At 40.2% G+C, this 72,089-nt stretch overlaps 2 protein-coding genes across 3 annotated transcripts; both read left to right on the top strand.

The window, feature by feature from the left end:
• The first annotated feature begins 7,715 nt into the window (after nucleotides 1–7,715).
• Nucleotides 7,716–15,094, top strand: LOC116327587 (cytochrome P450 4F3-like). Its single transcript, XM_031749197.2, has 14 exons — nucleotides 7,716–7,849; nucleotides 9,868–10,135; nucleotides 10,281–10,425; nucleotides 10,504–10,557; nucleotides 10,652–10,779; nucleotides 12,247–12,368; nucleotides 12,446–12,592; nucleotides 12,694–12,820; nucleotides 13,297–13,363; nucleotides 13,519–13,648; nucleotides 13,760–13,893; nucleotides 14,086–14,150; nucleotides 14,228–14,310; nucleotides 14,387–15,094. The coding sequence occupies exons 2-14, from the start codon at nucleotides 9,923–9,925 to the stop codon at nucleotides 14,598–14,600; spliced, it is 1,629 nt and encodes a 542-aa protein (XP_031605057.2). The 5' UTR covers nucleotides 7,716–7,849; nucleotides 9,868–9,922; the 3' UTR covers nucleotides 14,601–15,094.
• Nucleotides 15,095–19,327: 4,233 nt separating this feature from the next.
• LOC116327569 (cytochrome P450 4F3-like) lies at nucleotides 19,328–39,054 on the top strand. 2 transcript variants are annotated; one of them, XM_039607184.1, is made up of 15 exons: nucleotides 19,328–20,646; nucleotides 20,745–20,865; nucleotides 32,934–33,195; nucleotides 33,289–33,433; nucleotides 33,523–33,576; nucleotides 33,716–33,843; nucleotides 36,575–36,696; nucleotides 36,774–36,920; nucleotides 37,012–37,138; nucleotides 37,695–37,761; nucleotides 37,930–38,059; nucleotides 38,153–38,286; nucleotides 38,482–38,546; nucleotides 38,624–38,706; nucleotides 38,783–39,054. In XM_039607184.1, the coding sequence occupies exons 3-15, from the start codon at nucleotides 33,010–33,012 to the stop codon at nucleotides 38,994–38,996; spliced, it is 1,602 nt and encodes a 533-aa protein (XP_039463118.1). In that variant the 5' UTR covers nucleotides 19,328–20,646; nucleotides 20,745–20,865; nucleotides 32,934–33,009; the 3' UTR covers nucleotides 38,997–39,054. The 2 variants fall into 2 exon arrangements, with proteins under 2 accessions (XP_039463118.1, XP_039463117.1); XM_039607183.1 differs by lacking the exons at nucleotides 19,328–20,646; nucleotides 20,745–20,865 and adding an exon at nucleotides 28,214–31,073.
• Nucleotides 39,055–72,089: the final 33,035 nt, after the last annotated feature.

Genomic DNA, 72,089 nt, shown 5'->3' on the forward strand with positions numbered 1-72,089 from the left:
CAAGCAGGTCAAGTGCCTCTATGCACCTGATTAGTTAGATATTTTCTTTGTTTTCTTCATCTCATATGTCATTGTACTGAATTTGAGCAAACCTTAAGCTTGATGCAGACTACTTTTAACAATTATCCACCTCACATCACAACTGACTGAGGTGCCTCTTCATATTAATATTATTTCATTATTAATGCTATTATCTTTTTATATAACAGCAATAGTATATTACAATATTTTATTTATATTTTATTTTGCATCCATCAGGGGATGGGGGTGATCTGCAGTTTCACCCCCCCCCCCCCCAAGCTGGAGACATTTTCCTTTTCACACACTTTCCTTGGCTGAACAATGACACAACCTTAATATACCTTATGCATCTCTCTATTTCATTTAATATGTGTTTGTGTGAGTTATGTATTTTCTTTCATTCTATTGTTAATACCAGTTTACAGGTTGCTATCCTTGCTATTATCATTTTGAATACATTACAGTTAAGTTCTAATTCAATTTAGCCTTTTGTTCATTTTATTTTGTTTTTTCTGTCTCTCTCTTTCATCCGTCTGACAGCCACAGTGGTTGCAGCTAATCATTCTGTGTCGGGCGTTCTCTGTGTCTTACAGTCACGTGCAAAATGTCCCTTTTTTCCACACTTCCAGCATGTAGCGCTATAATTACTGTTTGGTGTGTATCTAGGTCTGTCTCTACCTCTTGCTCTTCCCCTACGCATTCCTCTCCCTCTCTTTTGGCCTCTGAAGCCTCCCCTGTAGCCTCCACTAAAAGCTGTGAGAACAGTGTCAGCATCGAGGCCAAAAACTGAGACCTTCTCTTTCCGTTTCACCACTGTCTGTGCATGGTTAGCATATTGAAACGCCTCATCTGCTGTGCCCGTATCTTGCGTTACCCAATGCTTTTCTACATGAGACCTAATGGGTGGTAGTAATCCTTTAATGAAAGTGCGTTGAAATAGTTTTTTATTTTCCTTTTCTTATTTTCAGTTCTCCTTTCAGCTTCAGTTTCCCATGCTTGGAAAAGTTTATATTCTTCTTCACGTTTTAATTTCTTCTTTGGGTCTTTTGTTAATGTAATTTCTTGTTTCAGGACAGCTTTCAGCTGGGTAACAGCTGAGGGATTGCATTTCCCTTCCCAGCTGCGGTTTTTAGCTTTTCGTGGATTTCTCCACCTATTTGCACTTATTCTACCTGCTCCGGTTTGTTGTTTTTCTAACCATTCCTCATCAGGTGTTAATTTTGCTTGTTTATTCCCCATTTTCAAAGATTTTGCTGGGCCGTCACTGGCACGCCTGACTTCGGAGTGGTTTACTGATACGGCCTTCGACTTCACCCTATAGGTGAAGCGGTACCAGTTTTATGAGATGAAACCCAACCGTTCTCCTTTGTCACCAGTACGTGAGCCTCAGCAAAGAAAACAAATAAAATAGAAGTAGTTCAGCAGCTTATTGTGCTGTAAATCAACTTACTTCTAGACACATACACACACATAGACATTTGCGCGCTAATTTGTCACGAAGTATTTAACGGTTACCTCTAAAACCAGTCTAAACACAGTTTCTTTTGGCGAACTTAAACCTATTTGAATTCCTTTGTCTCAACGTGTTTTAATTTGCCTAAACGTATTTTAATTTGTCACGAAGTAATTTTGGCTACCTCTAAAACCGGTCTAAACACAGTTCCTTTTGGCGAACTTAAACCTAATTTATGACGAAGTACTTAATGGCTACCTCTAAAACCAGTCTAAACTTAGTTCTTTTTGGCGAACTTAAACCTAATTTATCACGTTTCTTTAAACCTTTGCGGCCGTTTTATATATCAAAAATAGTGTTTCTCACCCTCAGACGTCTCACTGGTGGTTCGGATCGTCAGACTGAATCCCATCGCCGTGGACCAGACCAGCTCGGACTCAAACGTCCCCGGGTCCTCCTCGTCTAAGAGGGCTGTGCACAGTCTTCGGTGCTGGCTCCACGGCGTCAGGAAACAGTATGCCAGATCCTGGAACAGAGTCACAGATAACAGTTCTGATATTTCTGATCCGGCTCTCGAAGGACCAAAATAAATGTCAAGAGATTTATTCTAAAGACACTTCTTCAGCTAAGAGTCTAAGGGTAGAAACACACAGACGCTGCAGCATTTACTTGTATACAAGGGCGATCACAGAACGCTCACACCAGAGTGGGGGCCCTGTGATGCGCCCTGTTCTTGCACTTGTCTTTATTTATATACAAAAGTAATACAACAGTGAATACGTCTATTCATAGGCAGAGGAATGTTAGTGCGTAGGGTGTGAAGATAAGAGTGGTTCAGGTGTATGCGTGTGTGTTGTGGGATACAGAAAGACGCGGCCCCTTTTCTTGTTAGGGAGCGTCAGATAAGAGTGTCCAGCTCTCCTCTTCCTGGCAGGAGTGAAATAATAACAGCTTGTTCAGCTGTAAGAAAGAATTTATAAAACAGTCCTGTAGTGGACAGCAGTCTAAGTCATCAAAAGGTCATCATGCAGTATTCTATCATTTGCAAACTTATATCATTAAAAGCTTATACTGACTACCAATACAACTCTCCATTGACAATTGTCATGCAAAGAATTACAAATAGTAAATAACAAGTACCAATACATTTCAAAAGGAGCACTTTAATCTACGTTCAGGCCCTCTGGATGCTGGGTTCGCAGCCTGGAGATCCACATCCTCTCCTGCCTCTTCCTCTGGCCCTCCGTCAACGTCACACAGGCTTGGAGTCCCATTATGCTCAAGTATTGCAATGCATGCATTTGAAAGTACAAAATCAACTGGGTTTTTCATTCTGTTTTCCCCAATGCTATAATTGTGTTATTTTAATCTGTGTAGTAGTCTTTGTCCCCTCCCTCCCACATGAGATGGAAAAATTAGAAGAAAGACCAGTAACAAAAACTAAAGTAAAACTGGGATATTGACTAGTCACTGGCTAGGGGAGTGGGGTCCGTGAGGGAGTCTTAGGGCTGTCGCGGACCAAGGGGAGAACCTGACACCGGGTAACATCCGGAGCAGGAATGTGAACAAGATGGAGAAAGGGGGAGACTAAAAAACCAAAATAAACATTGGGGGTAATGCCCATTTAAACTCCTGGTTGGGGTTAGATTTAAATGCCCCTGGTAAGGTGTCGCACCTCTCTAGGTCAATCTAGGCTAAATTAAAGTAAAAGAAAGAGAAGAGGACAACTGAAAGACTGTAAAGGGAAGATGGCAACCTGCTCATTTCTACACCAGTCCCTCATGAGGTATGCAGGAGAATGAGCTAATGGCATTCCCTGTATTAGGTTCAATCTGAATTAAAATTTAATTGTAGCTCCCTGCACCAGTGTTTAAACAGTCGTCCCGCCGTTTCTTGAGTCCAATGGATATTATCCGTTACAGTATGGAATTGATCCTCGGCTAGTCGACTTATTACAGGCAAGGGAACTCATTCACAATGTCCAAATTTCGTTTTTATTCCTGCGGTAAAAGATGTAAATAATTTATCAGTGGAAGGTAAATATCTGTGTTGGGAAAAACAGACTGAGCTTTTTTGTAAAGCATTCGAAGTTGTTTTATAGATGTTTTGTGTGGATCTTGGTCTCTGTTGTCAATGCCCACCGACAGCACCACCAGCTTTACTAGTGGATGTGTAGGGGTTTTCGCCAAGATCTGGTGGAAGTGATAAAATGATGCTCCCGGTAGCTGTCGATCTGAGCCTCTCCAAAACAATGTGTTGGCATATGTTCAAATTCAAGGCCCCTAGGCACCAAATTGGTCTATTGCTTCTAAAATGCCAATCTATGATCTTCCTCCCTTTATGGGCCTTGTGAAGATTGGGAAAGTACACATTTTTATCTCTCTGTCTCTCCATCATTTGCTTTGAGTCATTTAATTTTTGATTTAAGGTTGCCGCTGATACATTCAAGGAGCTCGCACCGAGAGTATTTTTGGGGTCAGATGAGATTGTCTGTGTCCCACAGTCGGCAATGTTGCTCTTGACCGGTTCCTGCATCATCATGCTATTACTCCGTTACTCTTTTAACGGTGTCTCACTGCCTTGTCATTGTATCTGTTGCAGCGGAGATCCCTTTGACCTGTGACCTATATTTCGCTGTCTTAGCAGTAGAGTGGGAGAGAGTAGGTGTCACTTTCCTTTTCTTTTTCAAAAGCATGAATTTGTAAATCAGCATCATTTTGAGAAATCACCACACTGGTTCTTGCCTCTTTTTTGGGGGGCTGGTGGAGAGATGTACTGATCGGTTTCGTGGGTCTGAGGCGATGTTTATTCGGTCTGAGGCAGCCCTCACTTTTGTTAAATTTACAATTAATATTTCATTCTGCAAAATCACCTTCGGATGTTAGCCAGGGGGATCGATTTTCGTTATCCCAATGCTTTCGGTCCCCCTTATGGTTAGGGTTAGGTTTAGTCACAAGTCACCGTCAAATTATAACACGGGTAGGATGATTTGTCAGAGTAGTACGGTTTCTCAGAACACCGGCTTTAGGTTTAGTGTTGGGACAGTAATTGTTTCTATAAATAATGGTTTACACTGTATGTGCAGATTTATGTACAGCTGCTAAATTACTGTATGTTTTTTGGGTTTGCTTGACTGCCAAAACCTGCCGTTTTATTATTTTGTTTTTCATTATTTTGGTATATTAATGAAGGGTTGCTATGGTCTACTTTAAATTGTGTATGGCATGCTTTACTGCACTGTGTCTAACTGGTGTTCATTTTAGCGCGTAGTGCTACTTTTAAGAAGTAAGCTTCATTGAGCCCAAAAAAGAGAAGCTAACTTAAGAATATAGTACGAGAGTACACTGGGGAAAAGGAACCCAGAGCCCACTTATTTAATAGCTTTGTGTAAATAAGGGCTACAGGTTTAGTCCTGGTGTTTACTTTAGAAACTGAAGAGGCTGGGCTCTGCTGAAATTTTAAACTGGGATGAGCAGAAGAAACTTTGAAAACATATATAGAAGCAACCTTTTGCATAATATTTTTGTAGCTTAAAATATATATATAAATATATATATGAAGGCCATTTACTTTCCCCCTTCCCTCAGTCTTCCTGTCTTCTGACCTGTCAAAATAAAGGTTAACAGTCCACACAAGCAAAATTAATAAATAAAATAAAACTAAGTAATTTTGTAAGTAATTAATGAATATTCACAGTGATGCATCTTTTAAAAAATATTTATACTTATATGTATAACTTAGGGGTGGGCAGTATAAACGGTATACGGTAGAAACGATATGAATTTGGCCAAGGGTAGATATTGTAGGGGTGTCCAAATTCATAGGCTGCATCCACCTGAGGACCCGGCCTTCGCGTTCTATGTGGGCCGGGTCCTCCAAAGGCCAGGGAGAGCGGAAGTGAGCGACTGTGAAATTGGACGGTCTAGCCTTCAGTTTTGCGTCACTAGCTGTCTTGGTGGAGTTTAATAAACTCAGCTGTCTGCTCCTTGCTATGTAAAAGACAACACGACACTGGCATAAATTCTCAATCATCTCACACTTCTGTTTAATCAGTTTTCTGTTTGACGTTTATTCAGCTGTGTGAAAACTGTGACTTTAATCCCAGCCAAACCAATTTACTCACGAACAAATAAAACTCTGAAAAAATCCCCCCAAAACAATTTTAAGTTATCTTAGTGACTTATATATCATGTTTTACCTGAGTAGCAAAAGACTGTGGGGGGTTTGAAAACAATGTGCTGGGAGTTCACTGTTCTCGCCCTGGCTGGCTATCGAGCTGGTGGGAAACAGACATCTCCGAAAATGTTGGAGAACGTGATGTCTTGCTAAACTGAGCAGATATTTGAAATTTACACAGCTACATTCTCGCCTGAAAATATCTGAAAAGTTTGTTTTCTGACCCTGAAAACGTAATAAGAGTAAAATTAAAACTAAGTAGCTGCCACCATTGTTGGAAACTGGAATTGGCTTGGCCGCGCTATGAATTCTGGGATAGGTTGGGCCACGAAGGATACACCCGACTGTCACTACCCGATCCATACAGGAAACCCGATCCGTACCATGCATGTGCGAAAGGCGTCTACTTCCGCTCGAAGCATTTTACGTTAGTTACGGGTCAGCGTATCTGTTAAGATGTTAACAATATTAAGTTTCTCTTAAAATGTTTGCAATAGTGAAACATTTTGATATAATGTAGAACTACATCATATTAAAACTAAAAAACAAAAAAGTTACAGATCAGGACTCCCCGATCCTTACTGCACATGTGCAAAGTCAGACCGTGTGCAGATGTTCTCTTCTTCTCCTGTTTCGTTTAATGGCAGTTTACTCTCCAGTGTATGAGGATACTGCCACTTGCTGACCAGCGAATGAGCCCTATTGTAAACTGAATTTGTGTCATTACAAAACATGTTTGTGTGTTAAATTTTATTTAGTGATAGTTGAGTGTGTTTATGCTTTTCTGTGTGGAGAGAATTGATTGGAATTGTGATGATAATCTCTGCTATCACTGTCAATTGTCAGTAAACACTTAATCTGGCTCATGAATCTTCATGTGACATATTAAGTCTGTAATTAGGAGCCATTCTTCTTATTTTACAGTGCTGTTGTTCAATCGGGGCAAGCTCTCCGTTGAGGAGAAAAGAGTGAATTTGTTTGTATAGGCAGCTATCCATTGTTTAAATGTCCCGGGCAGTCGAAAAGGAGGCAGAGCTGTCGAGAAATGCTAGGAGTAACTGGGCGCTAACCGTATCATTCAAATATATTAACTGTCGCAATGCTGGCAAAGAGAGGAAGTGACATAAGATTCGTGGTAGTGGGTAGTGACAACCTGACCCGTCCTTCAAATCTGGGGAAAAGGAGGATGCATTTGTCAGAGTCTACGAATTTGGATAGCCTTCGTTGTGTCACTGTGATGTAATTTACCTACAAATCCGTCCTTAGCCTATGAATTTGGACACCCTCTTTGACTATACCGCTCTACCAAGATAGCACATGTTGATGGTGTCATCAAACTGCGCCTGTTTTGGTTGAAAGCATCGCAGCAGCTGCAAGCAATATCACCTGCAAATTATGCCGGGTGACAGTAATAGCGAAGAGACGAAGCACGCCACGTTAACTTTTATCGAGTGGAAAAAAGTTGGCATTCATCAAAATCGGTTCGAGGTCAGTAAGCACAACCAGAATACAAACAGAGGGCGCACCGGATTATAAGGCGGACTGTTGATTTTTGAGAAAATTAAAGGATTTTAAGTGCGCCTTATAGTGCGGAAAATACAGTATACAGAAGAAAAGAATATATCGCGATATATGTCGTTACCGCTTCATATTATACCACAATATGGATTTTAGGCCATATCGCCCAGCCCTAATATAATTTGAAATAAATGACCTAATTTTTTATTTCATATCATTTATTTGACCTGTTGTCTTTATTTTAATTTCCAATTACCTTTCACCTCAACATATCTGTCTTGTCATGTGGTAATATATTTTTTCAACCATACATACTTCAGCTTTCTTAATCTATTCTTTATGCTTATTCAGTTTAACTTTTTAACTATTATAACAAAATAACTCTTTTCCCCAAATCTGTGTGTAAAATAAAGTATTTCTTTTGTAAACATGTTTTACAGTGTTTTTCTAACGCAAACGGACAGATTCAAATTTCTCACTGTTTATTTTGTTGAAGACCTTTGTAAGTGGGAGACCTGAGTGCACACACTGTACATCTCCCCGCCCACTGGCGCAAGCTCTCTAGAGCTCTTTAGTGGACTTCAGTATATAAATCACTGACAAAAGAAAAAAAGGACAGGAGCGCCTATGAGGAGAAGCAGACGGGGTCAAAACTAGCTGAAGCTCTTTTCTGCTGTACAGGTAATTACCCCCGTTTGCTTTGATATGATTTGATTTTCAAACACTGTAAAAATGAAGTTAAGCCAGGTTAATGTTTGTTTGTTCTCAGTGTAAAGAGTGCAGGTTATTGGAGAGTGGCTGAAACTATGTCTGTGAAGCACTCCTTCACTCCCAATATTGCGAGTCTTATTTCAGTATTGTTTTCATATATGTTACAGCTGTGTTAGCACTACTTTGATAAGAGCTGCTGTGAGAAAAGTACTACAGTGAATTTATACAAACAGCATTTGCTGCAGAATACTCTCATGGTTTAATAATTAATTTGTTTTTTTGTTGATCTCTGATGATGCTTTGATTTTTAAACACTTGTTATGAGGTGGTAATATCAGGGGTGGGTAATAGTGGGTTAACGGCCCTCTTAAGGGACAACTCCCATTAAGGCTTAAATATCTGGGACACTCCACCATTTGGTCTTACAACTGAAGAAGTTTCTCCGATGAGAGGCGAAACATCTTCAAGAAAATGGAAGACGTCCAGTCCCTTTTCTTTCCCAGCTCCTTGGATTACTATGACTGTGACTGAGATCCTATACAGACGGTTGGTTGGTTGGTTGGTTAACTTGCAGTGGGTCAGGTACAAGTAGGTCATCTGGAACAGCAACTGATGAACTATCTGAATGAAACGCTCTGAAGGTGATGAATGATTACAGTAAATCCATTATAAAACTGAATAGGCAACATCAGATTGCACACTTATTCTGAATTAAAACTAAAGATTATTTAAATATAATATAAATCAATAAAGACAGGCCTCTATCTGCATATGCAAGTAATCATGCCAGATTTGCCAGCTTATACAACTACATGAAACATACAACGCAATGCCCACATGACTGACCAACCATTTCAGCTGTAATTGGGAACCTAAGCCTACAAACAACTCGGAAGTCAGTCTAACTTATGTCAGATTGGGAATAAACCTCACATTGCTTTAAACTCCTGGAATATCTGAAAGTCAGCGGTTTTTAGTGTTTGGTCACTTGCCAGTAAGGATCTTTGAGTTCATGATCTCCTTTCTACACACTGGTTAGATTTCTTGCTTTTAACTGAAACATGGTTAAAGAAGAACTACAGTGTAACTGTAAAGTAGTGTTTGTGTTGAAAGAGGTTAAGTGTTAACTTTATTGTCTAACAGCTTTTTGCATTTGCATAAAATGCAAAAGCATCTTTTTGAAAAAATAAACAGCAAAATCAAAACTTCTTTGGACAACAGGGAACACACGAGAGGAGATTAACATCCAAGGTTGTAAATGCGCAAAAGGGAATTAAGGAAAGTGTACATAACTAGGGAACAAAGAACATGTGAAACTTTTCAAGAAAATGATACTATAGAACTAAAAGAGGGACACAATCCACAATACTGGATACAGACATCATAGAAATCCACCATTCTTGAAATAATAAAAAAAAGCTTCTTTTTTTTTTGTTTTTGTTTTTGTTTTTTTTTCTTCATTTTGTTTTCACATGTTAACAATAATGCCACCTTACTATACTTAATTTGAATCGCTTTTCTGTTTTTGGACTGTGAGCTATCCATGTTCATGTTCCTCGCAGTAGTCACTTAATCTCAGAGATCCAGTCTCTAGATACTCATTGACAACCAGTGTCTACCTTTGAATTCAGCCCCAGTAAGTCGTGAATTGTATAACGCACAGTGATGTTAACTTGCTTGTAGCTATGAGTCCAAATGAACTATGTTTAAAGAATCTTCTTCTGTATGGTTGTAACAACAATCACATTTAAAACTGTAACTGTGCAGCTACCTTGTACTTTAATATTATTTAAAATTATCTAGTTTAACTGTTTTCTATAAGTACATTACTAACACACTGTATCACTATAATCAGACTGGCATGTTTTGGATTCCATATATGACCAATATCAGGCCCCTTAGCAGTATCAGGCCTGACTAATATTTGAAAGTGAGACTGCCTCTTTTTGAAAAATGTCGGTAATTTGTTTTTCTCCTTGTCGAATCAGAATTGAGGGTTGGAGCAGTTTCCTCAACCACAGAGCAGGATCAGAGGACTTCTGAATGTTAATTTTTCTCTCAGCGATGGCTCTCCTGCACAGTGTCCTCTCTCCGGTCCTCAGCTGGATGTGTCTCTGTTCACTAATGTACATTTTCGGTACTGGACTGCTTGCTGTGGTTGCAGTTTTGACTGTGAGGAAAGTCTGGTACTCTCACAGGCTGTCATGCTTCAGCAAACCACCGGCAAACTCATGGCTGTTGGGCCATCTGGGGCAGGTACGATACACAGGCATGGTCTAGTTTTATATTTACGTATTTATCATCTCTACATGATAGGGTTCATGTACTTTCTGTTGCGACACAACAAATTTCCTCTTTGATTACTGATCTTAAGTTCTTGTTTTGTGATAAAACATGACAGATCCAGAGCACAGAAGAAGGTCTCCAGCAGATGGATGATCTGGTGAAGACATACAAACACTCCTGCTACTGGGTCCTCGGTCCTTTCTATCACCTGGTCAGACTCTTTCACCCTGACTACGTCAAACCTCTGTTAATGGCACCTGGTAGGGCAAAACACCAACAGACCACATTTCCAGAGTTTCTGTTTTTCTCTTACATCATCCATCATCTACTTCCTTCAGCCAGCATGACGGTGAAAAATGGGCTCATTTATCACCACCTACAGCCTTGGCTGGGTGAGTCAAATATTTCCGTTTTTCTCATCTGTGATTACATAGTTTACAGGATGTTCCTTTTAGCATGACTTACTCTGTTTCTCTTTTGTCTCAGGACACAGTGTGTTGATCAGTAATGGCGAGGTTTGGTCTCGCAAAAGACGACTGCTGACTCCAGCTTTTCATTTTGATATTTTGAAGAGCTACATTACCATATTTAACTCCTCATCTAAAATCATGCATGTAAGATACACACAGCCATGCACAGAACTGATTCCATGACGATTTTTGTTTTAAGTGACCATTTAGACAAGCATTTGATCCAGTTTGATTTGCTGCTTATTGGTAAAAGTGGTACAACCATGAGTAAAATGAGCTTTTTAGTTAGTTCTTTAGGTTCTAAATAAGTCATCTCGGTTGATTTCTATAGTGTCATTCCACAAAAACAGTTTTATCAAGGCACCTGATGTTGTAAGTCAGGGGTGCATGGGCCGTTGTATCATTTCTTTTTCTTTTTTTCCCCAATGTGGATTGTTTTAAAACCTTTTTTAATTAGCAGATTGTGTAAAGGCAGGAACTTGTTTATCCTTTACGTAATTACTTTAGTTGTATTGTGAAAGGAAATATGGACAGGTCTTTGTCAATAAGAAAACCTATAAAACCCTGTTGTAACATAAACACCTTGCAGTGTCAAGGCTGTGAGGGCCGTTTAAGCAAAAGTGCAATATCCAAATACAGGCCAACAAAGAAGCGGATAAAGATTTTATAGAGTTTTTCACACCAGGAGAAAAAGTAGAGGTGAGTCTGGGAAAAGAACACAGGAGTTTCTTCCAGGTTCGGAGGATGAGTTTAATTCTGTCCAGTGTTCAAGTTTTCAGATAGCGTAGTTTTGCCAATAGTGAATGTACTGCTCACCTGGAATATGAGGGAGAGTTTTCCGGAGGAAGTGTTTGCACGCTGGTTGTGTCCACATGGTGACAGCCATGGCAGGGTGAGCAAGCAGGTGGTTAATGCAGGATGATCCAGGTAGAATGCGAGTATTGACCAGCATACTGACAGACTATAGCGCATAACCTTTAGATGAGTCAGATGGGAAACAGGTGCGGTGGCTAAAGCGTGGGAAACCATGGAACTCCACCCCAAAGGAGTAGGAGAGTACCAGCATGGCTTGACTTTAAGATGCTAGAAGGAAGGGAGAGAAAAACAACTGACTCTCACCCAGCTGTGACATACGGAATTGAAGAAAACTCCAACAATCAACCAACTCCTTATGAGCAAGCATTTTATGACAGTGCGAAGGAGAAACTATTTTAAAACGTCAATAGAAGTCTGTTACAATATTCCAGAATCCTGTGAATTCCGAAATGAAGGAAGAATCTGATAAACATTGTAAACACCCAAATATAGCTTACAAACTACTGCTAAATGTCACTTATGAATTAGTTTTCAATTATACCAAAAACAGCTCTTTTAAACTATATGTGTCTGTAAGATTTGTAGAATTATATTTTTATCATCGCTTTCTCCTCCTCCTCCTCCTCTAATTTGCCTTCTCCACTGCTTTCTCCTCCCACATCTCCATCTGAGCCTCAGCCAGAGTTCAGCTGCTTTAAGTTGAAGAAGGCATGAATGACGCCCCAAATATGGTTTTGTTTCCATGCAGATTCTCATATCTTTGTCCCGCTCCTCCTTCCTTGTTTCTGGTTTCAGGACAAGTGGTGCCGACTTGTGGCAGAGGGCAAAACTAATCTGGAGATGTTTGACCATGTCAGTCTGATGACTCTGGACAGTTTACTGAAATGTGCCTTCAGCTACGACAGCAACTGTCAGGAGTGAGAGCAGCCACTTATTTCAACTGATATCTTCCATTTTTGTTGTGATGGTGTTCCTAAGAAGATTGTCCCTCCAGGTCTCCCAGTGAGTACGTGTCAGCCATAGTGCAGCTCTGTGACCTGGTAACACAGCGGCATCACAACATTTTACATCATTGGGACTGGATTTACTGGAAGACTCAGCAGGGGAAACTGTTCAAACAAACCTTAAATATTGTACACAGGTAATGCTCTGGCCTTCTGATATTTGTGTAGCCAAGTTATACAAGTTATGTGGGAAGCTGCAGGTATCATGAATTTTAGTCTGCTATATTCTGGTTTGCAGATTCAGCAGGGATGTGGTTCAGAAGCGACGTGCCCTTCTGAAAGCACAGAGGGAGATAACACAATGTGAAGTTGCCCCAACATCACAGAGGAGGAAAGATTTTGTGGACATTCTGCTGCTGACAAGGGTAGGACAGAGGGACTCTGAGGAGCATATCGTCCCATTTGTAGTAATAATAATAATAATAATAATCATAATAGTAATAATAATAATGATAATAAATAAACAACAAGGGGTGATAATCCACTTCCAGACCCATTAATTTGATCAATTTACAGAGACGGTTCTGAAATGATCACATGGAACTGATATGTGTTTAGTTTTGCTTATATAAGACATACGACATCCACTTTCACAGTGCATTGAATAAGCCTGCATTAGTGCAGATTTAGCATTACACAGCTTTATATCCCACTCCAAGTAAAGTCCACAGGCACTGGAACAGTTCATGTCAAACATACATGCAACCTTAGTGAAATGGTTAGGGGCTAAATTGAAGTTGGTCTCAGAGTGAGTAAGGTAGATTTAAAAAGTGAAGGAGAACATCTAAAAATGCATTGCATTTTTGGGACTTTCTCGGTGTTACTGATGTCTGTGTTGAAGGACGAAGATGGACAAGGCCTAACAGATGAGGAGATACAGGCTGAGGCCAACACCTTCATGTTTGCAGGTGAGATGTTACTCTGACACCAACTTTTGTGGTCAGATGTAAAAATGACACTATAATGCTACAATACACTAGGATGAGTATGTGTCTTTAGAACGCATAGCTTGTTGTCCTTCAAATGTTTTAACAATTTGCAAATCTTCCTTCGTCTTCCGCAGGTCATGACACAACAGCCAGTGCCATCTGCTGGACGCTGTATAATTTAGCACGCCATGAACACTATCAGGAAAAATGCAGACAGGAAGTGATGGACCTGATGGAGGGACGAGATGGACATGAAATCAAGTGGTCAGAAAATACTAACGCTAACAGCATTACGTATGAATATTTACATGTGAACATTTAAATGTTCACATGTAAATATTTAATCTCAGTCTACTGACATATCTTAATTTTAAGGGAGGATCTGCCCAAGCTTCCTTTCACCACCATGTGCATCAAAGAGAGCCTCAGACTCCACACTCCTGTACAGGCTGTATCACGGAGTTACACCCAGGACATGGTGCTGCCAGGAAATCGAACAGTCCCAGCAGGTGAGAGTCAAAGCTCTCTTTCAAGATTTCTAAATAGATTTTAGAGGTTAAAGAGCTGTGTCTTGTCATGAATCATACTCAACTTTATTCAATACTTCATTTGTGAGACTGTATGTTAAAGGATCACGCCAACAGTTGGTGACCAATAAAGATTGATGCTGTAAAGGGAAACTTAAACTTCTTGTGAAACAGGTACAGTCTGCCTGGTCAGCATTTATGGAACACACCACAACCCTATTGTTTGGACAAACCCAAATGTAAGCACTTGGTAACATAATCTACATTTCTACAAACCTATTGTGTGTTTAACCTTTCCCATTTGCTCTCTAACCAGGAGTTTGATCCCCATCGATTTGACCCAGGCAACAAAATGAGCCAAGCTTCTCATGCCTTCATCCCCTTCTCTTCAGGCCCCAGGTTCAGTTTTAGCCTTAATCCAAATAGTACAACTAGGAAATGGATTGGTTAAAATATAACAAGTATGTCTTTACAGGAACTGCATTGGTCAGAAATTCGCCATGACAGAGCTTCAAGTTGTAGTGGCCCTGACCCTTCTCAGGTTTCGACTGACCCCAGGGGTGAACCCTGAACTCGGGAGCAGCAGAGTTCGCCGTCTTCCCCAAATTGTCCTGCGTGCAGAGGGAGGCCTGTGGCTGCAGCTGGAGCCTCTGAACACACTCAGACTGAACAAACAGTCAGAGGAATGATCCACAAAGATAATACTTGAACTTAATTTTTAATAAAGTGTCAAGAAAAGATCAGCTAGAAAGTGAGACTTGACATTGACATTAAAACTACAACAGACCTGTCTAAGAATTTTGTTTGCATTTTGTTATTGTGCTTTAAGAAAAAAGGAAAAGCTTTCTCTTTATGGGGCAAATGTGCACAGATAGTCTTCAGTACTCCCAATTCCAGTTTTGTAAAGTGTAAAATGCAAATAGTTTCGTCTGCTATATTCCATTCGATTTATTCAAATTCTTCTGCTTCCACAATCACCTTTGTTGTTATTTCCAGAATAACTTAATGAAACCTATGATCCACATATCACTTGATTAATTTTGAGCCTTTCAACTTTAAAAGGTGTACAGGTTTCCCATTGTCATAATTTATCACCCTTTCATTCTCGACTGCCTAAAGTCATACTCTAATTGTTTTTGCACAAAAAGTCAAAATTGATTCTAAATACTTTTCTTTGACGAGAGTGCTGGTCTCTTTCCTCTTCTATTTCAATATAGTGCACGTCAGCTTTTATCACATTTCATCACAATTTACTTTGGACAAAAATAATGTTTAAATGTAAATTGACAGTAACATAATGCTGGGCTGCCATCAAAAATGTAATTTGAATTTGTTAGTCTGTAATAACTACTGCAGACAAAGTCACATTTCTCAAATCAATTATTATTTCGCATGAGCAAATTATGAATAACACAGAGCTCCTAAACTTTAGGATAGTTAACTTAATTTTTTACTTGAGGTTAACTTTGGGTAACTTGCATTGGCTCAGGCCATCTGAAAGAAGGGCACCATAGAAATCACACACTCTTGAAAATGTGTCTTTACACTTGACGATAGACTTCAATTACGAGTTTCTCCTCGTTTTCTGTCATATACTTGAAAAAAATTGTCTTACAAAACAAGACATGAAGACTGGACATGAAGTAATAACATGTCTAGTGCAGTTTACTTAGACTGCAATGCCATTATGATGGATATTACAGACACTCAGATTCACTCTATCACTGTCAGTGATCATGCACTGGTTTCTCTCTCTGACACAGAAAAGACTCACACCACCAGTGTGGTGAATAGAATATAATGATATGCCTAAAATGTCACCATGTGTTCTATGGGGGGCAAGAAAGGATCGAATGTGTGGCAAAATAATATCTTACTCTTCACATAAGACATATAAAAAATGTGTCAGAATTAAAACAAAGACAAAACAAATCTTTAGAAGCTACCTCACCATAAGAACATATATTTAGCAAGCAGAGAAAACTAAAACTGCAAATTTTCAAACCATTCCTACGAAGCAATAAAACACTACGAACCACACGTCACTACATAAAACTGTATTACTGAAGAATTGTGCATAGAGTATCGAACATGAAAATATATATCCTACAGAGTTCTCAATCATTGTTAATTGTATTAATATTACTGCTGCACATGTTTAATATTGAGCTCATTTTAAATACTTTAAATCCCATTATTGTCCAGCATTATATCCATTAAGTCAGGTGTTTGCAGTGGCTGTCCTGTGGGGATCTTTGAAAAAGAAAGTTGTCTATCCTGAGTTTTCAAACAGCATAGAAATAAAAAAACTATTTAAAAAATAAGCTGAATTAAAATACTTGAGTAGTGTGTAACATGGATCACTGTCAGTATCTAGTCATTGTTAATGGGGGACAGACACACCAACGGAGACGGAGAGGATTAGACTTTGCTATGAGATTTAGATAAGCACTCTCAGTTTTCAGTGATAGTAGCTAACTGTGGCCACAAGATGGTGTTAATATAAAGAATGGATACACATCTTAATTCTGAGGAGGTTCATGATAGTGCTGTCTGTGGTGAAAAGAGAGCGATTGATGTACTTTGGTGCATTTTTTATTAATGTCTATTTGACAAGGAAGGCAAGCAGTGCTTGCCTTGCTTGTCCTCGTGGATTAATTCATCTTATGCTGCCATTACAGAACTTAAGTCTACTAGAAATAAAGGATGAACAGTATCTCTTCACAGGAACTAAATTAATCTCTTTCAAAGTTTTAGTTTTATGGAGCCATATGGAGTTTTACAAAGAATTTTGGCCTATGCTAGCGCCCAATTTTTTCCAAAGGGTAACTCAAATTGAGAATGATCACAGACTCTGCACAAACATAAACTGTGCCATCATTAGTCTCTTTCTTAAACCAGACAAAGAGCATATATTTCATACAACTACTGCTCAGTCTTACTCATTAATAGAGATGGCACGATATCACTTTTTTAGTCCGATACCGATATCATAAATTTGGATATCTGCTGATACCGATATAAATCAGATATAGCGTATTTTATAATCAATAAAACATTTTTAAATATCGTGCTGCATTTTGTATAAGTTCATACTCAAGTTTAAAAAAAACAAAACTAAAGGTATTCTGTTATACCTGTATGCAAAAAATACACTACACCCAAATTATTTCATAGTTCAGCAAAACTGATCAATCTAATAAACTTAAACCTACACCATCCTCCCTATTCTGGTATTTTAAAGAGTACTTAGTGGAAATGTTAAGCAACCTAACTAATAGGGTTTCCAACTCCCAGCAAAAAGAAAAAAATAGGGAACCACACCCTGCCCTCCGCCTCATAATGTTTAATTGATGTAATCGACTTTAATTTGATGCAGTGTAAAAAAGAAATACACAGAAATCAGTTATTTTTCTACAATAATTAAATAGATTCAACATCTTTCTTCAACAGAATTGCAGATTGCACAGATGGTATCTTCCCAAAGGAAAAAGTACTATAGCTTACTAAGTTATAAATTTGAGTTAATAGTTCCTATACAATAATGGACTTCTATACATTTTACATCAGAACGTTTGTTGTAAGATTCAGATAATTATTTATTAAAAGCTAGACATAACAATTAGAAAGAAAAGTATGTCTTTGTGCCCCCCTTTCCCTGTTAATGCCCTACCTGCCCCCCTGGCTAAACTTTGCTAGACCCGCCCCTGCACAGTTATCAGCCGTCAGCTATGTAAAAATGGATCCTGGTGTATTAAGTATTATTAAATAAATTCTAACAACAGCTTATCAAGCTTAAACGTGCTGCTGTTGTTTATCCGCTGGTTTCCTCTTTCTGGCGCAAAGTGGGCGATAAACAAACAAGAGAGACCGGACTCGCGACAGAAAAGCCAATCAGCTGATCATTGATCAGTTTCATGATTGAAGTAGCAACAGGAGGGGGAGAGAATGAGAGGCAGATGGAGGAAAGTGTGGGAATCCTAGACCTTAATGGGTATATTGTGATTGACAAACACAGAGTCATGACTCTTAACTCAAAACATAAAAAGATAAAAATTATGAACAGAATCAGTGACAAAGAGCAGCCCTGGCAGAGCCCATCACCCACCAGGAATGAGTCCGACTTATTGCTGGCTATGCGGACCAAGCTCTTGCAACGGTTGTATAAGGATCAATCGGCCCATAGCAATGGGCCAGACACCCCATACTCCCGGAGCACCCCCCCACAGGACATTCCATGGGACACGGTCGAATTCCTTCTCCAAGTCCACAAAACACATGTAGACTGGTTGAGCAAACTCCCATGCACCCTTAAGTATCCTTGAGAGGGCAAAGAGCTGGTCCAGTGTTTCACGACCAGGACGAAAACCAGCGGTTATCAGCGGTTCGACTAATGGACGAACTCTCCTTTCCAGCACCCTGGAATAGACTTTCCTAGGGAGACTGAGGGGTGTGATCCCCCTATATTTGGAACACACACTCCGGCACCCTTTCTTAAAGATGGGAACCACCACCTGAGTCTGCCAATCCAAAGGTACCAACCCTGATCTCCACGCAACATTGTAGAGGCGTGTCAACCAGGAAAGCCCTACAACCTACAACAAACAGAGCCTTCAGGAACTCGGGGCTGATCCACCCCAGGAGCTCTGCCACCAAGGAGTTGTTTAACTGTCTCAGTGACCTCGCCCCCAGAGAATGGCGAGTCATCCCCTTCATCCCCACACTCTGCTTCCTCCACGGAAGACGTGCAAGTGGGATTAAGGAGGTCCTCGAAGTATTCCTTCCACCGCCCGACAATTTTCTCAGTCGAAGTCAGCAGCGCTCCACCCGCACTGTCCACAGTTCAGGTAGAGCACCGCTTTCCCCTCCTGAGTTGCCTGACGGTTTGCCAGAATCTCTTCGAGGCAGTCCAAAAGTCTTTTTCCATGGCCTCTCCAAACTCTTCCACACCTGAGTTTTTAGTTCAACCACTACCCGAGCCGTGTTCTGCTTGGCCTGTCTATACCTATCAGCTGCCTCCGAAGTCCCACAGGCTAACCAAGCCCGATAGGCCGCCTCCTTCAGCTTGGTGGCTCCCCTCGCCTCTGGTGTCCACCATCTGGTTTGGGGGTTACCGCCACGACAGGCACCAGCCACCTTGCGGCCGCAGCTCAGTGCAGCAGTTTCGGCAATGGAGGTGCTGAACATGGTCCCTCGGAATGCTGTTAAAGCTCTTCTGGAGGTGTGCGTTGAAGATCTTGTGGACTGGGGCCTCTGCTAGGCGTTCCCAGCACACCCTCACTATACGTTTAGGCATGCCAGGTCTGTCCAGTGTCCTCCCCCGCCACCTGATCCAACTCACCACCAGGTGGTGATCAGTTGACAGCTCAGCCCCTCTCTTAACCTGAGTGTCCAGAACATATGGCCACAGGTCTGATGATACGATTACAAAATCGATCATCGACCTGCGGCCTAGAGTGTCCTGGTGTCACGTGCACTTATGGACACTCTTATGTTTGAACATGGTGTTCGTTAGAAGTCCACCAACAAACAACAGCTCAGGTTCAGATCCAGGAGGCCATTCCTCCCAATCACGCCCCTCCAGGTCTCACAGTCGTTGCCAACATGAGCATTGAAGTCTCCCAGTAGAACTACAGCGTCCCCAGGCAGAGCACCTTCCAGCACCTCACCCAGGGACTCCAAGAAGGCTGGGTACTCTGAACCACCACTTGCCGCATAGAGGCTAGAGGAAATAATTTTATAATTTCATAATTTTCACAGTTTTTCCAATAAAACTTACGGATACTGAATACTGTCCAGTAGCTGAGTTTAGCTGTTTTAAGCTGAAAACTACAGAAATACATACTTCCAGTCAGCATCTACCATTTACGCTGCTGGCAGAGAAGTCTAAATTGAAGAAAGTATTTGAAAACAAGGGATGACAATCACCTTCTAGAGTCATTTAATTTGATCTATTAGTGAGACAGTACTGAGATGATCACATGGAACTGATATGTGTTTAGTTTTGTTTAGACAAATGAGACAAAGAGACAAAGAACCTCCACTTTCAGAGTGCAGTTAATAAGCCTGCATTAGTGCAGATTTGAGATTGCACAGCTTTATATCCAACTCCTACTAAAGTCCACAGGGACTGGAACAGTTCATGTCAAACATACGTGCAACCTAAGTAAATGGTTGTAGGGGGTAAGGTTGTAGGTTGAAGTTGGTCTCATAGTAAATAAATAATTAAAGGTAGATGCAAAAAAGTGAAGTGAAGGAGAACCAGAGAAGGTGAATCAGTGTTACTGAATAGTTTCCAACAACAGGAAATTTATTTTGACTGTCTTCATAGTTTTATTTTTGAGATACACCAATTTTTATATACTACAGGAAAAACGAAAATAAATATTATAATCCAAATTTGCAAAATAACAGCATGGGCATCAAAATAAACTATTTCCAGCAGTGCAATTTGAGTTCTAAGCATCCCAGAAAGTATTCAGAAAAGCACAGAGTCAAACATGTCAACACCAGTATAGGTTTATAAGGCCCCGAAGGTAAAAAACTACATTTTCTGCGAAAAGACGTCACTTCCGGTTTCGGGTAAGTAATGGCAGACATGCGATAGTTCGCGGTGATGTCTATTCCATTGTTACTGATTGACATCATTACAAAATGTCTGTGTTGAAGTATTAAGATGAAAAGGCCAAAAAGATGAGGAGATAGAGGCTGAGGTCAACACCTTCATGTTTGCAGGTAAGATGTTACTCTGACACCAACCTCTGTAGTCAGATGTAAAAATGACACTATAATGTTAACTGCTGCTATACACTAGGATGACTATGTGTCTTTAGAGTTGCAGACGGCAATTACGCTCTGGCAGACGATCACTTTTTGGCACAAGACCTGGAGCTAAGGGGGCAAAACAATCACATGAATGCTGCTGTTTGACTGAGGAAGAATCAAATACTCATGGTAAGCCAATCACACGACTACTTCAAGATGACAAAGCAACAAGGTGATATATACCAGTTTTTAAATTGTGTTGACAGGCCACGTAAAACCAGAGTAATGATAAACAATATATACGCATGTGTTTTTTTCCTCAATAGTTTCATCACATTTACTGTCTAAGGGCAGTGCTAGCAAGCACTCTCTGATTATGACCAAAAAATTTTAAAAACAAAACAAAAAACTGTCACAGCGGGACAGAACAGACTCACGCGCAGGCCCTAAGTCTCGAAAACACAAAAAGTCTTTATCACAGTTCACCAGGTGATCTATTTACAAAGGTGAGGGGAAGGCCAGACTCCGGGGATCCACACACGAAAGGGAAAGACGCTGAAAGTCCACGCACACACTCCGTCCACTCCACACGCTCCTCTTCACACTCCACAGAAAGCACGATGGCTTACGCACACTCGATCACTTCAGAAAACACAGGGGTGGGTCCAGGGAATCTGTACACAGAGACACGAAGGGATTACAACGGAAGGTCACTGAGAAACACTCTAGAGTTAACTGAGCTGGAGTTACACTGACGAGGGTCGGCAACGGTCCAGCGACGAGAGACACAGAGCTGCCATCTTATAAAGGAGCTGGAACACTCTCGTGATGAGCCACAGGTGCGTGGGGCAGGGGCAGGAGCCCACAGGTGAGCTCCGCCCAGGCCGAGGGAGGAGGGAAAGAGAGGAAGGGAGAGAGCAGGAACAAAAATGAAAATAAAAACATATGTAGCCATGCTGAGCCGACCGGGTAGGCACAGGGACCCTGACAAAAACTGCCCTTTCGTGTTGGTGGAAAAATGCACCATGTCGACCAATCAAAAAATGATATGGCAACATGACATTTGGTTGTTTAGGAAAAGGGGGAAGTTTTAGGAGTGACGGTGAGAGAGAGAGAGAGAGCGAGTTTTGAGATGTGAGAGATTTGATTTGACGTTTAGCGTGTTCGGAGTGTGTAGTTAATGTGTTGCCTTGTGTAGTTAGTGTGTAGTGTTGTGGATAGTTTTGTGTTGTGTGTCAGAACAATGAGGTGACTGCTGTCTCCAGGTAGAGAACAGGAGTGATACACCTGCTGCTGTCAGACCTGCAGGTATCAGGCTTGTGATGTTCTCCTTTATAGTTACGTTTTTGAAGAAGTAACTAGTAATTATAATTAACTATAATTAACCCTTTAAGACCTACCATAGAACCAAGTGCGTTAGAGCTTATCTTTACATTTTTACATGCTGTAGTGCCATTTTTGGGAACATTTTAAGTTACTATACATCAATACAACCGTCATAGCCCAAATTGTAATAATATGTATGCATTAAGTCCATAGTAACTACATAAATTGCAAAACAGTGCAATAAACTGCAAAAAAAATGAAAATTGTTTTTGGTCTTTTTACATATATTTCTAGTTAGAGAACTTTAAGAGGTTTATCCCTCAAAAGTGTAAATACAAAAAAGTTGCACAAAATAGTTTCCAACAACAGGAAATTTATTTTGACTGTCTTCATAGTTTTATTTCTGAGATACACCAATTTTTATATACTGCAGGAAAAACGAAAATAAATATTATAATCCAAATTTGCAAAATAACAGCATGGGCATCAAAATAAACTATTTCCAGCAGTGCAATTTGAGTTCTAAGCATCCCAGAAAGTATTCAGAAAAGCATAGAGTCAAACATGTCAACACCAGTATAGGTTTATAAGGCCCCGAAGGTAAAAAAAAAAACTACATTTTCTGTGAAAAGACATCACTTCCGGTTTCGGGTAAGTAATGGCGGACATGCAATAGTTCGCGCTGATGTCTATTCCAACGTAGGAAGTGTTTTGAACAGCTGATCGGATCGGCAAAGCGTGTTTCCGTGTTTTGCAAAGCTATTTGTGGAAAGAAACCGTGACCTAGGGCAAGCCGATGGGATAAGATATAAGTACAACTCCTCTGGTTTCATATGCAAAAAAAATTATTGCGCTAGCTTATGTGGTTCCGGTTCTACAGGGATTTAAAAATAGTTACACAAAACGGAGCGTGCCCGCTCCGACCGGTCTTAAAGGGTTAATTACTTTTTCAAAGTAACTTGCCCAACACTGGTGCTGAGTGGAAGTTTGATTACGGGAACAGATAAGGCAGGTTGCCACATAATTCTTCACATCCTTGTTTAATGAATCCCACCGAAAATGATGTCTAAGTAGTGTTGCAGTTCTACTCATGATTGGGTGACAGGCAAACCGTGTGGTGTGAGCCCAGTGGATGACTGCTGCCCGAGCAAGAACCGCCAATCAGGAGGGCCCATACCAAGGTTCAGGTTCACCCTGGAGAGCCTGGCGGATTACCTCTTCAATGTCTCACTTGAGGAAGCCCACTCTTCAGGTGGAGGGAAGGATTGTGGCTGGTTCCAGTGGTTCCGAATCAGAGGAGTATTGATGCAAGAGAGTGTCGGGCTTGATGTTTCTGGAGCCTGGACAGTAGGAAAAAGAGACGTTTAAACTGTGGAATGGTTCAAGCGACGTGGAGGTAACACCATGATATAATGATTCAAACACAGGGAGGGAGATATCGACAGGAGGTGGCCCAGGGAAACTATGAGCAACAGGAGGGCTGATGAGAGACGGAGAATTCAGAGTTCAGAGAGCTTGGTGACAATTTGTTCTTGTTTGTCACTAACTGCTTTCTATCAAGCTTCTAGGGATTGTAGAGTCTCTTCGTGCCGCCTGCAAACTGCACCCTGCTTATTAATTGCAGGATGAATTGGGTCTGCTGGTCCATTTTGGTCAGTTCATACAGTCATAAACCGACAATGCAGACTCTACACTTGATTAACTATTTACAAGATTTTTATTAGGGAGAATACGGCATTAGCTAGAACATGACTTGGTACAAGCCAGCAGAGCACAGGCAGCTGTGAAGGATCGTGGATGGAGAATGACAAATCACGGGGAGACACTAAGAAGGGTGAGTTGCTTTGGGGAAGGTACCCGTGGGAATCTAAAGAGTGGGAAAAGCAGTGTTAAAGGACAAGGTCGTTTTTCTGAAGGGGGTCTAGGAGAGTCACGATGTGCAGGAGGGCAGGCAGGTAAGCAAGGTGAGTATGGATCCTTTGTTGTGACTGACTGTCGATGTGAGAGCCAGCTGAACTAGCACTGGAAGTTGATGATGGCAGAAGGTGAATCCGAGGTGGCTGTAACCAGGAGTGGAAACACAGAGAGATAACGTTAGGCATGAAAGTGACACACAAAAGCCGAGCACAAGGGAGGCCTAGTTACCACGACTGTATAAAACATGGATGACGTGACAGCACCTCCTCCGACTGTACAAAAATGAAGCAAAAATATCTCGCTTCTGGAGGCTTCCATCTTGCATTTTTGGAGCCAGAGTCTGCGCAGTAGTAACTTGAGGTGGAGCAACTGGGTCACGCTCCCACCCACACACCCGCTGGACATGCCTGCAATCACGTCCCCCTACACTTTTTACGTAGCCCAGCTGCTCCAGTTAATCTGCTGATGGGTTTACCACAACTGACAACTTGTTTCAATTAAGGTAAATACAACTACATCACTATTATAAAAAAGACACACAGCTTATCATCTTATAGTTCTACAACATCTAAAATCACTCTGCTGTTAATTCGTTTACTAGATTAGCCGTTGGCATACGACTGTGTTTGAGGCTTGTTGGTAGCTAGTTAGTGATGCTACACACCTGTTACTCTAATAGTCTGTATTTGAATAATTCAGCATTCCTTAGTTTTTGTTATCCATTTTTAGACAGCCATGAGATCAGCTGCACACTCCACAGAGGTCCAGAGTTACTGTTAATATCAAAAATGTGATGCTGTGAGATTTTAACATTAGATGTTAGTGGATCTAAAACTTTAAATCTTCAGAGCACTCTACAGTCTGGTAACATGGAAAATTTAAAAACAGCAGCAGAAGGTTTCAGTAGTGTAGTGTAATTGGTTCTTTTCATTTAATAATAGAGTCCATATTATATCAACAGCTACATTCACCCTGGGGAGAAACTAGTGAGGGAGACCATCAGGACCAAGCTGGGTTTCCTGGGTCCAGAGGTTTGAAGAAACATCCTCCCTTTCTTTCATCACAGCTGTCCTGTGCCAGAAGTTCTGTTTACCCACTGAGAGAGGCATCAGTTCAGAAAGACTGAATCTCATGGCATTGATCAAGGAGGACCTCATGATCTTCACCAGCACCTCCGTCACAGTGAAATCTTCAGAGCTCCACTGTAGGCCCGCCCCAGAAGATGAATAAATCCAGCATTTCATGAACACTGTGATGAAGACCTTTGGTTTGTGTAATGTTATAAATACTTGGATAATCCTCAGAGGCTCTGGACGTAATATTTAAAAATATATGATCCTCTCTGGTTACTCTGGTATGAGTAACTTTGAATCACTTTATGGTAAATAACACACCATCGGAAAAAAACTGAAAGAATTCTGAATCACCAGTTTGTAGTTCAACATACAAGTGATGACCTTTGACCTTCATCAGGTTTTATTTGTGTCAGAGAAAATCTCATGCTCTTCATGCAGCTGAGTACATCAAGTGTTTAAAACAAAAGCTCTGCAAGTCTAAGATCAGCAGGTTTCCGAAACACAAAACTGAGGTCCTGTTAATGCTGATATATAGTGGAACAGTTACATGGGTGATTAATCCTTTTGTCTTTAACTTTATCAATAAAAACAGCAGCAGCTTTCACTGAAAGCACATGTGGTACTTTAACCTTTGTAATGTTTTCATGGTGCTGAAGTCTGAATCTGAGGGCAGCTCCTGTAATCACAACGAGAACAGAATAATCACAAACTGAAATATAAAGTTTATCTCTCAAATCTAAAAAGAGCTGATCCTTCTCTGTCCTCACACACTTGGAATCTGAAGTTCTTCTCTTAGATTATTTCAGTTCTACAGTTTAATCCATAGTTACTGATTAATGAGGAGTTACTGAAGTACAAGCTTTAAAAAAATGGTGTTACTGTCTTTACAGATATTACAAGAGACTAGGGATGGGTATTGATAAGATTTTCACGATTCCGATTCCATTTTCGATTCTGTTTAATGATTCGATTCTTTATCGATTGTCTTATCGATTCTTATTTTTAAAAAAGGACAACACTAAGGTCGATTAGCTTAGAACTTTGTTTTATATCTTCTCTTTGAACAGGATAGAAATTTAGGAGTAACATGGCCTTACAAACCCAACAGTGAGATCTTAAGAGATCCACAGCCTACGGCTCTTCAATGGGGTGTCACAGGGTCCCCAGGAAAAAAAATTGTAAATGTAAAATAATAAAATAAATATTCTTAACATAACATAAATTATTCTGTAGCAATTACACAAGAATATCCAGTAATGTCACTGCCTACAATTAAACACATTCACTTACCGAAAATCGGGGGCATCTGCTGTGGCAAATGGGTGCAAGCCTTTGACCACAAACTTAGTCACTGCTCGGTGACATTCGTCTATCCTGGACTAAAAGGAGACGCTACCGGTAGACTGCAGCGAGAACTGCCAGCCAGACTCTGTCTGTCTCTCTCATCATGGTCACCTAAATGCAGCGCACAGTAATGGTAGGTTTTGTAATAAGGCAGATCGCGCTAACATAATATGCACTGTTAGTTGATTATTTACCTGCCGCATTAACGGGAGAGGACGTGCAGACATTACCGCTGCTGCTGGGTTGAGATTCACGAGTCCGGAGCAGAATTAAAAACACGACATTCATTTAAGGTTATCGCGTGTTTTGTGAGCAAATGCTTTTGCATATTCGTAGTGTTTCCTCCTTTAAATGAAATATCTACTTTGCAAATATTGCAAGTTGCCCCGTTGTCATCCGTTCTCGTAAAGTATAACCAAACTTTTAAGCGTTTGAGCCGCTTAGGCGCCCTGCCAGGTAAATGACGCTCCACAACGTGGTGACGTCATTCGGGGCGACTGGAATCGATAAGGGAATCGTTTGCAAAATTGCAAACAATTCCAAGGAATTGAAACAGTGGGAACCGGTTCTCAACAAGAACCGGGTTTCGATACCCATCCCTACAAGAGACTGAAAAAAATGTTGCTGTTTGCACATATTTAATAATCAGCTCTGCACAGGAGCTGAAGCCTGTTGCTTTTACAGTATAATACTTGTAATAGAAGTACAGTAACGGTAAGTAGTTAGTGACTGAGAAGCCCGGGGCGTTTCTCTTGTTTTCTATAGTTGGGGTAAATCCATTCACCTGCACGGATTAACTAAACAAACTGTACAAAACAAGTTTCTATGAAAGCTGAGTACTCATCTTAGCTAGCTAGGTCTCAGGACCTTAGCTAGGTCTCAGGACCTAGCTCAGGACGTTAGTTAGGGATTAGCTTACAAAAACGTTTAATTTACCGAAAAAGTGCGGCGGGGCTTCAGCTCCTTCTGTCGGGTAGTCCAGTTTACTGAAGAACACCTCAGGCTGTCAGGTTAAAACAGTCGGATGTCGTTTTGTAACATGAGCGCTGGCCGTCCTCTCAGAGCCTATGCTATTCCAGATAGAGCGTAGAATGAGTTGCACTCTGCGCAAGTTTCTCCGTGACTGCAGCTGCCAGTAAAAGCTGTCACGATGGCGTTTCACCCCAGTTTAGCATCACTGTGACAGTAATTAGATTCAAACTTATAGGAAAGGAGACCCCTTGGACATAAATCAGTGTGATGAGAACTATTGAAAATAAAAGAAAGAATCTTTGGAAAAAATGTATCTGAGGAGAATTAATTTATTTTAGTCTGACCCCAGTCCCATCCGCTAACATAGAGGAGGCGGGGTTTATGACCTATACTGCAGCCAGACACCAGGGAGCAATAGAGACGTTTTGGCTTCATTTTTGGGGAGCTTTCGCGTCGTCCATGTTTTCCACAGTCTTGGTTACCACCAAAGGTAGCAGGATGAACTGGTAAAGAGTTAAGGCAGCGCTCATATAAAAAAGCCCTCGTACTGATTGTGTTGAGGCTCAGGTGAGATGCCGGAATCTCCACCTCAGAGGGTGAACCCTGGAAACAATCCTGGCACAAACTGGAAAAACCCTAGACACTCCCATGGAACATGACAACCTTAGTTTGCAGCATGCTTCACAATATGAAAAAACATAATCATGTATACAGACCCAATATCTGATTTACAAACATGAGGACTTACATGTAAGCTTTAAATTTCCAGGTTATCAGATACCACTGAGCAGTTCTTACCTTTAAATCTAACCTCTCTTCTTCCTCTCCTGTCCTGTCTTTCTTATCTTTCTCCATCTCTGAGTGAAGTTAGCTCTTTTTCTCCTCTCCCTGTAAAATACAGCAGCTGGACATTTAGCTAGCAACACAATGTATGACAAGATGCACACAAACAGTTTGTGTGTTTGCTGATGTTTTTTAAGCTAATAGAAACTTTGCGTAAACCCCCTTTATGCCCCTTTTCAGTAGTGCTAACCAAATGTTAGTAGCTAGCTAGCAAGCTAGCTGAAGTACTGCAACCGCAACCTTTGGACACCTGCAGTCATTCCGTTGTTGTGGCAAAAACACAAACAAATAAACAAACAACAACAAAATCCAGCCCACTTTTAACTCCTGACTTTGGCACATGTCATCCTCTGATGACTAATAAATGAACAGAACTGGCTTTTATGTGTTACTGGCTCAAATTAGTTTGATGTTCTCAGTGGCTCTCAGTGATGAAATAATAACTCCCCCCAAATGCCTTAAACCAAGAGTAATGAGCCTGTTTTGAAAATGTAATGAATAAAAAGTACAGAAGAGAGTACAGTTTAAAAATGTAGGGAGTATAATTAAAAGTAAAAAAGGTCAGAAAAAAACACTTAAGTATAGATACCTGCAAATTCAACATAACTACAGTAATGAAGTATTTATACTTTGTTACTTCCCACCTCTGTTAATCAGTAACAGCACTGGTGTAAAGGGGACCTTTAAATATCTTTTATCTGTTTTCTGAATTCCTATTAAAGCAGTAATGGAACAAGTAGTTTTGTATAGGATTGCATAGATTACTGTGATTTTTTTTTTTCTTTTTTCAGAAAGACAGGAGCTGTCCTGTCTTGACATGTATGTCACTATATTGACATTGATAATTAATCATGGTTAGAATATCCTGGGATCTTGAAGGTCTCCTGAATCCTAACCACATGTTGCTGAACTGGAAATGGGGCTGCTCTAAACTCACAATATTTGTAGACCATGGGTAAATACTTGCACACAGAAGTAACTCATACACTGAGACCCGGACTACACATAAACTTAGTGGCACTGGAGTTAAAAAGACATAGAGACTGACTAGAGAGACAAAAGGACTCAAGATGTAAGAACCAAACAACCATGAAGACATCAGACAGATACAGGGTGTTATGGCCCGTCTAGGCGCGGCCAGACCACAACACAAAGGGTGATCCATCCCCGTCCAACCCCAAGCAGCACGTCACACACTTAATACTTTGTGACAGTGATTTATTTACAATAAGTGCATTTAAACAAAGGAAGGGAGCAAATTATAACTTCAGGGTGAACCCAAGGCCAAAACAACAAACAAAAGGTAGCCTAACTCAGGAATAAGTACAACTTACCTAGTCAAAAGAACCAAACCAAATGACAAGTACTTTCCTCCCTGACTAGCAAAAACAGGAGAAAACTAATCAAACAAAAAGGCGGTCCACCCCTACATGCTCTTACATTCCACAAACATAGTGACACAGTGAACGGTCTGCCGGCTGGGTTGGGCGGAGGATGAATGACCTGGGAGTCCCTGGCGGTGGCTTCTTATGCGCTGCCTCCCGGTCGTGAGCCAATCGGTGATCCATCCGCCCTGGATGCACCAATCATGGAGGAGCACCTGCACACTCAAATTTGCATGTTATAATTACGGCAACAGTCGTAACAAAGGACACAACTGGGGAGACAGACACAATAACAAAACACTGATATACTGATGACATGACCGAGGTGGGACTGGGACAGACTGGACACAAAAAGAATAAAGGAAAGACGAAGCCAAGGTTCTGAGGTATGTCAATTTTATGGTCAAGCCAGATAGTGAAGGGTTGCTCAGCTCCGTCCAACATATAGCGCCACCCCTCCAAAGTGAGTTTCACTGCCAACAGCTCTCTTTCACATACATCATAGTTCCAGTAGGCAGGGGCTAAACTATGTAAAAAGAGCCTGCAGCTTGGCTTGAGGACCCGAACACTGGGAGACCAACACTCCAACCCTAGTGTGAGAGGCGTCAACCTCAACAATGAATGGTGTGTTAATTTCAAGGTGAATCAGGACTGGTGCAGAGGTGAGCAGTTTTTTAGTTTAGAGAAATCTGTATCTTAATTGTGATCTCATTTAAACAAAGATAATCTATAAAACCAGCATCAACCGGGTATGAAGACAGATGAATGAAGCCAGCCGTTTGGCCTCCTGTTTGGGCCTGGATGGGTTATATAGGAGGAAGAGGAGGAGGTAAATAGCGGAGTCATACGGCCTGCGTACTAAAAATCTGCTTAGCTCTTGATATTCCTGTGGTGACTGAGGTGAGATCCGGAGGACTGTCCTTGATGTGAGGTGATTCCGTACGTCCTGGTGGAAGGGCTGAGGTGAGACAATTAGCCAAACAGAACAGGCTCCAGTTAGCGATTTTGTGCCCAGACCAGTCTGTTTGGGGATTATATTTTCTTAACCAAGGGTAACCAAGAATTAACAGGGTGTTAGGGGATCTAAACATGAAAAGTGTGAGAACCTCTTGGTGTTTACCAGACATGACCAAGGTGATGGGCTCAGTCTGATGAGTGATGTGTTTGTTTGGTTAAAAACTGCAGGTTGTTTGAATGCTCAAATATTAACTTTCTGTGTTCCAGATTTTAAACAGACCCTAGTAGAGATTATTTACCAGATACCTTTGAATGTTGAAACAGGTTATTCATTTCAAGAAGCTTTTACAAATATGCACAACTTGTGTTTCTGAAAGAGAAACGTGGTCAAATTTGATGAAATTGGTGAGCTAGTGCACTAGAATAGTTTGATATTTATGAAAGCATCTAGGACCAAGTGTTCTTTGTTCCACTCCAACAAAAATAAACTGTAATCTGCTCAGTTAGTATATAATAAGAGGCAGAACAGGTAGAATGAGTTGCACTCTGCTCATCTCAGCTCTTCACTTCTCTTACAGTAAGAATATTTTATATATTAAAATTCTATTACAGATGACAATGAGAGCTGTCTCTCTCTCTCTCTCTTCCTGGCTATGCTTTCCATTTCCATTTACTATCCAGAAATGGGTTTCAAAACATTTTGGCATCACCTCGATTCTGTGAGTATGTAAATTAGGGCTGCAATGATTCATCGAGTAATTTGATTTGTAAAAAAATCTTGACACTAATTCTTTGTTTCGATGCTTTGTTTAATGCTGTAGCCTGCAATATGTTAAAGATGTAAAAGCCAGCGTTTCACCCTCATTTGCGACTAATATCAAACCTGCAATACAAACCTATTTAGGAGCAGTATGAATAAAAAGTCTGACAAGATTATTAAGCAAGTAAGTAAGTAAAATTTGGAGTAAAACTGGAGTCTGTTTACACACTGCAAAGAGCAAAGACAGGGTATGTGTGTATAAACAGAACATGCGCTCTAGTTGAGTGAAAGAAAACATGTTTCTATTGACCAAAATAGCAACTCTCTTCCTGTAATCAACATTAAGATCTTAACTGGGAAAAAGCGAACGCGAGTCCTTCATCAAAGCACCTGATCAACAAACTCCCATGTGAAGAAAAAAGTGAACTTTGTAGATGCTCCATCCACCTCCGTTTGTTTTACACAGAATCTGCAGTAAGCCCACAGAAGTTGTATTTAAATATGTATATGAACTGTTAACATGACACAAGACTGGTTAAATTGTAGAGCTTACTCACAGCTGTCCTATTTTGTATACCTGCAGCCAATGGGTGAGTCTTAAAGGGGGGTATGGTGTGTACTAGACCATATTAATTTCAAGGTTTTTTTTTTTTGAAAGTGAAATAATATCAACTATTGTGTTAATTAAATTACATTCCCATTTTAATAATATAAGCTTTTTTCAAATGCCAATAAAATAGTACATGGGCCAGTAAAACTTTGAGCCACTGACCTGAGGGTTGGACACTGAATTATTATTGATACTAATTAATGTCTTCGGCATTATAACATCTGTTTTCAGCAGCAAATACTTTGCCTCCTACTAACATCAGAAAGCTTTCCAAGATGAGGGAGTAAAGATTCATATACCTTATTTTATTTGAATTTGACCTTTGACTGTACTTGAGATTATTTATATATTTTTCACTTCACCAAATGTTTTCTTTAAAAAAAACTAAATTTCAATACGACACATACATGCAATCAAAGTGGTGTTGTTGTTGTTGTTGTTGTTGTTGTTGTTGTTGTTGTTGTTGTTGTTGTTGTTGTTGTACTTTAAAACACTGTAGTTTCTAAAATGGAAACAAATGAGCAGTTCATTCTGAAAGACCTGTGTTTTTTCTTTTGAATATTTATTATTGCTCATTAATAAGACAAAGGTATTTGTTATCGGATTACTTGATTAATCGATAGATTACTCGATTACTAAAATAATTTTACATCTTCAAAATAAAGCTAAATTATGGTTTTGGACTTTGTTAGTTCCTCACCATAATCACTTTTAATCTCACAGGTGGCTCGGAGACCCAGTCTCTAAATTCTTAATGACAACGAGTATCTGCCGTTGAAGTTAGCAATTTGTCATTTTTATCATGCACAGTGCTGTTAAGTTGCCTGTAGCAATGAGCTAAAATTAACTGCAGTGGTGTGAAAAAGTGTTGTGTCTGTATGTAGCTGTAGCTGTATCAGTATAAGAAGACTTGTTATGCTTCTGTGAACATAAACAAAAGTGATGACTGGCATGTTTTAGATTCCATATATGTCTGGTATCAGGAACCTAAGCAGTGTGAGGCATGACTAAATTTTGAATTTCTTTTTGAAAACTGTTGGCATTTGTTTTTCTCCTTGTTGAATCAGAATTGAGGGTTGGAGCAGTTTCCTCAACCACAGAGCAGGACCAGTCGACCTCTGGATAGTAATTTCTTTTACAGTGATGGCTCTTCAGCACAGTGTCCTCTCTCCGGTCTTCACGTGTCTCTGTTCACTAATGTACATATTCAGTACTGGACTGGTTGTTGTGGTTGCAGTTTTGACTGTGAGGCACATCTGGTACTCTCGCAGGCTGTCATGTTTCAGCAAACCACAGACACGTTCATGGCTGTTGGGCCATCTTGGGAAGGTACAACACACGGGTACTTTTTGTTGCAACACATATCAAAATTCCCTTTTGACTGCTGAGCTTAAGGTCTTGATTTGTCCTAAAACATGATAGATACGGAATACAGAAGAAGGTCTCCAGCAGATGGATGACCTGGTGAAGACATACAAACACTCGTGCTTCTGGTTCCTCGGTCCTTTCTATCACCTGGTCAGACTCTTCCACCCTGACTATGTCAAACCTCTGCTAATGGTACCTGGTAGGGTAAAACACCAACAGTCAATATTTAAACCACATTTCCAGAGTTTTTGTTCTTCTCTTACATCATCCATCATTTACTTCCTTCAGCCAGCATGACAGTAAAAAAAGGGCTCATTTATAACCACCTACAGCCTTGGCTAGGTGAGTCAAATATTTCCGTTTTCTCATCTGTGATTATGTAGTTTACAGGACTTCCATTGTTTCCCATTTTTTTAATGTTCCATTAAGACTTTGTCTTTTGACTTTTAGAATTACTAACTCTGTTTCTCTTTTTTCTCAGGACACAGTGTGTTGATCAGTAATAGCGAGGTGTGGTCTCGCAAGAGACGACTGCTGACTCCAGCTTTTCATTTTGATGTTTTGAAGAACTACATTACCATATTTAACTCCTCGTCTAAAATCATGCATGTAAGATTCACACAGTAACACAAACAGCTATGCACAATACTGATTCCATGACAATTTTTGGTTTTAGTGACCTATTTAAACAAGAAAACATTTGATCCAGTTTAAATTGCCACCTGTTGGTAAAAGTGGTGCAACCATGAGGAAAGTTATTGTACCACAAGTTTCAGGTTCTAAAGTAAGCCATCAAGGTGTTATTTAACAAAAAGGGTATCAACGAATTTTATGCTGTAAGTCTGCGTAAGTATGCAGTAAGGAAACATGGGCCACATATAGCTCAGATTATTACGTTTTGTCTCAAGTAGACTGGACGACTAAAACAAAATCTTAAAGGTGTAAAATTCTTCAAAAGAAAAAATCTGGTAGTTCAGAATGTAAATTTTTCGTTTATTTAAAGAAAATATCATTTTGGTTTTTTGTTTGGTTTTTTTGTACTTTGAAAAATGTTTTTTTTCTTTTGATAGAACATTGTGTAAAAACAGGAATTTTTTGTAATTTAATTGTTCATCTATTACTTGACTTCTTTGGTGTAGTATCAAAGGCAATGGGGAGCTGATCACCCATGGCAGGGTGAGCTGGTGAGCAGGCAGGTGGTGGAGGCAAACACCACCTGCCTGCTCACCCCCCCATGGCAGGGTGAGCAGGCAGGTGGTGAATGCAGGATGATCCAGGTAGAATGTGAGTACTGACCAAGGTGCAGACAGACTGTAGAGGATAAATTTTAGATGGGTCAGATGGGCACTATTCCTCAAATAAACCACACTCATCGACTCATACTGGACTCATTTTACAGAATTTTGCAGCTTCATCCAGAGTAAGTGATTGTGGACTCACCACAGTCATAATTATGCATTAAACTGTGATCTGACAGCCTACATTGACTACATGAATGGTCAGAGTTGTTGAGACGACTCAGGGGTAAACACATAGTGCAAAATATTTTAAGTATTTTATCCCTGAATAACTGTAAAGTGCTGATATAATTTGAATAAGAATAAAATCTAGTATGTTAAAGAAGATTATTATACACACATAGTAGTAGAAACACGTCGGGCTGGCTTTTAGGCCAGTCTGTGGTACAGCGAGTGAACAGGAAGAAAGAAATCAGCAGAATCAGGCTCAGACAAGGGGAGCCATATACCATTCCATCGTAAAATGTAAAATCTATTCATGTTAAATGTAGCATTTCTATGAAAAGGGCATTTACTTTAATCATACAACAGTGTGACCAACCCTTCACTTCCAGGAAATTATTCTGGGATATTGTTTTCTTGATCAAATCCAGTTTTATTATCTATTTGTTTTAGTGCACCACTTCTATCTGTAGGTAGGCCTACTCTTTCAAGAAGATCAAATGTTTGCTTGTCAGCATTTTTTATGAGATGTACTGACTTTTTCAAAAGAATGTACAAAGCACACGCCAGGGCTGTCATTTAGAAATGGCATTCAAACAGTGACACTGAAAGGATGTTTGTATCCGTCATCTGTATTTACTTTATATATTTATTCTGCGCGGTGTTACATGAAGCAGAATTTGCATATCTCATTATTAAAAGTAAAGTCACATCATTAAATACATGTTGCTGTAAGGACTTGTCTGTTTTCAAGTCTGTTCACCCTAATTATATATTGTTTATATTGTGAACAAAATGACGTGTTTCATTTAATATCAGCAAAGAAAACATCCAGGAAAATGGAAAAACATTCGACACCCACACTGATTCCACTTTACAGAATTACAGGTGATCTTCTAAATTCATGTACAGTACATTCTGTACATTCAAATGTACAGTGGTGTGAAAAAGTGTTTGCCCCCTTCCTGACTTCCTAGTCAAAATCCTGACATGAATCCAATTGAGATGCTGTGAGATAACCTTAAAAAAGCGGTGGGCCAAATTTCCTCCACAGTACTGTAAAAGATTCATTGCCAGTTATCGCAAACGCTTGCTTGCAATTGTTGCTGCTGATGTCTCAATCAGCGGCAGCTGACTGGGCGGGGTTTAGAATAGTGAAGACCCAAAAGCAGAAGCAGGGAGGCAAACAGGAATCTTAATAAAAAATGAACCGTTTATTTGAGGCAGAAGATGAATACAAACCAAAAGGCATAAGGTAACTACGATGAAACTGACTAAAACTGTGAGAACTAAAATACTAAACACTTGGAACATGGGACCTAAAACCGTGAACATAGGGTTTAAAAAAAGCACAACATGACCTGGAACATGACGAGAGACGAACAGACACTCCGACAAAGGACAAAGATAAACAGACACACTGTGCACACCAAAGGGTGGCAAGTGAGGTGGAAACATACTGGAGCACACTTAAAACAGGACGAGTAACTGTCAAAATAAAACAGGAAACACCAGAACCATGACAGCTAGGGTGGTCCAACCAGTTATTAGGATTAGGGGGCAATTACTTTTTCACCCTTAATAATTAACAACTTAATTTAGAAACTTTATTTTGTGTTAACTTCCGTTATCTTTGTCTAATAGTTACATTTGTTTGATGTGAAACATTTAATTGTGAAAAAAAAATTGAAATCAACCGTAGATCAAGATCAAACCGTAGTTTTCACTTTTTCCATTAAACCCTTATACTGATCACGCACAGTTTAGCTTCTTTAACTTGAAGACTTAGACCACATTAATCACACATTCAAATATGATTTTCCTTCCATGCAGAATCTCACATCTTTGTCCTGTTCTTCCCTCCTTGTTTCTGTTTTCAGGACAAGTGGTGCCGACTTGTGGCAGAAGGCAAAACTAATCTAGAAATGTTTGACCACGTCAGTCTGATGACTCTGGACAGTTTACTGAAATGTGCCTTCAGCTATGACAGCAACTGTCAGGAGTGAGAACAGCCACTTATTTCAACTGATATCTTCCATTTTTTTTGTGATGGTGTTTCTAAGAAGATTGTCCCTCCAGGTCTCCCAGTGAGTACGTGTCAGCCATAGTGCAGCTCTGTGACCTGGTAGCACAGCGGCAGCACAACATTTTACATCACTGGGACTGGATTTACTGGAAGACTCAGCAGGGGAAACTGTTCAAACAAACCTTAAATATTGTACACAGGTAATGCTCTGACCTTCTGATATTTGTTATACAAGTTATGTAGGAAGCTGCAGGCATCATGAATTTTAGTCTGCTTTATTCTGGTTTGCAGATTCAGCAGGGATGTGGTTCAGAAGAGACGTGCCCTTCACAAAAAACAGAGGGAGATAATAACACAATCTGTTGCCCCGACATCACAGAGGAGGAAAGATTTTGTGGACATTCTACTGCTGACAAGGGTAGGACAGAGGGACTCTGAGGAGCATATCGTCCTATTCCTAATCCCAATATAGCATCTGCTGAAGTGTCTGTAAAACCGTGAGTGGGCCGGACAGTTTCACAACACCCACGGGAACACAAACTTCCAGTCAGCATCTATAAAACTTTAAGCTGCTGTCAGAGAAGTGTAAAGTGAAGAAAGTATTTTAAAACAAGGGATGATGATCCACTTCCAGACTCATTTAATATGAGCTATTACTGAGACAGTTCTGAAATAATCACATATGTGTTAAGTTTTGTTTATACGAGACATAGCACCTCAACTTGCAGAGTGCAGATAATAAGCCTGCATTAGTGCAGATTTAGCATTACACAGCTTTATATCCCACTGACAATAAGGACTACAGGGACTGGAACAGTTAATGTCCAACATACGTGCAATCTTAGTGAAAGGGTGTCGACGTTGGTCTCAGAGTGAGTAAATAGTTAAAGGTAGATTTAAAAAGTGAAGGAGAACATCTAAAAATGTATTTCATTTTTGGGACTTTATCAGTGTTACTGATGTCTGTGTTGAAGGACGAAGACGGACGAGGCCTAACAGATGAGGAGATACAAGCTGAAGCCAACACCTTCATGTTTGCAGGTGAGACGCTACTCTGACACCAACTTTTGTGGTCAGATGTAAAAACGACACTATAATGTTAACTGCTGCTATACACTAGGATGAGCATGTGTCTTTAGAGTTGCAGCTCACAGTTTGTTGTCCTTCAGATGTCTCAACAATTGGTAAATCTTCCTTCGTCTACTGCAGGTCATGACACAACAGCCAGTGCCATCTGCTGGATGCTGTATAATTTAGCACGCCATGAACACTATCAGGAAAAATGCAGACAGGAAGTGATGGACCTGATGGAGGGACGAGATGGACAAGAAATCAAGTGGTCAGAGAATACAAATGCCAACAACATTATTTGCAGTTTCAAATGGTTACATATGAATATTATCTCAGTGCACTGACATATCTTAATTTTAAGGGAGGATCTGTCCAACCTTCCCTTCACCACCATGTGCATCAAAGAGAGCCTCAGACTCCACACTCCTGTACAGGCTGTATCACGGAGTTACACCCAGGACATGGTGCTGCCAGGAAATCGAACAGTCCCAGCGGGTGAGAGTCAAAGCTCTCTTTCAAGATTTCTAAATAGATTTTAGAGGTTAAAGAGCTGTGTCTTGTCATGAATCATACTCAACTTTATTCAATACTTCATTTGTGAGACCGTATGTTAAAGGATCACGCCAACAGTTGGTGACCGATAGAGATTGATGCTGTAAAGGGAAACTTAAACTTTTTCTTGTGAAACAGGTACAGTCTGCCTGGTCAGCATTTACGGAACACACCACAACCCTATTGTTTGGACAAACCCAAATGTAAGCACTTGGTAACATAATCTACATTTCTACAAACCTATTGTGTGTTTAACCTTTCCCATTTGCTCCCTAACCAGGAGTTTGATCCCCATCGATTTGACCCAGGCAACAAAATGAGCCAAGCTTCTCATGCCTTCATCCCCTTCTCTTCAGGCCCCAGGTTCAGTTTTAGCCTTAATCCAAATAGTACAACTAGGAAATGGATTGGTTAAAATATAACAAGTATGTCTTTACAGGAACTGCATTGGTCAGAAATTCGCCATGACAGAGCTTCAAGTTGTAGTGGCCCTGACCCTTCTCAGGTTTCGACTGACCCCAGGGGTGAACCCTGAACTCGGGAGCAGCAGAGTTCGCCGTCTTCCCCAAATTGTCCTGCGTGCAGAGGGAGGCCTGTGGCTGCAGCTGGAGCCTCTGAACACACTCAGACTGAACAAACAGTCAGAGGAATGATCCACAAAGATAATACTTGAACTTAATTTTTAATAAAGTGTCAAGAAAAGATCAGCTAGAAAGTGAAACTTGACATTGACATTAAAACTACAGCAGACCTGTCTAAGAATTTTGTTTGCATTTTGTTATTGTGCTTTAAGAAAAAAGGAAAAGCTTTCTCTTTATGGGGCAAATGTGCACAGATAGTCTTGCAAATATTTATTCTTCCTGAAAACTTAAGAAAGTTTAGTCTGCTATATTCCATTCGATGTATTCAAAATCTTCTGCTTCCACAATCACCTGTGTTTTTATTTCCACAATAACGTCATGAAAACATAATGAGCCACATAATTATCACTTGATTCATTATGAGTCTTTCAAGTTTAAAAGGTGTACAGGTTTTCCACTGTCATAATTTATCACCCTGACTATGTGATCAACACAGTGCTTGCCTTGCTTGTCCTCATGCATTAATTCAGTGGTTCCCAAAGTGTGGGGCCCGCCCCCTAGGGGGGGCGCAGAGCTATTGCAGGGGGGGCGCGGCATGAAAAGGGAAAAAAACACAAAAACAACGCTTGGACACTGCTAGCACGAGGCGCCCACACAAACGCAAAGCAGGAGATGAAGCATAGCTGAATACGTTTCCAAACCAACTTCATTCTAAGCCAAAGACTAGAAAATATGGTGAAGCACATCTTCCCTTTGGTTTCACCTGCACAAGTGCTGAGGTAGGTCTCCCTGCAGAATTAGTTTTCCCTGCATCGGGAGCAGCTCTGGGCTGTTCAAATCACGGACAAACAGTATCCCACAGTTCTTTATGTTTTTGAACCCATTTTGTAGAGGGTTTTTTTGAAAAATGTATTGATAGCAATGTTGAACATTATTACACAGGAAAAAAAAACAACTACATGTAAAATAATTACACCGTGATGCCTCTGCCTTTCTAAATGCAGGGACAGTAATGGCCTGTATATGTAAGCGTGTAAAACCTGCAGAGTCAGATTAACAGTATTTTGTCTCTATCTGCCATTCATCTCATGTAAACAATAACGTGGCGCACAGTGTAACGTGAAAAAGGCACATACCTTTGACATTGCGTGACAAACTCTGTATTCCTTGTCCACACGTAAGCATAAAAAAAAAGGAGTTTTAAAAATCTCCGTTCTCGGTGATTCGACACGCCGTTTACATGTGCCGAAACAGCTGCTGCGTTCAAAAATACCGGTGTAGGTGCGGAGGGAGCGTAAAAGAGTTAGTAGTTTATTTTCTTACTACCTGTAATTTATTGCAGATTATTTGTATTTGCTTAATTGTTTAATAAATGTTTGAGGTGTGAAATAAACCGCAATGGAGCAAAATATGGGTGTGTGTGGTTGAAGGATGTGTTTGTGCGTGTGCGTGTGGCATGCTGCAGGGGGTGGGGCGCGAACATTTTTCTTGTTAAACAAGGGGGGCCCAGCAAAAAAAGTTTGGGAACCACTGCATTAATTCATCTGATTCTGCCATTAAAGAATTTCAGTCTATTAGAAATAAAGGATGGACAGGCTGTGGCTCTGGACTAATCTCTTTTAGAGTCTGAATTCTATGGAGTTCTACTGCATCTTCCAAAAAATAAAGCCCCAGGTCCACATGGTTTTCCAACAGAGTTTTACAAATATTGGCCTGTGCTAGTGCCCACTTTAAAAAAAAATGATAACTCAAATTCAGAATGACCACACACTATGCTCAAACATATACTGTGCCATCATTAGTCTCTTTCTTAAACCAGACAAACACCCTATATTTCATACAACTACTGCTCAGTCTTACTCATTAATAATTAAAATGAGTCTTAAAATCATTTGCAAAGTTCTTTCCAGAAGAGTAGAAAAACAAAAAAAGTAGAAAAAGTCACTTCATTAAAATACATCCCAACCAAACAGGTTTCATCAAAGCTAGACATTCAGCCAATAATACACACAGACTTATTGTGTAATAGACTACTGTTCCTTTAACAAATTACACAGGATCACAGAAAAAAAATTGTCTGCTACTTGCTACAGCTACTTCCGGTATTTCATGTGTCTTATACTAAATCGAGTGTGCTGAGTCCAGATCTATAGTCAGATTTTGCCTAGGACATCAGGTTCTGAGGTTTTACATGGTATCATTGGCTATTTATAGAGATGCGAGAAAGTAATTTTATATTCCTTATACAGCCACTGTACATAACTAAATTTTGCTTCAAAACTGTGAGAGACTACAAAAACTTGTCCACATTAACAAACGTGAACAAGTTCACTTGAGTGGTTATGCAAAGCACATAGACTGTTGAAAAAGTGCTTTAGGCACTTGTGAGTTTTTGCTGTTGACCGCTGCAGAAACCAGCAGTAGTCACCCATCATGTTGGGTTGTCTCCATGGTGGCAATAACCTGGTTGAACCGTTCTCCATGTTCATCACTCACATCACCCAAATTTGAAGTGAAAAAATCCAGATGAGAATGCAAGAAATGCATTTTGAGTGACATTCGGCAGCCGAGTTGCCGATATGCAACTTAAAAGTTCAGCGCAGTTTCCAGCCTGATGGCTCTCAAGAAAGTTTTGCACAACTAGCACAAGTGAATCCCAAGCAGCGAGTTCAAGCGTGTTCCGCATTATTTTGCAGATTTCAGGACTAACAAAAATTCCTGCTTTTAGCTTGGCATCCGTTTTGATTTTTCCAAACCTATCCTTCAGATACTGGAAACCATTTCCACTACAATCCATTACCACAGCAAAGATTTTCATTAGGCCCAGTTTAAAGTGAAGTACTGGAAGGTACACTTTCAGTGGATCAATCAGTGATGCATGTAGCACATTGTATCAGCCAACAGTATGCTCAACTCTGGATGGCCATTGTTCACTTTGTAATGATTGCTATCATCACAACTGTTCCATAGACACAGCAAACGGCATTGCCTTTCTCTTGCCATTGAGCCACTGTGTGAGGCCATAGTAGCACACAGTGCAGCAGCTGTGAGGTGCCCAGCTTTTGTCTTAATCCCTAACTTTACACCCGAAATAATACTTGCAAGCAACTGTCACTATCTTCATCAGGTTTTCGTACTGATCGCATGAGGTGTGTTTACCACAATTATAGCAAAAATTGTCTGGATGGTTAATGCAGCTCCACCCACTCATCTTTAGAAGAAAACAGACTTATAGACTTACTAGCAAAATAAGAAAACAGTACTGTCAACAATAAGCTTGCACTTGACTCATCTTGCATTATATATAGGCTTAGCAACTACTGACATCAGCTCACTGACCTGCTCAGATGTGCCCAGACGCTGCAGGAACATGCTGCTGTCATGATGTGTTATAAACCAGGCGCTGGAAGCCATGATGCAGGTAATGGTGCATCAAATATAATGTTGCCATACATCAGTACCCGGGCCCATTTACAACGTAGTCGCCAAACTGTACTTGGCCTATAACTTAACATCTGATTTAGCATCAGCGCACTGTATTTTATGTAAAGAACATGTTTTATTCCAAGTAGCAAAATCTTTGTTGTCCTGTGTTATAAGACCACAGTAGCTTCTTTAGATGCAAGAAAATATTGGATTTGTTTACTGGAAATTTCTGTTAGCAGTTATTTACAAATTTGGACTTTAGCTGCATGTACAGATATAGATATCATACAAAATTTAGATATTAAAGGAATTTAAACTGAAAATAAAGAACATGAGAAAAGCCTACTTGCTCATGATATATTAGCTTTCCTTGGAAACCCACAAACCTCTCGTCTGAAGTTGACCACTCTTATATTGAAGTTCTCATCTATATCAGACTACTCCATCAACTGTAGTAAATCAACAGTTTAACGTCTGAATTGTGTGTGAGCGCGTGTGTAAGTGGGTAAAAGATGGAGGATAGTGTGAGAATCCTAGACTCCAATGTGAATAAAAGATGTTATATTGAGTATAATGTGATTGACAAACAGAGTCATAAATCAGAAGGGTTTGGCTGATGCTGATGGCTGGCCTATGGTGGGGTTGATTGCCCATTGCCTCTGGTTCTCTGAGACTCTCACCCTTTGGCCGTGGACACTTGATCTGGGCCTTGATGTGTGGCCTTGGGTCTTTAGTACTGTAGATGGTGCAGGACTTCCGAGTCTTTCTATGTCTGTCTCTGGCTAATGGAGAATGTTATTATGGCTTCTCACCATTGTTATCAAACATGTTTCATGACAAACATGCATGCACAGAAACACACCCACACACTGTATGTGTTTTTCACATTTTTCTATTCCTCTCTTTCTTGCTGGGTTTTTTGTTTGTTTTTTTGCATTTTTCTTCTTACAGGTGCAGCAGTTGGCAACCCTGCTACTATTACCTTCTACTTGTGCTCCTTTTATTATATTCTCTCTCCTGTTTTCTTTTTTCCTTTCTCTCTTGTTTTTCCCTCTTTCCTTCCTGTCCGCATTAAATGTGTAATATAGCAATGTTAATGTGAAATGATAATAACAGAAATGAATGAATGAACAGAAAAACGATAAAGAAAAACATGACCAAGAGGTGCCTATAAAGAATTTATAGAGTTCTTCTTGGAAAAGCAAATATGTTTGGTACTACAGTGCACTCACAACATAATTCTGATGGCAGTAACTGGTGGACAGGACAGACAAAAAAAAAAAAAAAGCCACACCAGTACCATAGATTAATGTCAGTAACAGGGCCTGTAAGTGTAAAAGTTTTTTTGTTTTTTGTTTTAGAAAGACGGGAGGTTTCTTGTCTTGACATTTATAGTTAAACATCGTTAGAATATCCTGGGATCTTGAAGGTCTTCTGGAATCCTCACCATGTGTTGATCAACTGGAAATGTTACTCATCTCAACTCACAACATTTCCAGACATTGGGTACACACATGCACACAGAAGTAATCCACACAGAGACCAGACTAAGAGAAGTGAACTTGACACAGGCACTGGAGATAAACAGATATGGAAATTGACTAAAGAGACAAAGGGACTCAAGATGTAAGAAACCCACAGAGAGACCAGACAAATACGGAGACAGACACGGTAACAAAACATGGAGATGCTGATGTTAGACCGAGGTGAGACTGGACAGACTGGACATGCAACGAATAAAGGAAACAAGAAGACAAGAACTATAGATGTCAAGCTTATAAGGACTAGGAAATAACATTTTATAAAACTAGAACATAAATTATTTCATACTTTCACAGACATTACTAATAAGTTCAGAACAAAAGTCAAAATACTGGGTCAAAGACCAAGGACCATGACAACAAAATGTGCACATTTATTGGCAGCTGGCTTTACTGTACAGTGGACACATTTGCGAGCCAAACCTTATTTTCTTCAAAATATACGGCAACTATATTTTTGCTTAGTTTTTCGAAAAAAAAGACAGTACCTAAATTTAAGATTTGGGCCCATTTCCTGGAATTATGTTCAACAAACTTTGAGTTTAGAAATAAACTCTGACTGGAATAACTCTGAGAATTAGCTACTCCCTCCGTCATCTATGCTCTCTCAAACTCTTTAGTGCAACTTCAGTAGAAATCTTTGAGAAACAACCATCAAGAAAGGAAAAGACAGAAGAGAGCTGATGAAGAAAAGCAGACAACATTTAAACTGAGCTTAAGCTGAAACAGTAGAGTGACTTCTCAGAGAGGAACAGGACCAGGTTAATGTTTGTTTGTCCTCAATGCACGTGCTGCAGATTATTGTAGAGTGGTTAAAAGTGTGTCTGTGAAGCAGCCCTGCTTTTGGTTGTCATGGTTTTGGAGAATTAGGACCCAGAATTCAGACTCCAGGAGAATTTTTAAAGAAAACAAAAACCAACCTTTATTTAGCTGCCTGTCCAAGAGGCTGGAGAAATCAGAATTCAAAAGTAATCCAAGGCAAGTAACATGTGAGTAGTGATGCTTAGTGGTGGGCCGCACTGTGACGAGGCTTCAGAGCGTGTATTGAGAAATCCATGAAGTCTTCTAAGAAGAGCATATCGAGACCTGCTTTCTTCAGAATGAGTGACATCATTGATGACATCTAAAGCCTTGCTATTTCAGAGAGAAGTTCGAGTGTTGATGTGTTTTTTGGATATGTGTTTTAAAGTTGTTTTCTTGAGCAGCTTGGATTGACATATCAAAGCTATCATGGTTGTTTTTGATTGGCTTAGCCACTAGGCTAAAAGTAAACTCTTATGCAAGCTGGTTCAGGATGTCCTGGTTTTATTATTAACTTTCTTTGGTCCAGATATTAAACAGAGCAGACATTATGTCCCAGAACAGGTACAGGCACAACTTGTTTCTGGAACACAAACCGCGAAGTCCAAAACAGCAGCTCTGTTTCTTCAACATTAAGACCTTTACTGGGAAAAGCGAATGGGAATCAAACCACCTGATTAACAAACTCCGACTTGAAGAAAAAGCAAACTCTGTAGCTGCTCCATCTACTTCTGTTGGTTTTACACTGGGAAAAGACTTAAGTCTCCAAAATATGCAGATGAACTGTTAACTTAGTCTGATACTATAGGAGGAGGGATATTAGACCCCTTCTGTCAAAATATTCATGAGCTTTTTGAGTGTTAGGTTCTATGAATTATTCATGAGCTCAGGAAGTAATTAAATTATGATCATAATTAAATTATGATCATAATTAAATTATGATATTCATAAAAATTATGATTTTCATAAAAATATGATATTCATCCAAAATATGCTAGTTCATTGCTTTTCTTCCCCCAAAAATAAGAACTAATTGCTTATTTTAGAAAAGTTTTTATATCAAATAGCATTCTTTTATTTTTTTAATCCAATAAAAACTTTTTCCTTTTTTCCTTAAAGAAACGCCATCTGGTGGTGGGTCAGCGTATGACAGCGCATGAGTGCACAGGGCGCGCACGAGCGCGCCTGACTCGGGACCGTGCTTCTGTGGGGGCTCCGTGTTTGTGTATTTAAAATGTGTTAAACCAGTATAAATGTGCTTAGTTAAACTTGTGCTTTTGTAACGTTCAGTATGGCCAGACATACAGGGTGCATGCCTTGTGGGAAAAGTTTATTTCAATTTATATGCATTTGTTTAATCCAAACAAAGAAATTTAAAATCAAAGTCCGAGTCGCAAAAAACTCTCGCGATCATAAACGCACCGCGGCTCCCAGCGGCTTACAGCAAAAAACAAACAACAAAAAAAAACCTCCTGAAAAACAAAACAAAACAAAAAACCCTCGCGTTTTTTCTCCAAAACCCCTAGAAATAACCTGTAGGCACCCTCCTATCCCCAAGCCTTATACTCGATAACAGGGCAAATCCTGAAACAAAAGCCTTAGTCTTTTTTTTTTCCTCAAAAACAGCCCTATCACTAGCTCCGTGTCTAAGTTCTTACTCATGATCCTTAGGCACATAACCGCCAATCCTCCTGAAAAAAAAAAAAAAAAACCTCCGCGGTTTCTCTCCAAAAATACGCAAAACAAAAAACCCCTAGAAATAACCTGTAGGGAACCCCCGTATACCCAAAACCTTATATTCGATAACAGGGCAAATCCTGAAACCAAATCCTTAGTCTTTTTTTCTCAAATCCCGCTCAGAGTCTAAGTTCTCCCTTCGCTCTGAGCCGCACCGGCCCGCAACCAGAGCATTCTCTTTTTCCTTCTTGTTCGTTCCCGGCTCATCCCGAATGCTGCTTACCTCGTTTGAAATTTGCGCGGAGATCCACTCCGCCTCCCAGGTGCCCGCTGCCAATCACATAACAAAAAAGGGGCGGCTCCATTCGCACCCCGCTCACCCAATCGCGCTCAGCTTGGATTTTCACGATCCCCCCGCTCAGGTTAAGACTGGCGTCCTCTCTCACAAGCCGTCTGACTTCCGACGCGTGGACAACTACCTCCACTCAGACTGAATCCACAAATAATACCCCGGTCTCCAGACCACTTCAACAGCTGCCTCCACTCAGAGCGAATCCACAATATTACCCCGGTCTCCAGACGACTTCGAAAATTTGCGGCACTTTTACCTGGGTGCATATCAATCGGTAAGTGTTACTCTTGCTTTCCTTTTTTTAACCATTTTCTCTCAATAAGCTTTTCAAAGCCATCCAGAAAATAGGTAGTCTAACACCTGTAATACACTTTAAAATATATATATATATAAGCTCCCAGTTTATCACTCAGAGCTTGAGTACACTAGCAGCGATCATGTCCTCCTCAGGTACCTCTTTTTTCTTACTCTTGTTCATATAATGCTTATATTTTACTGTATTTCCTGTTTGTTTAAATACTTATTATTTCTTTTTAGACTCTGAAATAAGCCTGCTTGATTCTTCTCTTTTGGATCATCTCGATCAAATCGGTAGGTCTGCTTCATTCTTCTTATCCCTCTTAACAGTTAATTGTACAAGAAAAACAAAAACAGTAACCCTCTTTTTAACTTATCAAACTTTTTCAGACATATCGGATTTGGATAACTATGTTTTTTCGAGTTCACCTAGTTCTTCGCCCAGTTCTTCACCACCACCGGTTTTAGAGCGAGCTACAGGCAAGAACATCCGTCTCTCGACCCGCGAGAGACAGGCTTTGCTTTCTGCAAGGGCTTGCCCAGCTTCATCCACCTCTGCCGGCGCTTCAGCTCCACCGTGCCCCGGGGGGAAAAACCTGAATCTAACCGCCCGGGAGAGGGAACAACTGTTCGCGGCACACGCTCCCAGTCCTGGCTTCGGAGCTTCAGCTCCCCAGCGTGCCTCGGGGAAAAACCTGAATCTAACCGCCCGGGAGAGGGAACAACTGTTCGCGGCACATGCTCCCAGTCCCGGCTTGAGCTTCAGCTCCCAGCGTGCCTCGGGAAAAACCTGAATCTAACCGCCGGGAGAGGGAACAACTGTTCATGCACACGCTCCCAGTCCCGGCTTCAGAGCTTCTCCTCCTGCATCGGGGCCAAGACATCCACAGCCCCTGCCTCGGAGATCCAATCTAGGTCAGTCACTCTCGCTTTTTCTCTCATTTTATAAAAACTATCTCCTTTTCTATTAAACATCACTAACTAATTTCTATCTTACCCCTCAATTTCTTAGGGCATCTCAGAAGGAGGCGTAGGAGGACCATTAGGCCACTCAGGACAAGGCAAACACGCAGACAGCGAAACCAGCTCGCCTCCATCGCTCTTGAGCTGTATCACTGTTCGCTGAATTAGTACAACTCATCTTATAATAAGGTTTTATTTTATTTTATTGTTTTTATTTTTTATTTTTCTATTTCTTTAAAAAAAAAAAAATATATCGTTAGCTTGATAGCATAATTGCCTAAGTCATTTTTTTGTGTTTTCGGAAAACAAGAAAAAACTAATTTTCTAAATATCACATGCATATTTTTAATTGATATTTTCACAGAACATTTAAGTATATGTGAGGAAAAGTATGGAAAAGAACAAAACCCAACATCATTTCTTTTGTCTAATAAAAGTGACTTAGGCAGATTATGCCTATGACTTAGGCAGTTTTTCTTCAAACTATAAAATGAACATGACATACTATAATGTAACCATAACACACTGTAACTTTTCAATTTTAATCACAAAATGGCAGCTAGAGTAAGGAGACTTACTCACTTCACCTCACCCACCCATTAATTTGCAGAGGAGGCCTGTAGGCTCATAAAAGAGGTGTGCGTGTGTCTATGTGTGTTTGTATCTGTCTGTGTGTGTTTGTCTCTCACTTCTCTCTCTTTCTCTTCGTGTGCGGGTGTGTGTGTGTGCATGTGTGTGTGTGTGTGTGTGTGTGTGTGTGTGTGTGTGTGTGTGTGTGTGTGCGTGCGTGTGTGTGTGTACTATTTGGTAGGCTATGTATACTACTGATGAGGAAGATCATCATAGTACTTGTGGGCCACTCTTGGTAGTACATTTTCATTGACTGTAAGTCACTGTATTTCCTCAGGGTGATGGGCAACTGAGCAGGAAAGAGTGGGATCCACTTGAATGGCTTGTTGTCGGGTATGCTGATGCGCCGAGGCAGGTCTTCCCAGTCAGATTCAAAATCCAGCTTGTACCTGATCCGTCCATCAGTCAAGTACTGCAAAGCCCGGAGGTCATGGACTGTGGGGTCCCCAACTTTTTGCCGGGTCGAATATTGGTGACATAGGTGCCAGATAACTTCATGAAGTCATTGTGGTATAGTTGAGTCACCCTGTATGGGGATGGATTAATGCGTGCAGCCTCAAAGATGACAACGTAATCTCGTGGAGTGTAAACGTCTTGCACAATGCGCCGTTCAATTAGACTGTGCATGGAGTCACACTCCATCTGTGTGTGGCCTGCAACTAGAAATTTCTGCTCAATGCTGACACCATGCTTCATGGCCAGGTAAAGGTAGGCGTTGCTGATGGTAGCACACCGGTTCTGATACCCGCAGCCATCACTCCAGACAATGACTTTCTCAATGTTTCTGTTGGCCTGTAGGACAGACTCAAAGTGGTTGGACTGCAGATGTGCAAAAAACCTCACTGCTGAGGGAGCCTTCATGTTCTTCCCAAGCATAACAGTACCCATCTCTGTTGTTCATGTTGAAGCAGGTAAAGTTGTGCATCTGTAATTTAGTTTTGTAGTACATTGTACTTGCTTTTGTCTGGGGGCAAAGAAGAGCAGCGTTGAAGGTCCATTGTCCACACTGAAAGTGTGTCACTGGATTCATTTTTGTCTGCAGCCTTTTCAGCTTGAGCCTGACTCTTCAATCTCAAGTGTGTAGCAAGAGCATCCTCATCTGTATTTCCTACCTTGGCGCTTACACAGATGTCACATTGGTCTTTTTGGAATGAACACAGAGTAATCCTGCTCTCCAAAACCTTCCGAAAGTATGTCTCACTCACAGCACGCTTTCCATTCTCATTGGCAGCATTCTGGTATTCCTTGTGAAGCTCTCTCAAAACTGTTCCTGGCTCCAGGAACTTCTTGTTCTGATAAGAGGAACCTGGCGGCAGTAATGGGATGGGACTGTAGGTATTCCAGAGAGCCACTCTTTCAGGAAGGCCTGGTCTCCATCTGATATTGGCATATGAGGACCAGTCTTGTTGATCTTGGGGTTGGGCTGGGTATGAGTGTTGGGTTTCATGCCTGCAGTTAACCATGATCCAATGGTTCTCAGGGCAATACCAAGTGTGGAACAGAAAAGATTTTTGCACACAGGTATTTTGCATCTATCTGAGAGTTGCAGGTGGTATAGCAGAGATGTTGTTCTCCTTGAATCAACACCACCTTTCTTCTGTTTTATGGGCACATTTTCAACAACAGTCTGGATATACACCTTGCGTGTCTCCCAGGAAGGCATGGACCAGAAATTGTTGAAGATTCCTCTTCTCTCAACTTCAGTCAGTAGCTCACAACTTCTTGTCGTTGACTTGAAGCAGTGCTGTGATGTGCATGGTGGGCCCATGGCCTTTGGTGGTCTCTCCTGTCCCATTGTATTCTTGTAATTCTCTCCCTTCAGACGCTTTTCTTTGATGACATTTTTCTTCCACGTATGGGGCAGTGGACGCTTGTGACGAACAGTAGAAGTGCTGGGGGTTGGACTGGCTTCCTCTTCCTCTGCTTCCACCTCCCCTCCTTCCTCTTCCTCCCCTTCATCTTCGTCTCCTTCCCCTTTCTTTTCCTCTCCTTCATCTTCCTCTCCTTCTCCTTCCTTTTCCTCTCCTTCCCCTTCCTTTTCTTCTCCTTCATCTTCGTCTCCTTCCCCTTTCTTTTCCTCTCCTTCATCTTCCTCTCCTTCTCCTTCCTTTTCCTCTCCTTCCCCTTCCTTTTCTTCTCCTTCATCTTCCTCTCCTTCCCCTTTCTTTTCCTCTCCTTCATCTTCCTCTCCTTCCTCTGGCTGCTTATCAGTCTGTTGCCCCATATCAACATAATTTCCTCCTTCTCCCTCATCTATATCCACCAACTCCTCTAAGTTCACATCAACTTCCTTTCCTGATGATACAACAGAAAATAAAATGCTGTTGGAGTATCTTAAAATGGTAAATCAAGATGACATCTAAATCTACTTGTGTAGTCAAAATGTCTGCTATGTAAAAAAAAAAAAAAAATCAATTTGTACTATTAATATCAAATCAAATCAATTTATTTTTGTATAGCCCAAAATCACAACAACAGTCGCCTCAAAGGGCTACATGAATATTACTGGCAATAGAGTTCAACCAGTATCAGTCATTTGAACACAGTCAATATAAAGTCCAATTTAACAATTAACAATGAACCCAGGGCGTCCCCCGTCCTTAGACTCCCCTCCTAATAAAAAGCAAATGTTTGAAACATAATATAATTTGCAAACTTGCTGAAAATGCTCAAATTGCCTTTGAAATTGCCAAAGATTTACTCTGGTAGCATGCTGCTGTTAGCTAGCTGCTAGCTTGTACTACATTACTATGCTAATGCTACACTACTAACGCTAATGTTAGCTAGCCATCATACTTTGTTTGCAACAACAAAGTAATCTTTTAACATGGTCATAACCTCTTTGATTGAATGAAAATACATTTAGTGACCAAAAAACTAAAAAAATATGAACTTTTACCAGATGTAAATGAATCAAAAAGAAGAGCAAGGGCTTCACTTGCGGTCAACCTCTTCTTCTTATCAGCCATTTTGCATACATCAAAACTGCCTAAGTCAAATTGATTGTAGCAAAACTGCCTAAGTCCAATGGTAAAACTGCCTAAGTCAAATGAATGACTTAGGCAAGTATGTTTTTTGACTCTTATGAGTGTTGTGATTGGCCAATGACATAGGCAGACGGACAGGATGATGCAGCAGTGGTAGGGGAGTAAAGTTAGCAAAAATCTCAATTTGACCAGAAAATGACTTAGGCACTTATTATGCTATGAAGCTATATATATATATATATATATATATATATATATATATATATATATATATATATATATATATATATATATATATATATATATATATATATATATATATATATATATATATATATATTTTGTTAAACAATAAAAACAATGGACAACCAGGAACAAGATATTCCAGACCCCTTTCTTGCATTAGAAATAGTTAGCCCGGTTAAATGAAAACGCCCGTCATTCACAGAATACACCTCCAGAGAATCATGAACACCCTGAGGTGATCAATAATAATAACGATCCTCTAGAACTGATTGATTTAGCTCTTGCACAACTAGCCCGTGAGTGAAAGTGCCCACCAAAATAACACTGAGAATTTAGGAGTCGAGCATGTTGAGGCTCATTCTCAGCAAAACATTGCCTCTTCTGACCCTTTTCGCCGCTCTTAATAGCGCTTTAGAAGCCTTAGCACAAATACACAGCACGAGGTTCAAATACCTCCAGAATTATTGAGTCAAATAAATAGGTTAAATCAAAATATTTTTAATGATAGCCAGCATTCGCTCAGTTCTACACCACGCGGTGAGTCTGTTAACCACAGTCCACCCCACCGTTGTTAAACGGTTTCAATGAGTCTAATCAACAACAATCGTCTGAGATTGTCTCTGTTAACCCCATGAATAATGCGCCCGATCACCCCTTTCAACAAGGGGTAATCCAGAGCAGGGTGTTCCAGCAATTCATCACAGCCGCATATAATTGTCAGAAATAAATTTAATAACGTTCAAATTAGAGAAATTTTGAATTTCCTCCTCCAAACGATATACCTGATTACGCCCGATATTATGAAGGTATAATGGCCGGGGCCCGTGAAATTTCAGACAGGATTTTCTCACATGCACGTCCAGGTGATCTTATACAATTAGAGTTGATAGGGCCTCAGTTGCAGAATAATGTTTCAGTCATTTTAAGGGACAATGTGATTTAAGTGAATTTGAAAATCTGTTCCTGAGAACCGTTCAGTCAAATTGGTCCGTTATGTGTGAAGGCTCGCTCGAGCTTGTAGCTCAGATCGTTAGACCCCATCCGGTAGTGGAAAAAGGATGCTTAAACACATACTTGACAATGAAATTGTCAGAAAGAAAAGGCGCTTTTTATATATTGTTCATAACCCCGCAAATAAGTTATGTTTTGCTATAAGCCTTGCCCACCTTCTGCACCCTGATTTTAACGATCAACAAGCAGAGGTTTTCGGTAGAGAAATTCAGCAAAAAGCTGGTCTAAATGATCAAACGCCTGTCGGCTTTAATCAGATTATTACATTTGAAAGGTTACTCGGATGTAAAATTATAGTATTTTACCATAACGAAAACGATCGCAGCCTTTGTAAATTTCAAACTAGTACACCCAATACAGAAAAAACCCTTTGTTTATTTTTATTTGAGAATCATTACTATGCTATCAAAAATCTAAAAGGGTTTATGGGTACATCCTATCTCTGTAATCATTGTTATATCGGGTACAACCATGTGTTATCACACTTCTGTCCTGCTCGCTGTTCAGTCTGTATGAAGCCAGACTGTAGCCAATATTCCATCTCTCCTGTTGTATGTAGCGACTGTAATCGCACCTGCCGTTCTTCCTATTGTTTCGAGAGCCATAAAAAACTCCTGCAGAGGCGTGAAAGACTCGCCAGCAACTGTCAGCTCTATAAAAAATGTGTCAAGTGTTCCAGACTTTATTATTTAGCAGCAAACAAAAAACCTCACAAATGTCAAAACAGGAAATGCCCAATCTGTCACCAGGAAATCTCCACTGATCAGCAAACGCATCAGTGCTACATGCAGGTTTTAGAACGCGAGACAAAACACAACAACAAGTTGATTTTTTACGATTTTGAAACGTTTGTAAATGAAAGCGGTGAGCACACTCCTTTTCTGGTTTGTACGAAAACTTCAGACGGTAAATCCTGGAACTGTGTTGGGGAGGACTGTGCAGAAAAGTTTCTCGCTCATTTTAGACGTCCACTCTTTAAGGGCTGTATTTTTATCGCCCATAATGCAAAAGGTTTTGACGGGTACCTTATTTTATCCCGAATGGCTAAACAACGCTTAAAACCACATTTAATTATGCAAGGATCCAAAGTGATCAGTTTTACAGACTCAGACTATAATCAACGATACATGGATTCAAGCTGCTTTCTCCCTATGCCCCTGTCAGGTATCCCAAAAGCAATGGGATTTTCAGACAGCGTAAAGGGTTTCTTTCCTCACTCTTTCAGTTCCAGAGAAACTCTAAAATATGTAGGCCCCTACCCTCCACCCTCAGCTTACAGCATAGAGAGAATGACAACAAAAGGCAGGGATGATTTTTACAAATGGTATGATTCAGTCAGCTCCGGTACCTTCAATTTCATGAAAGAGGCCCTGTTATACTGCGAAAACGATGTTGAGATTCTAGCTGAGGGCTGCAAATTGTTTAGAAACGGGTTTATTGAAGAAACAGGAGTAGATCCTTTCAGCCGCAACACGCTTGCAAGTGCCTGCCTGAAAACTTTTTTAACAAACTTCATGCCAGCCAATTCTTTAGCAATACCATGTCCCTTAAATTACTGTAATCAGGTCAAATCATTTTCCTCTGCCTCAATTCAATGGCTAGAATATCTCTCGTACACGCAAGGTGTTTTTATCAGACATGCGCTAAATCAAGGAGAAAAAAAGCTGGGTAGTTATTATTTAGATGGATATGCCCTAATTAATAATAAACCATATGTCTGGGAATTTTTGGGTTGTTACTTTCATGGGTGTGTTAAGTGTTTTTCAAATCAGGCCGACATTAATCCCTTGTTAGACCTAACTTTTGCAGAGCTAAACAGCCGCACTGAAGAAAAACTGGTTAAATTGAGAACTGAACATAACGTGTGTCTTGTTACAATCTGGGAGCATGAGTGGACCGAATTGAAACGTACTGATGTGAGTGTAATCAACTTCCTCAAACATTACGAACCGCCAGAACCTTTGAACCCCCGTCATGCCCTCTTTGGAGGGCGTACAAGCCCTGCACAGCTGTGCTGCAGTGCAGGCCCTGGGGAGAGAATCGGTTATGTGGATGTTACCTCGCTGTATCCGTTTGTAAATAGCACCTGTAGTTACCCCTTAGGACATCCTCAAATAATCTTTCCAAATTTTCAGCACCCTAAAAACTACTTTGGGTTTATCAAAGCGGTTGTATACCCACCCAGAGCACTCTATTTTCCAGTTTTACCCTATAAAACTAAGTCAGGAAAGCTTCTCTTTACCCTCTGCCGCACCTGTGCCGAAATGAACAACCAACAGGGGGCGTGTAACCATAGCAACGAGGAGAGAGCCCTCAAAGGGGTTTGGACCACTGTAGAATTTAATCTTGCATTAGAAAAGGGGTATCAAATAAGTAGAATCACCGAGGTGTGGCACTTTGAGAAACAGAGTAACACAATATTCACAGACTATGTACATCATTTCCTGCATAAAAAACAAGAAGCTTCAGGCTACCCATCAGATGTTGTAACTGAGGAGGATAAACAGCTTTACATTAAAGACTACCAGGCTAAGCAAGGCATCACTTTAGACCCTGAAAACATAAAACTAAACCCAGCTAAATGACAAATGGCCAAACTGTGTTTAAACTCTTTTTGGGGAAAATTTGGCCAGAGAAATAATCTCACACAGAGCAAACTGGTGAGTGACCCCGAGGAATTCTTTAATCTGATGTTTTCTCCAAAATACAAAGTGACCTATTTCTCTTTTGTCAGTGACGATGTAGCGCTTATTCAATGGTGTTATGGCGATCTCTGTACCCCATTGCCAAACTCCACAGATAACATCTTCATTGCGGCCTTCACTACTTCATATGGGCGTATGAAACTCTACAGTTATTTGGATCAGTTGCAGGAGAGAGCAATTTACTACGATACTGACAGTGTTGTTTATCTCACCAAACAAAATCAATCTGAACTAGAATTAGGTAGATATTTGGGTGACCTCACCAATGAACTAGAGCAGGATGATTTCATTACAGAGTTTGTTGCAGCTGGACCCAAAAGCTATGGCTATATGACCAAAAAAAGGTAAAGTTGTCTTGAAAGCAAAAGGGATCACACAAACACACGATGTCTGCGAAAGGGTCAACTTTGAATCTGTGAAAAACCTGGTTGACAATTACATTGATAACAGTGAAGGAGGGTCTACACTTGAGGCACCACAGCACACTATCCTTCGTAATAAAGCTGGGTTTGCACTGAAAAATTCATCATTCCCCAAAAAATTCCGGGTTGTTTATGACAAGCGTAGATTGCTGCCAGGAGGTCTGACTTTGCCCTTTGGTTATTGATTATTCTTTTGTTTTTTGTTTTGTATTTTGTTTTTTTTGTTTTTTTGTTTGTTTGTTTTTTTTTAAAAATGTTTCAACCTGCTTTAATCGAGTTTGATCCCAGACTTCATGTGCCATTTTCCTGTATGGTTGTTGGGCCAAGTGGTTCGGGAAAGACATTTTTTGTGAAATCTGTATTGGAAAACTGTGTACATGTTTTGAACAAGCTTATTGACAATGTTGTGTGGGTTTATACATCCTTTCAGCCTCTGTATTCTGAGCTTCAAGAGAAAAATAAAAGCATTAAATTCATTGAGGGTCTCCTGAATCTTTTGAAGATGAGAGCTTGTTTCCCTCACACCAAAGTCATCTCATTGTACTGGATGATGTTATTTTTCAAGCAGCTAATCATCCAGAAGTAGTTAAGATTTTCACATAATACAGGCATCATAAAGATATGAGCATAATGTTTTGACACAAAATGTGTTTTACAAGGCAAACACAGCAGGACGATCAGTCTGAACAGTACTTATATGGTGTTATTTAAAAACCCTCGTGATAAATTACAAGTTAATACACTAGCTAGACAAATATGCCCAGGACGTCTGCAGTTGTTCTTGGAGAGTTTTGAAGAAGCCACGAGAGAGCCACACGGATATTTATTGATAGATTTAACCCCCGCCTGTCCAGAGCAACTAAGACTGAGAACAGGGATACTACCCTCAGAACAGCTGTGTGTTTTCTTACCGAAGAAAAAATAACAGAAACAATGTCTGTAAGATTGAGAAGAAACTTTGCTTTGCTGAAAACACTAACCAGAAGCTCGCCTAAAATTCGTAAGGTTATTTTACAAGAATGCCCACCTGATTTAATTCAGGCTATTTGTGAGATTTGTATGAATCTCTTAAAAGGAAATATTCCAATCACACAATGCCAGCATCATAAGCTGAAACGATATAAGGAGAAGATCAGACAAATGGCATGCCGAAAGGCTGGAGTTAGGAAGAAGAAAAAATTATTGAATCAAAAAGGAGGTTTTCTTTTACCGCTCCTCACAACAGTTTTACCCATGGTAGCTGATTTAGCTATAGGCGCAATCCGTAAATAACAATGCAGAAAATGTATTTGATCTCACCTGACCAGATCAAACGCTTACAGGAAACACATTTAAATGGTTCTCGACCAACCATCAGAGACAAGGCTGCAGATGAGCTCGACAGTGAAATGAGACGTGTATTGGAAACTCAGGGGCTACCCTCCGATGAGAAGATAAAAAAGTATAACATGCTTTTACAAAAGTACCTTGTACTTGAAAGACAAAAATCAGATGAAAGCAGAGAAATAACACTAAGACTCCCTGGGGAGCGTGAAGTAGTGGAGAATGAGAGATCACATGATTACCAACAAGAAGAGGCAAGCCAGGAGGGGGAGCAGACGGGTAGTGTGAATAAAGTTTTACATGATGTTTTAAACCACATAAACCCTCGCTCAAAGAGAAACACTGAATATCTAATGCATAGAATAATAGCATCAAAAGGGCACGGAGGATGGACTGAGGACGGGGAATTCATGCATAGACAGAAGCCAATACCAGGAAGTCATATGCTCGATTTGATGAAATTTTTATCGAGCTCTCGGGCAAGTGTAAAACCAACAGGCTGGAGTTCGCTTGCACGAACTTTGGCGGATCTAAAAATACCCCTATCCACTATTACAAACTTATCGGCTAGAAGGGAAATAGCAGCAATAAAAGAGTCGAGAGAAACAGGAGAATACCACAGATCCTCTGATGAAGATGTTATTGTGAAGAAAAAGAAGAAAAGAAAGAGAATTGCCTTATCACCCACATGGTTAAGTTTCTGATGTAATCCAAACCATAAATAAAAGATTGTGTTTTTTAAAAGTTAATTTTCTCTCATGTTGTTATTTAACAATAAGCACAATACACCACTTTTTTCACAGAAACATTTTCAGTTTTATTGAAATTATTTTGAGCACAAATGACAATCGTTAAAAGCTTTCAAAGAACATGAAGTTTGATTAAAATTGCCAGCTTTACATATTAATACACATCTGATAAATCGTTTTACAAAACATGACACCATGCTATCATTTTTGTTTTGATTAGAGCTATATAAAGAAACTACATCATCATAACTCTTTCCACGCGATTTCTGAGCCAAGAAAAATATACAGTGCTGTCCACATACCGTGGATAGTGTTGCTTGTAGCTGTCTTTGATGGAAAGATACTCGTTTAGCATGCTTTTTCAGAAACGTTATAATGCTTTTAGGATAAAAAGCATAATCTGGGGGAAAACCAAATGAGTCAAAAAAGTTGGCCCCTCCGTTTTCCTCTAATGATATTGCAAGCCAATGAGTTCCAGGTTTATCCCGTGGATCTGTATTTATAATAAAATATGCAGGTTTTTTAAATGAACGTTTGAGTAATGATAATAACTCATCTTCTGCATATACTCCAAAGAAACGGTCCCCAACTAGCAATCTCATTATACTCTCCAATTGGTGGTTGTTCATAATTCAATACAAAATGTGTGGAGCCTCTCAGTAATAATCGACCAAAACTTGTCTTTTGGAGTTGATCTCGAGAATGGAATCATAACATGCATAAACGATCAGTGTAGTTGTATGAGGCAGTGGTACTCTGAAGCGCATTTCTAGTCTCAAATTTCCATTTATCACAGGTGATAAGGCCTGACTGTCATCTGATGGATTCAAATTGAAAACAAACAGTGTATATCCTTGTTCAAACTCCTGTCTGTCAATGCATAAGGAGAGATCCTTTAGGTTTCTTCCGGTAGCGGTGTACAGGCTGTAAAACTCTCTTACGGAGTGATTCTCAGCAAAATTGGGTTGAAACGCTTTGGCTGGAATCTGCTTACTCTCATGACATAAAGCCAGGAACTCCAGATCGTTATGTTGAAAGTTGAAAGGACATAAATCATAACGGCCTGTAAATGCTTGATGATCGACCATTCCGATGACTAAATAACGGGGGAGTGAACCCAGAAACAGATTCTCATGATGTGATATCCGCGAATTCTCAGGTATTGAAAATGTTTTTACGTTAATCCGGGAGATGGGATAAAGTGCATTGGCTTGCATGAGAGCGGAAGCATGGCCTACACGTACAGCTGGGGACACAGTAACTTTCCGCACATACAATGAAGCTCCTAGAATATTCAGGTGGTAATTAGCATTCTGAGGGGCCATAAGGCTGAAAGCATCGTTGGCTCTCATGAGCTTAACCCTCAGATCCACATTATTGAGCAATAATCGTTCGCAGAAAAAAATATCAGAATGTAACGGGCCCATGACGTGGAACTCTCGCGACCGCTGACTGTAAGCTGCACGCCGAACTAATCCCCGGTTCGGCCCGTTGGTTACCACGTGTGAATCCAAAGCACCAGCAGTATCTTTGTAAAACAGCCCAGCGCTAAATTGAGTCTTCAAACTTTCTTCTGAGTAATTTAAATATGTTTCTATTATAGCCCTGTAGGGGTGGGTTGAGCTGGCTTGTGAAATCAGTCTGTCGCCCAATGTGATGTCACATTGCGAGAAAATGGTATTTATAGGGTAATTTATAATTGCAACATTAGCGTCAGCATCAATATCAGACCCATCCGCGTTTGTTATCTTCAATCTTAAACTCAGCAATGTGTCATTTAAATCCAGGTAATGCAGCCCGTTTCCAGGCACGTAAAATTCCACAGGTCCCCGATCAGTGAGCGCTGTTACTGGTAATATTTCTGAATAACATTTGTCCTCGATTGAAAATTGGGTCAGGGGGGCTGTGAACAGATCCAGTTCACTCAAGGTGCATTCGCTTGATCGTTCGTGAAGTAAAGACATTGTTGCTTGTTTCTTAGTTTTTAGAAAATATCCTGCTTCGACCTGCGTGTTGCCCGTTTGGTGGTTTTAGTGCTCTGTCTCTTTTTTACCGTTTTCCTCCGCTTTTTAAACTCCGTCAGCCTGCGACCGGGAGGACGTTTTAGGGGTCTGCGCGCCAATAAGCTTAACCCTGAGCCCTCTTGCTCTTCTCGTGTGTTTGAGCGAGTCAAGTTAGACAGCGAGGAGGTCACAACATCTGTAGCAATCCCTTTGACAGCTGTTTTCAAATGAGGTTTAACAAGGCTGACACCACGCTTTAAGAATGGGGTTACAAATCTAAACAAGTTTGAGAAAATAGATGCTATTCCTCGTCCGTAAATTACGGGCGCCCCTGAAAAGCCTGGCAGCCCGTTACCAGCTTGCGATTCGTAATACTTTATAAATCTATTATTATCCATATTTTTGTTATTAGATGAGATCCTTGACAGGGCGGAAATGTAGCTTTACTATCGTTTTACCGTAGGTAAAGTTTACAGGCTCGTTCTGATCAGTTTTGATTTCAATATGGATATTTTCTATGTGTTTCCGAGCAACAGGAATGTAGTCTGGTTTGTTAAAGCAAAGGTTAACGATATCTCCGTAATTACCCTCTATTCTGACAGTACGCAGCAGGGGCGAATAGCTATCACCTACCAGCTGCAAGGCTGCTATATCTGAATAACAGAATAGATGATAACATCCCGCTTTTATATCTGCAGGATAAGGGGCAAATTTGCGCTCAAACCGTTGCCAGACACCTGCCGGTACACCAAGCATATATGCCAGAGGAGGAAAAAACCTGAGTTGATATATGCCCCCAGCGGTGAATTCAAACTTTTTAACAATGGGGTGGTATTTTAGATATATATCCGAGTCGATACGTCTAAGGCATGCCTCGATCTCTGCTCTCAGCGTGTTTGCATCCTCGTAAAACCCCGCGCGTATTTTTGTCTTAACCACGTCATCAGGCCGCTGCTCAGCGTCACTCTTTTTCCTGAATTCAAAATAAGCCTTATCATTCGGGATATTAAGCCATGTATAGGGATATGAAATTTCAGTGAGAGCCACCTCCCAGGCCCCATCGAGATTGAGATGGTGAGCCAAATCCACACGAAAGGAGCTACTTGTGTTATTTTTAAAAACATTCAGACTTGCGTTTGATGGTAGTGTGACGTAGAAACCCTGCGCCCTGAGAGTCATGCTGAACCGTTACAAAGGCTAGCCGGGGGTGAGAGTGATGTACGGAGTTCGTTATGTCAGGTTTTTAAGCTCACTGGCTTTAATCCAGCTATTAAACTTTTCAGGCCAATTCCTCCATTTCACCAGGAAATAAAGCTGTCCCCTCTGTTTACGTTTTGAGAGAATTTTGTCTATGTGATAGAGCTTATCCTTGCAAAGAGCGATTTTCTGCAGCTCATGCTCATAAAAACTACCTATAATTTCTTCCCCATCGTAATCTTTGATTTTATAAACAGGAGGGTCTCTGGGTATGCATTGATCAATCGTAAATACCTCGCTTGTGAATGTTTGCTCATAACGCTTATCAAAGACACCTCTAACTTTAGAGAGCCTGACAAGATCTCCCTTTTTAAATTTCATGGGCTTTTTTCTACAACGAGACAAAGTGCCATATAGGTTTTGAAATACTAACGCTACATTGTCTGAATTTACTTGATTGGGGCCATTTTATGGAACGATGATAACTAGTGTTATAGCTGTGTAATAAATCTTGTAACACATCGATATATCTACGGGTATTTTGAGCAGTGAAATATCTATACATTTTTTACTTTTAAGAGTTCTATTAAACCTTTCACAGACTGAGGCTTTTAGATCGCTCCCTGTAGCAAAATGATTTATACCATGTTTTTCATTAAAGATTGAAAACTGGAATTAAAAAGTTCCTTACCACTATCTGTCTGTAGCTTTTGAGGAATTTGGCTGTCTTTTAAGACAGCCTCAAAAGCCTTAGTGACCTGAACTCCTGTTTTGTTTTTCAACACTCTTGCATAGGCTTTTTAGAGAAAACATCTATAACTGTAAGTAAATATTGATAGCCATCGTTATGCTCAGCTAGCGCCCTCATATCACAAAGGTCTGCTTGAAATTGATTAAGAGGTCTGGGGACAAACACACGGTTTCTCGGAAAGCGCAGGCGCATGGCTCGGTGTAAGGTGTACGCATCCTGTTCTGCGAGGAAGTTTTGAGCTGTTTGCGCGTTAATCTTTGTACCAGTTTCATCCTGCACGCTTTTAATCAATTTTGCACTCCATAAAAACTACCGGGCGAGATGGGTCGTAATATGCACGTTTCAATAGAATCTGCTCTGCCATGTGTGTTCTTTGAAGTTATGTTTAACTATGGTTTTATTTCATGATCGAGCAGTTACTTATCTCATGTAACAACTTCATGAAAATATTTTATTTGTTGTCATTAAAACATTGCACTTTGATTCTAGTAAAAACAAAAATAACGAGTTTGATTCTTGCAATGATTTTCCAAGAAAGTTTTATTTCATGTAAAGGTTTTCCAAAACCAATTTATTTTATGTAATGAAAACAATACATTTGAACGAGTAAAACAAATAATGAGTTTGATTCTTGCAATGCTTTTCCAAGAAAGTTTTATTTGATACAACGTTTTTCCAAAAACAATTTATTTGATGTAATGAAAAACAAAACAAACAAAAAAAAAACATTACATCTGAAACGAGTAAAAAACAAAAACAAAAACTTAACAGTAAGAAAAATAATAGGAAAGAGAAGAAAAACAAATACTAGGACAGCCACCGTGAGTAATTGTCATCTAACACTTGATCAATTATGGTGCGGGTAACTTCAGTGACACTGGCATCGATTTCTTGCAGAGTGCCCTCTATATCGCGGGCGTCTCTGAGTTCAAAGAGATACGCCTGGGCCACACCTCTGACTTGCTCGGGTGGTGGTGAAAAGCCTTCTAACCGTAAAATTTGTAATAATGTGTTGGTGAAATGTCCATTCCATAATCTTTTACAGAGTTCATCATAGTACTTGAAAAAGTAATATTTTTCCAACGGGAAAAGACAAGAATGGCGTCTCTGTGAGGGGTGGGAGACTGCGCATCCTTGACACACGTCTTGTCGGTGTTTCTGGAGTAGCGACATGACAAGGTACTTGAGAGTTAGTTTTATAAGTTCAAAAACGGCTGTGGGGAGTAGAGTAGCGGCCTCGTCAATGTCCAGGGACGAAGATTGTCCACTGCTCACCCCGGGATGGGGATCATTGTCTTCAGGCTCTCTGAAAAGAGCCCGGCACACAGGGTCGCCCAAGGCCCAGAGCGAGACACCGGAGACTGGGTTGTTTACCGGGGTCTGTTCGGGTGATTGCCAGCCGAGAGCAGGGTGGCCGGGAGAGTTCCAACCTTGAGGTGATGGAGGCAGGAGCGGTGAATCTGGAAGCATAGCAGCCGGAGATGATGACCCCCGGTGGGGACTCTGCGGTGGAGTAGCAAGATCCATCACGGGGTTCCCGGCTGGAGTAGAAGCAGCTGCTGGTCGAAAGGATGCTGGGGTTAGAGCAGAGGGAGTTCCAGAGCTGTGGTGACTCATGGCTGTTTACAGACGATGTGGAGGAGACGGTCGTTGCGGTTTTTAAAAGCACTGGGGAGGAGGCGGCGGGGTAAGGGGACCGGATGAGGGGGGCAGGGTTATTTTGAGTGCGGGGGGTTATTTCCAACCAGGACCAACTCAGAGGTGCGTGTACTTAGCTTAAAAAGCTCTAAAATTCTGCCGTTCTTTTCCCCCACCATCTTCAGCCAGTCTTGAATGGGAATCCGAAGCAACGTGTTGAAAACACCTGAGTGGGTGTTCGTAAGCTCCAGCACGAACTCATCCTTGCCGGCATTTTCTGCTGTCTGACGACTGGCCTTACAGACCCACCTGCAAAACGGCGTGCTCTTAGTCTCCCACTGCGCATATGTCACGGTTTTTCTCACCGCGTTTAAAGGCGGTGTTGTTGGGTGAATGGTGGAGACGCGTGGCCCCTTTGAAAACACGAGGCGCTCGTTGCTTGGTCCCTTGTTCGCGGTTGCTGGGAGCTCGTATCCTGCAGGCTCTTCTGGATTTCAGGGGTCGCGATGAGGGTCAAAACAGCCCAATCAGAGGAGCTAAAAGCAATCCGTGGTGTCAGCGGGCCAAAACTTTCACCTGCTTTTAGCTGGTAGAAATAGATTTGGCTCTCCGGGAGGCTGAAAGCATAGCCCCAAAATCCCCCGGTGTTGAGAGGGAATCTCTCCTCCAAAGGGATAGCAGATGCAGGTTGGACCCTACAGAGATGCAATCGTCTGAGTTGCACTGGCGTGGCAGAGGCTCTGTAGCTGGTTACGGGGGTCTGAGAGACCACAGTGAGGTTGGTAGGTCTGGTGGCCATGTTGTTTTGTGAAAAAAGGAGAAAACTTGTTTTTCTGAGAGGGAAAAACTGTTAAATTCAACTTGAAATGTGAGATTATTTATCCTGATGCAAGTGAGAGAATAGACCTATCGCTGAGAAGATAAATCGGGCCTGTATCCAATTGGGTGAGTAGGGTGCGAATGGATCCGCCCCTTTGTTATGTAATTGTCAGCGGGGCAGTAAGGTTTACCTGGTATGATTGATATGCACACAGGTAAAAGTGACGCGAATTGTTTTAGTGGTCTAGCGATGGGGGTATTATTGTGAATTGGTCTGAGTACCGGTAATTGTTTTAGTGGTCTAGCGATGGGGGTATTATTGTGAATTGGTCTGAGTACCGCTAATTGTTTTAGCGGTCTGGCGAAGGGGGTATTATTGTGAATTGGTCTGAGTACCGCTAATTGTTTTAGTGGTCTGGCGAAGGGGTATTATTGTGAATTCAGTCTGAGTGGCGGCACCTGGGAGGCGGAGTGGATCTCCGGCGCAAATTTCAAACGAGGTAAGCAGCATTCGGGGATGAGCCGGGGAACGAACAAGAAGGAAAAAGAGAATGCTCTGGTTGCGGGCGGTGCGTGCTCGGAGCGAAGGGAGAACTTAGACTCTGAGCGGGATTTGAGAAAAAAAGACTAAGGATTTGGTTTCAGGATTTGCCCTGTTATCGAGTATAAGGTTTTGGGTATACGGGGGTTCCCTACAGGTTATTTCTAGGGGTATTTTGTTTTGCGTATTTTTGGAGAGAAACCGCGGAGGTTTTTTTTTTTTTTTTCAGGAGGATTGGCCGGTTATGTGCCTAAGGATCGCGAGTAAGAACTTAGACACGGAGCTAGTGATAGGGCTGTTTTTTGAGAAAAAAAAGACTAAGGCTTTTGTTTCAGGATTTGCCCTGTTATCGAGTATAAGGCTTGGGGATAGGAGGGTGCCTACAGGTTATTTCTAGGGGTTTTGGAGAAAAAACGCGGAGGGTTTTTTGTTTTGTTTTGTTTTTCAGGAGGTTTTTTTTTGTTGTTTGTTTTTTGCTGTAAGCCACTGGGAGCCGCGGTGCGTTTATGATCGCGAGAGTTTTTTGCGACTCGGACTTTGATTTTAAATTTCTTTGTTTGGATTAAACAAATGCATATAAATTGAAATAAACTTTTCCCACAAGGCATGCACCCTGTATGTCTGGCCATACTGAACGTTACAAAAGCACAAGTTTAACTAAGCACATTTATACTGGTTTAACACATTTTAAATACACAAACACGGAGCCCCCACAGAAGCATGGTCCCGAGTCAGGCGCGCGCACGAGCGCGCCTAGACACACAGGCGCGCTCGTGCGCGCCCTGTGCACTCATGCGCTGTCATACGCTGACCCACCACCAGATGGCGTTTCTTTAGGGAAAAAAGGAAAAAGTTTTTATTGGATTAAAAGAATAAAAGAATGCTATTTGATATAAAAACTTTTCTAAAATAAGCAATTAGTTCTTATTTTTGGGGGAAGAAAAGCAATGAACTAGCATATTTTGGATGAATATCATATTTTTATGAAAATCATAATTTTTATGAATATCATAATTTAATTATTATCATAATTTAATTATTATCATAATTTAATTACTTCCTGAGCTCATGAATAATTCATAGAACCTAACACTCAAAAAGCTCATGAATATTTTGACAGAAGGGGTCTAATATCCCTCCTTACTATGTTTAAATGTTAGAGCTTGCTGAACACATTTTAATTATTTGCAGGAATTTTATGTCAATATTATATGTAATAATTTATTGCAATAAGCCTCCAGAAGTCATATTGAAATGTGCAGATGAATTGTTAAGGTAGTCTGATCCCAGAATATTTAAATTATAGAGCTTGCTGAAGGCTAATGGCAGCCGTCCTATTTTGCACACCTGCAGCAACCAGGGGTGAATCTAAATTATTTATTTATTATTGCTTATAAGTCAAAAGCATTTTTTATTACTCAATCAATGAAATATTCTATAGATTAATAAAATAATTTTACATGTTCAAAATAAAGTTTATTTCTAATCTGTTATTAGACTGAATTGGCTTTGAATCAGTTTTCTGTTTTTGGACTTCAAGCCATGCTACTAACCATGTTACTTACTGGCGGTAATCACTTTTAATCTCAGAGACCAAGTCAATAGTTTCAATGACAACCAGTATCGACAGTTTAATTCAGCCAAAATAAGTCATTATTTATGTAATGCACAGTGCTGTTAACTTACCTGTAGGGATGAGCCCAAATTAACTACAGTGGTGTGAAAATGTTTTTGACTTTTTCTTGTTTTCCTATTTTTTGTATGTTTGTTACACCTAGCTGTTGCACCTCAAACAAATTTAAATATTATATAGAGATAAGAAAACACAAAATGCAGTTTTTAAATGAAGTTGTTTATTATTAAGGCAGAAAAAATCCAAACCTGCTTTCCCTGTGTGAAACAGTGATTGATACAACTGCACAAAGAGTAAAACAGTGAAATGTGGATTATTAAACATTAGGTCTCTCTCTTCCAGGTCTCTCTTAGTACACCCACAAGTTATACTAACTATCAAAGTCCTCGAAGCACAGCCCGAGGGGGCGGTGTGGCAGCAATCTTCCACATCACCAGGGGCGATTCTAGGATTAGAGCTTTGGGGGTGCTGAGCACCCAGAGAGCTGCCCAGCCAGGCAAGATAAACTTTACACGTCACGATGAGACTTCTTCCCTGTCTCTGTCAGTCCCTGCATCCTTAAATGTCTCCAGTTGTCCCAAGTTCTCTCTGACTGTCTCCTTGGTGCATTTAAACCCCTGTTCCTCCCTGTCCTCATCGTCTGTTGTCTTCATCTCCGTTATCAGTCATCATAATTTACCATCTCTGTGCAAGTCTGCAAATTTCTTTCTTAAATCATAAGATTCTTAAATTCAACAAGTCTCTCTGTGCCTGGGTCCTCATCTCAAAACATGACATCACTGTTTTGTACATTTTAACACAATTTAATCCCACATTTGAGAAAGAAAGGCAAAACACTTTTTTTGAAAAGTCTGTAACAAAACCATCAAATCTGATCAAGGTTATTTAAATGCTGCAAAAGAAGAATGGATTGGGATAAAAAAAAAATACATATCCTAACCTTAATTACTGGGGGAGAATAATGAATGATACTCATAGTGAGTAAGAAGTAAACTGAGTGCATTTGGACAGAGATTCACTTTTAATGTGTATGTATAATATAATACAGATACATAAAAAACACTCCCAAAACAGAATAAATTATTACAAATAAAAATCTTTACTGCAGATACTAATTTTACTAATTTAATAATACTAATTTTGTGTTGTAAGATTTATGAGTTTCATGCTTTCATAGTGGTGCTTGGGAGAGCTTGACATTTTTCTCAGGTGGTACACACTGTAAAAAGTTTGAGAAACACTGATAAGTGTATGTGTGCTTTTGGAAAACATTTAAAGCTGCTGTACAGAATCTTTGAAACAAGCTTAAAACACTTTTAGAATATAAACAGAGCACTCTGCTTCTCTTTACAGCTCCTCACTCCACCAGGGCTGTTTGGCACTTTCTGATACTGTACTGTAGCAGTCATACAGACAACTGGACAGTCCAAAAGTTGGCCCACCTATTACTGGCTGAGGTTTTAGTAGAGTTGTGGCTGAACCACATAAAAATATATCATTAATTTTAATCTCCCCAATCAATGATAATGTTGGAATGCTGTTAAAGAGGGTCAAAAATGTTTCAACCCAGTTTGTTTTGCAGCTTCTGTATAGCAGCTTTAATATAGGGAGGACAACTTCCTGACTGTGTGAGTAAAATCAGGTTTTTTCTCTTTGTCAGTTTAATAGTTTCTGTTTTGCCTGTCACTGTTCCCTGTCTGTTTTCTTACCTGCTTCTTCCTGACCTTGTACTTTCTCCTGACGTTCCCTCTTTCCTCTCTCCTCTTTGGACTGACAATCATACACAAATAGATTGTATTCAATTAGATGAAAAATTACATTAATATGAAAAAATACTATTAAGATCACTAACAAAAAGTCCTCTCTCAGTGTACTTTCAACCAAAAGGCAAATAACCAAACCACATGAACATCTAATAAAAGATATAAATATTGAAACACTGATCCAACATTATCCTTTATTGATGGATCATTTGTTTTACACTTTTACCTGAATGTGGCTCCTTTTTTTGAAAAAACTTCCTTATATCCCTTATGAACCTGGCTGTCTCTCTGTACACAAACACACACACACACACACACACACACACACACACACACACACACACACACACACACACACAACCGTAGTTTTAAGGTTAATGGGCATCCAGTCAGTTAGCTAGTTAGTATCCATTTCAAACAGGACAGTGGTAACAACAGTAGGCTACGGACAATTTTTAGTTTTAGATTTTAAATATGCTATATAAATTTCAATGGGAGCAACAGGACGGTCAAATGTCGCTGATTTTACTACAGAGTAGGACGGATTGTAGGGCAGCAAACATTGTCGGAAAACATGTTTTCAACACTGCAGGTTACCTGGTGTAATGTTTTTCAGCTAAAAAGAAACATGGCCTGACTGCTACCTAACTATATAAAGAGTAACTGAAGGTTAAATGCAGCTAATATGTCCTGTTTTAAGCCAGGCACTTACACCTCCGCTCCGCTGCGTCTGCTGCCGCTCTGGCAGCAACAGAGCTAGAGCCAGAGTAAGGGAGAGCCGAGCTGGAACAAACCATTTTGGGAGGGGGGGTGTTATCTATACTTTTGTTGTTAAAATGTTATGTTTCAACCAAGTACTGTATGGTTTTTATATTTTTAGCAGTGTGTCACACAGACAGCAAATATTGTCCAAAAAAAGTAAGAAATCTTTGGGGGTGCTTTGATTCATTTTGGGGGTGCTGAAGCACCCCCAAAAATGGGCTAAAATCGCCCCTGCACATCACCTTATTAATTAATCAAATACCCAGACAGGGTTTAATTTTTTTGAAAGTCTGATACTTAGCCTTGTCCACCCTAGGTGAAAAACTCAAAGACCAGTCTAATTTGTTTCTGTCTGAATTCTCAGACTTTTTATCTGATCTGCTCAGCTCAGATAAAATAATTACTGCTGGTGATTTTAACATCCATGTTTGATACTAAAAATGAGAGCCTGAACACAGCATTTAATCTGTTATTAGACTGAACTGGCTTCTCTCAAAATGCAAAAGGACTCCACCCACCACTTTAATCACACTCTAGATCTTATTTTAACATATGGCATAATTGAATTTTTGCTTGATGTAATGTGCATAAAGTTAAAAGATTAAAACTAAAAAAAACATTTTTAAAAAGAAACTTTTTCATTTGATTCAATTTTATATGATGGATTATGTAGGCAAAATAGAATTGGACTGAATGGTGTATTGCTTTATTACATATTCAGGTTGTATATCTTTTTTTTAAAAATTAACTAAGTAACTAATTACTTTTGAAAATAAGTAATCAGTAAAGTAATGGGATTACTTTCTTGGAAACTTAATCAGTAATGACAAAAGTCAGAGCGCTGTTGAGCCAACCATTCCTTTAACATGAACTAATGACTTTAGGGAATTTGTTTACAAATAAAAATGTAACCATTAGAGAAGAGAATACCCTTATGGTAAAGCATATACTTATTACCGGATGAGATGACCCTGAATCCTCCCATAGTTACTCTGCAATAGGTCTAGATTATTGGGAAATTTACATGATGCACTGAGTATTTCTTCTTCAGTTACCTTTTTCACTCATGTTTATACAGCTCTGCATTTAATCATTAGTTACTATTAATCTCTGGCTCTTTCCACACCGTGTCTTTTGTCCTGTCTTCCTCCCCTCACCCCAACCAGTCACAGCAGATGGCTACCCCTCCCTGAGCCTGGTTCTGGGGGAGATTTCTTCATATGATTCATATGATTGTTGGGGTTTTCTCTGATGCTTTATTGTAGAGTCCACCTTAAAATATAAAGTGCCTTGAGATGGCTGTTGTTGTGATTTGGTACTGTATAAATAAAATTCAATTGAAAATTGAATTTGAAAATTGAATTTCCTCTGTATGGTTGTAGCAAGAGTCACACGAAAAAACTAACTGTGCAGTTACCTTTTACTGTACCACCATTCCATAAAAATTATGTTGTTACTGTGTTTAAGTACATTGCATAAGTACATTGCTAACTCACTGTATCACTATAATCAAAAAAGCATCTCACAAAACTTGCAACACTGCGTAACTCGGCTCATAACCGTAGCACGTTGGAGCAGTATGCCTCATGTGATTGAGCGGCTGTGTGTATTTGTAGCCTCACTACCAAACCAGCATTTCAACTCCGAGGAAGTTATCCCAGAGAGAAGTAAAGCAAGTGTGTAAGTTCATCTCTGAATGTTTGTAAAGCATTCCCACTTTAAGCTTAACAACCGATATATGGAGCGACTGCCTCTCTCCCTCCCTCTCCTGCCGCTACTTCAATCGTGAAACTGCTTAACGATCAGCTGATCGGCTTTTCTGTCGAGTCCGTCTCTTCACTTTGCGCCAGAAAGAGGAAACCAGCGGCTGAACAACAGCAGCACGTTTAACCTTGATAAGCTGTTGTTAGAATTTATTTAATATTACTTTCTACACCAGGATCCTTTTCTACGTAGCTGACGGCTGGTAACTGTGCAGGGGCGGATCTAGCAAAGTTTAGCCAGGGGGGCCGATAGGGCATGAACAGGGAAAAGGGGGCACAAAGACCTACTTTTCTTTCTTATTCTCATTTAAAATGTCTAGCTTTTAATAAATAATTATCTGAATCTTACACCCAAAGTTTTAATCTGATGTAAAATGTATAGAAGTCCATTACTGTATATAGTAACTGTTAAGTCTAATATACCCTAGTAAGCTATAGTACTTTTTCCTTTGGGAAGGTACCATCTGTGAATTCTGCAATTCTGTTGAAGAAAGATCTTGAATCTATTTAATTATTCTTGAAAAATAATTGATTTCTGTGCATTTTTTTTTTTCCCCCCCCCCCTCACCCTGCATCAAATTAAAGTTGATTACATCGATTAAGCATCATGAGGTGGAGGGTGGGTGGTTCCCTATTTTTTTTTTTTTTTCCCCCTGGGAGTTTACAACCCTATTAGTTAGCAGAAATATTAAGCAACCTAAGTACTCTTTAAAATACCAGAATAGGGAGGATGGAGTAGGTTTAAGTTAGGTAAGGTTTATTAGATTGATCAGTGTTGCTGAACTATGAAATATTTAGGGTGCAGTGTAATTTATTTATTTTTATTTTTTTTTAAAAACACACAGGTATAACAGAATAGCTTTAGTGTTGTTGTTTATTTAAACTTGAGTATGAACTTATACAAAATGCACCATTAAAAAAAAAAAAAAAAACGTTTTATTGATTAAAAAAAACAAAAAACAATATCGGATTCATATCGGTATCGGCAGATATCCAAATTTATGATATCGGTATCGGACATAAAAAAGTGGTATCATGCCATCTCTACTTCTGAATATTAACTTTTCTCTCAGCGATGGCTCTCCTGCACAGTGTCCTCTCTCCGGTCCTCAGCTGGATGCGTCTCTATTCACTAATGTACATTTTCAGTACTGGACTGCTTGCT

Source organism: Oreochromis aureus, linkage group 23 (assembly GCF_013358895.1).
Source record: "Oreochromis aureus strain Israel breed Guangdong linkage group 23, ZZ_aureus, whole genome shotgun sequence".
Taxonomy (NCBI): Eukaryota; Metazoa; Chordata; class Actinopteri; order Cichliformes; family Cichlidae; genus Oreochromis; species Oreochromis aureus.

Excerpts from the sequence above, each read along its gene's own strand:
- LOC116327587 (XM_031749197.2), top strand. The coding sequence starts at position 9,923 with ATGTTAATTTTTCTCTCAGCGATGGCTCTCCTGCACAGTGTCCTCTCT. Across the intron at positions 10,136-10,280 it reads TGTTGGGCCATCTGGGGCAG|ATCCAGAGCACAGAAGAAGG; the intron begins GTACGATACACA and ends AAAACATGACAG. Across the intron at positions 13,894-14,085 it reads AAATCGAACAGTCCCAGCAG|GTACAGTCTGCCTGGTCAGC; the intron begins GTGAGAGTCAAA and ends CTTGTGAAACAG.
- LOC116327569 (XM_039607184.1), top strand. The coding sequence starts at position 33,010 with ATGGCTCTTCAGCACAGTGTCCTCTCTCCGGTCTTCACGTGTCTCTGT. Across the intron at positions 38,060-38,152 it reads GATGGACAAGAAATCAAGTG|GGAGGATCTGTCCAACCTTC; the intron begins GTCAGAGAATAC and ends CTTAATTTTAAG. Across the intron at positions 38,547-38,623 it reads TTGTTTGGACAAACCCAAAT|GAGTTTGATCCCCATCGATT; the intron begins GTAAGCACTTGG and ends CTCCCTAACCAG.